Source organism: Plecotus auritus (genome assembly GCF_963455305.1).
Source record: "Plecotus auritus genome assembly, chromosome: 3".
Lineage (NCBI taxonomy): Eukaryota > Metazoa > Chordata > Mammalia > Chiroptera > Vespertilionidae > Plecotus > Plecotus auritus.
In genome coordinates this window covers 187,976,342-188,037,289 of record NC_137772.1, presented here as the reverse complement: position 1 = coordinate 188,037,289, position 60,948 = coordinate 187,976,342, and the positions used below count along the sequence as shown (strand labels likewise).

Sequence of the window (60,948 nt, the reverse complement as noted above, 5' to 3'; positions counted from 1 at the left end):
CTCATTCTACTTGCCTGGGAATTTCCTAGTTTCTTACTAACCTATCTCAGTACTGTTACAGAAGACTGGAAAAAAAAAACAAGCCATGCTTAGAGAAAGGTAGTTATATTTTATTAAGGGCAGGGCCAGAGAAAAATGTGCCTTTCAAATTCTGGCCCCCACCCCCCACATGGAGGAAACCTTTTCTATTTATACTTTTCCTAGCTCTTCTATCTCCCAAATTTGGAATGAGACTTCTGGGCCTTCTGGGAAAGAAGGCCTACGTGCTGGGAAGGGGCCATGAGACCATATCTCAAGGCCTGGCCTGGTGTCAGCACTGACAACTCTGCCTGGGACATAGTTCATGGCCTCTCTAGAATGGGAGTAGTCTTATTTTCCTTATTATTTAAGCAAGCAAGCATTTACAGAAGCCAAAATAGCAGGGTTAAAATTTCAAACAGCAGTTTTTATATAAGATGGATGCTTCAGTACCTTATCCCAAACCCATGAAGACAGCCCTAGACGGTTGTTCAGTGGTTAGTGTTGGCTCTCAGACTAAAGGGTCATGGGTTCGATTCCAGTCAAGGGCAAGTACCTCGGTTGCAGGCTCAATCCCCAGCCTGGTCAGAGCATGTGAGGGAGGCAACCAATCAATGAGTCTCTCTCACATCGATGTTTCTCTCTCTCTGTCTGTCCCCCTCCCTTTCACTCTCTCTAAAAAAAAAAAAAAATCAATGGAAAAAATATCCTTTGGTGAGGATTAACAAAAAGACAAAAAAATAAACAAACAAACACAAGGACAGATATGTCTCAGAATTTAAAAATTTCAGGATTTAAAAAGCTATCATGATGCATATACCAAGTATTATGAGACACCTCCATGAAAGTCTAGGACATAATCAAACATTAATATTCCTGCATTGGAAGATATTATGGTAGATGGACTCATAAGGTGGCCCCTGGTGTTCACTTCTTTATGTGGTCTTGTCCCTTCAGGTGTGAGAAGGACCTGTGAGTTGCTCTAACTGAAAGAATATAGCAAAGATAATAGGATGTATGTGATTACATGGGCATGATTATGCGCTTATGTTACTTAAGTGTGTAGTACCCATCTTCTTGGAGTCTCAGTCTCTCTGCCCTTACTGGTTATGAGGAAGCAAATGGCCATAGTAGGGGACCCCACACAACAAGAAATGTGGGCAGCTTCTAAGAGCCAAAGGCAGCCTCTGGCTGATAGGCAGGAACCCCCCCCCCCCCCCCCCCCCCGCCACCACCACCACCAACACACACACACACACACCCCAAAAAGCAATGGGAGGCCCTCAGTGCTACCACAGGAAACTGAATTCTGCCAATAGCATGAGTGAGCTTGGAAGTGGATCCTTCCCCATTTGAACCCAGATGGGACAGCAGCCCCAGCTGACACCTTGGTTGAAGGCTTGTGAGACCTTAAGGGGAGGAACCCATCTTGGGCTCCTGACCAACAGAAATGTAGAAGTAGTAAATGTATGATGGTTTAAGTTTGTAGTAATATTGTTACACGGCAATAGAAAACTAATAAAGGTATAGATAGTCATGCCTCTATGTTCTGACTTTTTAAATTTATAAATAAAAGACTCTTTAAAAATTATAAATAACTTAAATAGCTTCACATCTATGCGGGACAAATTTTGCTGCCAAAAGAGTTTGGGCAGCAAATACAGGAAAAGTCTATTGTTTTTTTCAGAGCTTTTGGGGCTTCCAAATACAGATAAGGGATTGTGGGTCTGTAGCATATAACCTTTATAGGATTGCTGGAAGATGGAAAAAGATACTATGTGTAAAGAGCTTGGAACAGGATTTAGCACCTAGGAAATGGTCCACAAATTTTGGCCATTATTATGGTTGGAATCAGAGGTCCTGGGGCAGGTCAACCTGTCTGCTCTGTTATCCCTTGGAAGTCATTTTTCAGTTTCCCCATCTCTAAAAGAAGGGCCTCTCAGAGGAACCAGAAAGAGAGGTGGGTGAGCAACGCCTACTTATTGAGCCTCTGTTCTGGGGAGGCTGGCTGGGTGCTCAGCAAGCTGTAATGTGAGCTGCTCCTGAGCAAAAAGGTATTTGGTCTGCTTGTGGCCTTACTGTTAAGAGATGCAGCCTGGGGAAATGGCTTCTCCTTGCTGAGTCTCAGTTTCTCTATCTGCCAGCTGGGGCTGGCTGGTCCCTCCCACCTAAATACGTGAGAGGAGAGGTATGACAATGTGCACTCACTCTAGACTGAGGAACTATTTTTGTTTTTAGCATCACTTGAAGGGAGGAACAGATGCAAGGGTTTGCTTGGCCTCTCCTACAATACCCACCCTGATTCTAACCCCCACCTCCACCCCTGCACAAAGCATAGAGGAGTGGCTCCTTCTGATAGGGTAAGAAATAGTCATCATGCTCTGTTAACTGTTAATGTTTTGTTCTGATTAAAGAAAGCACATGGGATCTGGGAGCTCACCTAAAAATGCAACCCATCCTCCCCATCTGGAGCTGCCTATTACCATGGAAAGATTAACAACCTTGTTGCAGAAACCAGGATTGCCAGCCCTGTGAGGATCCCCCAGCCCTTTGCATACCCGCAGGCCTTTGGAAATCTCCAGACCTGTAAGCTGCCCATTTGGCATACCCTTTTGCCTACTTTCCCATGTAATCTTTGTCTTCTATCCAATATAAGCAGCTGGTATGGGGTGAGGCAGAGCAGATTTTTGTGGATGACCTGCTGCTCTCCCATGCTGCTAGCAGTATTGGAATAAACACTCTTATGTGATTCAATCCTGTCTCTGCTTAATTGGCTCAAATAGTGACAGGCAGCACGGACACATTGATTGTCTGGTTACACTTGTTTCTTGCCTAGTCTGCTGCATAATTGGCACAAAGACTGCGGGTCTCCATCTACCCAAACCACTATACCCACCTGTGCACCCCCATTTCTTGCACAGTAATGATTTTCATCAGTATCCCTCTCTCACCTCCTTCACTAGACTGTGGGTACATGAGGACAGCCCAATGCCCTGCAGGCACCTACATAAAAATGGAATCATGCTCTAACTGGTTTGGCTCAGTGGATAGAGCATCGGCCTGCGGACTGAAGGGTCCCGGGTTCGATTCTGGTCAAGGGCATGTACCTTGGTTGCGGGCACATCCCCACTGGGAGGTGTGCAGGAGGCAGCTGATCGATGTTTCTCTCCCATCGATGTTTCTGACTATCTTTCTCCCTTCCTCTCTGTAAAAAATCAATAAAATATATTTTTTTAAAAATGGAATCAATGAAAACAGGAAGAGAAGTGAGAAGTTTACCAGGTGAACAGGAAGGTGAGACAACACTTCCAACCTGGACATGCTCCGATGATAGCCCCACAGATGCTTAGAGTAGATATATTTTGAAGGTTCAACCAATAGACTTACTGAAGGATTGGAAGTGAGGGAAAGACAGAAAGGAAGGCATTGTTCATTCATTCATTTTCAACTAAAAATTATTGGCTACTGACAAGATACCAGGTACTGTCTGAGGTGCTTCAAGTACAGTGGCAAACCAGAGAAGGTCCTTAATCACAAGCACTTGATGGAGACAAGCAATAAACAAACAAGGTATTACAGAGAATGTTAAGTACTAAGAAGAAAATAAAAGAGGACGATGTAATAGATTATTATATAGGATAGATTTGGCTGACACCCCAATTTAAAATAGCTTTAACGTTAAGGTTTTTATCTCACATGAAAAGTCAGAGTAGGATCGCCTTTGGGTTGGTTATTCAGTGGCTCCGTGACATGACTCCATGACTCCAGCCCAGAATCTCTGTGATTCTCTTGAGTTTTCCTCAAATGCTTGTGAGCTAGCTTTAAGGGTCTAAGCCAGCCGTTGCCAACCGGTGGTCTGTGGACCACTGGTGGTCCGTGAGGTCCAAAAGGTTGGTAACCACTGGCAATACATCCTTGCACTAGGTATCTGGAAGCAGGGAAAATGTACCTGCTTTTTTTTTTTATGTCTTTCTTTTTAAGTGCATAAAAATCTTTGTCTAGAAGAACCCTCCAGCAGTAAGTTCCCTTAGTATTATAGCACATGCCATGACTAAACGAATCACTGCCAGAGAAAATGAGACATTATCTTTGGTTTAGATCAATTGTGATTTATCCCATGGGGTTGGGGATGGGCCTGACCCTCCCTATAGCTCTTGATTACCGGATACCTGAACAAAATCAGGATCCTGTTAGAAGAGGAGGTAAGAGGGAATGACTATAAGCAATAAACACTGCTATCCACAGAGTCGTGGAATAAATAAATGGGGTGGTAAAGTGTCAACCCTAAAAATGATCATGTTTTACTTGTCCTGTCAAGAAGTAATTGCCAGTCTTAGAAAATCTGGAAATTCACATTCCAGGTGTAAAGAAGAGCAAATACATTGCTTATGGGACCAGGGTTTCTTTTGGGGATGATGAAAATGTTTTAAAATTAATTGTGGTGAATGATCAAATGGGATTTATTCCAGGGATGCAAGGCTGGTACAATATTTGCAAACCAATAAACGTGATACATCACATAAACAAATTGAAAGACAAAAATCACATGATCATACCAATAGAAAAAGCATTCGACAAAATCCAACACCCATTTTTGATATATTTTATTGATTTTTTGCAGAGAAAAAGGGAGAGGGATAGAGAGTTAGAAACATCGATGAGAGAGAAACATCGATCAGCTGCCTCTTGCACACCCCCTACTGGGGATGTGCCCACAACCAAGGTACATGCCCTTGACCGGAATCGAACCCGGGACCCTTCAGTCCGCAGGCCGACGCTCTATCCACTGAGCCAAACCGGTTTCGGCAACAACACCCATTTTTGGTAAAAACTCTCAGCAAAGTGGGAATAGAGGGAGCATATCTCAACATGGTAAAGGCCATATATAACAAACCTACAGTGCACATCATACTCAATGGGCAAAAAGTAAAACCACTTCCCGTAAGAATAGGAACAAGATAGGGATGTCCGCTTTCACCACTCTTATTCAACATAGTACTGAAAGTTCTAGCCACAGCGATCAGACAAGAAGAAATAAAAGGCATCCAAAATGGAAAGGAGAAAGTAAAACCCATTATTCGCAGATGACATGATATTGTACATAGAAAATCCTAAAGACTCCACCAGAAAACTACTAGATTTAATAAATGAATTTGGCAATGTAGTAGGATACAATATCAACACCCAAAAATTGATGGCTTTTTTATACATCAATAATGAATGATCAGAAAGAGAAACTAAACAAGCAATCCTATTTACCACTGCAACAAAAAAATTAAAATACTTATGGATAAACTTAACCAAGGAGACAAAAGACCTATACTTGGAAAACTTCAGGACTTTGAAAAAGGAGATAGAAGATATAAACAAGTGGAGGAATATACCATGTTCATGGATTGGTAGAATCAACATCATTAAAATGTCCATAACACCCATGGCAATCTATAGATTCAATGCAATCCCATTAAAATACCAATAGCATATTTCACAGATCCAGAACAAATACTCCAAAAATGTATATGGAACCAAAAAAGACACAAAATAGCTGCAGCAATTTTGAGAAAAAAGAACAAAGTTGGAGGAATCACAATACCAGATTTCAAGTTATACTACAAAGCCACCATAATCAAAACAGCTGGATACTGGCACAAAAACAGGCATATAGATTAATGGAACAGAACAGAGAACCCAAAAATCGTCCCAAGTCATTACGCTCAATTAATATTTGGCAAAGGAGGCAAGAGCATACAATGAAGTCAATACAGTCTCTTCAATAAATGGTGTTGGGAAGATTGGACAGATATATGCAAAAAATGAAACTAGACTACCAAGTTACACCATACACAAGAATAAATTCAAAATGGATAAAGGACTTAGGTGTAAGTTGTGAAACCATAGAAATCCTAGAAAAAAACGTAGGCAACAAAATCTCAGACATCTCTCATAGCAATATGTTTACAGTTCCATCTCCTAGGGCCAAGCAAACTAAGGAGAAAAAAAAACAAGTGGGACTACAGTATAGAGTTTCCTCAAATTGCCATTTGACTCCACTTTTGGGAATGTATCCTAGGAAACCTGAAACACCAAGCAGAAAGAATGTGTGCACCCCTATGTTCATAGCAGCACAATTTACAATAGCTAAGATCTGGAATCAGTCCAAGTGCCCATCCGTAGATGAGTGGATAAAAAAGCTTTGGTACATTTATACCATGGAATACTATGCAACAATAAAAAAAGAGGACTCTCTTACCCTTTAAGACAGCATGGAGGGACCTGGAGAGTATCATGCAAAGTGAGGTAAGTCAGTCAGAGAAAGACAATCATTACATGATCTACTCATATGTGGAATCTAAGTAACAAAATAAACTGATGAACGGAGCAGATCCAGACACATGGAAGGATGGAACAGAGTGCAGAATCTCAGAGGGAAGCGTGGGGTGGGGGAACGGGCGGGGGGTGGGGGGAGTAATCAACCAAGAACTTTGTATACATATATGTATGATCCATTGCCAAATACAATGGGGTGGTGAGGGCCTGGGGTGGGGGGTGGGAGTGGGCTGGAGGGAGTCAATGGGGGAAAAAGGGGACATATGTAATACTTTCAACAAGAAACAATTATTTTTAAAATAAATAAAATGAAATTAATTGTGATGGTTTCACAACTCTTTGAATATACTAAAAATCTATTAAATTATAAACTTTAATGGGTGAATTGTTTAATAGATGAATGATATCCCAAAGCTGTTATTAAAAAAAAAAAAAAGAACAGTAAATGCAAATGCCTTGAGACTAGACAAACTTGGTATGAATCACAAGACTTGTTTAATTCATTGGGTCAGATTCAGTAGAGATTTCTCATAGCAGACCTTAGTCACAGTTCATCTATTAACAAAGGATATGGGACTTAATTTCAGAACTTCTAATAAAAGACAGAGAAATACCCTATATTTTCAGGTGTGATAGCCTGAATTGGTATTTCTTTCCCAGGAAGGCATAGTTTTCCTAGGTTTCAAGTCACTCAGCATGTATGGCCTCCAACAAACCTGCAGTCCTTAGTAGGTGGAATCTTGTTTCATCTGAAGGGCTTCTTCGGTGACTTACGTAATGCTTCTTACATGTGATATCTGGTTTACTACTTAAACTGGTAATTTTCCATTGGATATAAGCTTTAACAATAACATAAATCGGCTGCCTCCTATGCACCCCCTACTGGGGATTGATCCCGCAACATGGGTATGTGCCCTGACTGGGAATTGAACCGGTGACATCTTGGTTCATGGGTCCAAGCTCAACCACTGAGCCATACTGGCCGGGTGACCACTCATTCTTTTTTTATAAAGCAATGCATGAATTGGCTTTAATGTGCACCCTTTATTGTTACATGTAGTTAGCTGGAGTACCATCAGAATTGAATCCAACATATCCTTCTCAGTCTATGTTATAGCTCACAAAATAATGATTATCTAAAAACTATATTTTTTCCTGTAGCATTATATGTTAGTAACTAGAGAGCCAGTGCATGAAATTCGTCCACTCAGGGGGTCCCTCAGCCCGGCCTGTGTCCTCTTGCAGTCCAGGAGCCCTTAGCACTGCCTTGGAGGCGGGAGAGGCTCCTGCCACTGCCATTGTGCTTGTCAGCCATGATCCCGGCTTCTGGCTGAGCAGCACTGCCCCTGTGGGAGCGCACCGACCACGAGGGGGCAGCTCCTGTGTTGAGCATCTGCCCCTGGTGGTCAGTGCGCATCATAGCAACCAGTCATTCCACCGTTGGGTCAATTTGCATATTAGCCTTTTATTATAGAGAATGAGCAGAAAAAACTCCTCTAGTACTTCTCTTTCATATACCACGTATATGCCAAGAACTGATTCATGTTCTGCACATTAGTGATTAGTGGCTTCATCCAACTCTAAACAGACTATTTGCTAGCATGGGAAAGATTCCTCTTTCACACTGAATTCCATTGACATTACACAGTGACAAGCTGACAATGGAATTTTGCCAATACCTTGTTTTGCTTTCTCTCTGAGCATATTTTCAATAACTTTGCAGCTGAATGTTGCAAACTTTTTGACAATTGTGAGAACTACCTGTTTTAGCATATAAGGAGTGCAACTTTGAATAAAATATCTGTAGTTTTGGCCTCTTTCTGACTTAAGCAAAGAGAATTATTTAATTTTGTACATGTTGTTTATTTTGGTAATGAAAAATGAAATTGAGTTGCGAGAGGTCACAGTGTTCTGTTAGAAGTTGAGTTGAAAACATATTTGACTTCATGCCAAAACCTGACAGAGTTTCTTAGAAAATAATAACATGAGAAAAAATAGCTGGATTGCTAATTTTCAGAATTCTATTCAGATTCTATTCTATTCACTTCTATTCATATTTTTCTTTTTCACTTGTTTCTATGAAATTATCACATTTGCCTCTTCACTTACCTAAAAATAGAAGTCCTGTTCATTTTTTACATTTGGCATTCTGAACTTTAATGTTTATATTACCATTTCATCATATGCTTTTGCTTTACTAAAACACTTTCAAAGTCCTTGATAACATTTTTTTAAACATTGGAGATATAAGACCACACAGTGCAAACCACACGTAAAATTAAAGTGTTATGAAAATATTTTAAACCAAGATGAGTTGCACCAGGTAGTTGAATGTTAGGGGAGACAAACTGCCAAACACCGTTTTTGTTTTTGTTTTAATATTTTAATAGGTTTTCTTTTTTTTTCAGAGAGAGAGAGAGAGAGAGAGAAATATCTATGTGAGATCGAAACATTGATTGGCTGACTCCTGCACATCCCCTACTGAGGACTGAGCCCACAATTTAGTCATGTGCCCTGACCGGGAATTGAACCAGCAACCTTTCAATGCATGGGAAGATGCCCAACCAACTCAGCCACATTAGCCAGGGCCAAACATAGTAAAAGTGCATGAATGTAGTGAGATTTAAGATTAGAAGACAATAGTGTAAAGTTAGCATTTTTCCTTTTTTTTGGGGGGGGGGGGGGAGGAGGGTAACCATCCAAAAGTAACAAGCAGAATGAGAAGAAAAAGCTATGAGACAAATCTCTGAATTACAAAAGAAGCCTAAGAGTTGAATAGGGGAGGATGTTAAGAGTGCATATTTTAGGAAGATCTCGTTAGATTGAATTTGGGATTGAATTTGGGTTAGGGATAGGGCTAAATAGCATAACATACAGCTTCAAGGTTAAGTACATAACTTAAATCTGTGGAGAGCCTAAAACTTTTGTTTCAAAGATAGGAATGAGATTCACAGGCTGGTTGCAGGAGCTTCCTTGAACTACATAAGGTTCCAAGAAGCAGAGAGAGTGCAGCAACAGGGACAAGTTGTATTTGCAGAAAACAGTCTGCTCCTGTGACCGTCAGGGAGCACAGAGAGTTTGCATTGTGAACATCCCTGTAATGTCCTATCTCCATTGGCTGGGGAGAAGTCAAGGTCAAACTCACACACAAAGTTTTGGTCATAAGCCAAATTTCTGCTGGCTTGGAAAACAGAGTTAGAAAGCCAGAGTTAACAGGAAGCTACTGAGATGGGCAGGAAGCCAGGAAATACAGTGTTGGCCTGAGAAAGTGTTCCTATAGCAACACAACTGTTATGGGTAGTAAAACTTGGCACAGCAGCTGTGTGGCCAAGCTGAACATGGGATACCCTAAGCCAAAAATACAAGGAGGAAATGGTCTTGGTTACTGGTAAAAATAGAAACAGACCTTATATGGAGGAAAGCTCTCCAAATTTGGTTCAGAGGATTCCCACAGATTATGATTAAGCAATGAACTCATAAGGATTACCAAACACACAAGAAGATAACCATGAGTGAGAGTCAGCAGAAACAAGAAACAACAGATTTAGATTCCCCAACAATTTCAAGTATTGGAATTATAATTACATATATGTAACTTAAAACAGCTATGTGTGAAATCCTATATAATAAAACCCTATTATGCAAATCGACCGAACGGCGGAATGACTGGTGGCTATGACATGCACTGACCACCAGGGGCAGACACTCAATGCAGCGCCGCTCAGCCAGAAACCGGACTCACAGCTGGCGAGCTCAGCAGTGGTGGCGGGAGCTTCTCCCACCTCCATGGCAGCGCTAAGGACCCTGAGGAGGATGACCGACTGCAAGAGGCCACAGGCTGGGCTAAAGGACACCCCTCCCCCCACAGTGCATGAATGTCATGCACTGGGCCTCTAGTATTTAAATAAAGCATGAAGTGAATGTTCAACTAGAAACACTTTGGAAATGAATGAACAGAAGCATTATGGAAACAATTCCAAGGAAATCAGAAATCCTATACAATAAAAGCCTAATATGCAAATCGAACAACTGGTCGCTATGATGTGCACTGACCACCAGGGAGCAGATGTTCAACGCAGGAGCTGCCCCCTGCCCGCAGGCCCCAGGCCATCCAAAGCGGGTGCCAGTGGGGGCGGAGGGCAGCCGATTGCCCCACTGGTCGCCCCGCAGAGGGAGGCAACTGGCAGTGGCAGGGGGCGGGGCCAGTGAGCAGGCAGCACCAGGCCGGCCAAGGTGGGTGCCAGCGAGGGGACCGCCGATCTCCCTGCCAGTCACCCTACAGATCGGCCCTGATCACTGGCCAGGCCTAGGGACCCTACCCATACATGAATTTCGTGCACCAGGCCTCTAGTAAAAGATATAATTGTTGGCAAAAACAAACAAACAAACAAAAAACACAAAAACCCAGAAAACCTCAGTGAAGGGATTAAGTAGATTAGATAATTCAAGTGAGAACCAGAAGCTCTAACTGAAGAACTGATCCAGCAGTAAAGAGAAACAAGGAAATGGAAAATATGAAGAAAAAAAAAAGGTTAAAATATATGGAAACTAAAATGAGAAGATCTGCCCTAGCTGGTTGGACTCAGGATAAAGCACTGGCCCAAGGACTGAAGGATACCTGGTTCGATTCTGGTCAGGAGCACGTACCCTGGGTTGCAGGCTCGAACCCCAGCCGGAGTGGCTCAGTGGTTGAGTGTCGACCTATAAACCAGGAGGTCACGGTTTGATTCCTGGTCATGGCACATGCCCAGGTTGCAGACTCAATCCCCAGTAGGGGGCGTGCAGGAGACAGCTGATCAATGATTCTCTCTCATCATTGATGTTTCTCTCTCTCTCCTTCTCCTTTCCTCTCTGAAATAAATAAATAAATAAATATATATATATATATATATATATATATATATATATGAAACACATTAGTGGCAGGGTAGTTTAATTCACTCTTAGTCCATGACTAAGCGTAACCCTCCCCCCAAAAAGAAAAAAGAAGAACAATATAGTGGACTTAACATAATAAGATGGAGCTAATTGGTGCATATCAAACTCTGTGATTCTGAAAACAGATATACCTCCTTTTTATATTCCCAATTAAAAAGGAAACCTCAAAAAAAAAAAAGGAAGCTTCAATACATTAAAAAAATATAAAATAAATAGTCCAGACAACTTTCTCTAGTAGCAATGTAATAAAATAAAAGTATAACAGGGAAACAAAAGACCCTAACCACTTGGAAATAAAATACTTTGGATTAAACAGCTCTTAGGCTCAAGAGAAAAATCCATATAGAATTGTAGACTATTTAGAAAAGAATGATAATAAAGACATTACATATCCCATGTGACACTGCTAAAGCAGTGTTTAGAGGAAACATTATATTTTAAATACTTATGTAATATGTCACAGTGGCATGTTTATTGACCTGGGTTTATTCAGAATTGCTAGGGATTGTACTAGGAGATTCCAAAAATAGCTACATTTATAAATATAATACTTAATAAGCAAAAATTGCTAGCAGCAAAATGATAATCTAAAATCAATGGCATTTTAGGAATCAAAGTGTCTTTCAAATGCATGGTGTCAAGCAAAATGCAAGTCTGGATAGTAACAAGGCAAGACTTTATTAAGGGAGGCTATTGCAATAAGGAGACACTCAAGACCTAAGCTGAAAACATCTCTGAGAAGGAAGGAGCAAGCGTAACTTTTACACGCAGAGACCATGGGACAGGTGCTGTACAAAGAGGAAGGGTATACTAAAAATAGTTGGGGGGCGTCTTGAATTTAATGAACTGTGTCAAATATTGCAACAACAGTAAGGTCAAGGCAGGCTATTTTAGCTGGTGTTAGGCACATGGAGTGCAGTTTAGGTCTGAGACGGAACAAACGAGTTACCGTACAAAAAGTCTGTATAAAGGTTCAGCGCCTATCTGTCCTTTGCCACATCAAAGTTATGTCATGCACTAAGTTTGACCAGCCTTGTCATTGGTTATCAGTGCTTGTTTAAATGATTTTGATTTTTAATCAGATGTAAATTACTTATATTCCAGGTCACAGTTACACAAACATAGTCTAGAAACTGGCTCTACCAATATTCCAAAGTAGGTCTTATCCAGAGGTGAATAAATCACAAACCAGCTGGAAAACTTTCACAATACTAACTAATAAGAAAGAGTGAAAACAAATGAAGTAAGCACCTAAATGAAGTTAAACAAAAATCAGCAAACTAATAAAGCAGAGACAAGAGGTTAAAAAGATAAAGGTAGCTTGGCCGGTGTGACTCAGTGGTTGAGCGTCATGGTTCGATTCCCAGTCAGAGCACATGCCCAGGTTGCGTGCTTGATCCCCAGTAGGTGGCGTGCAGATGGTAGCTGATCAATGATTCTCATCATTTATGTTTCTATATCTCTCTCCCTTCCTCTCTGAAATCAATAAAAATATATTTAATACAAAAAAAAGAGCCAAAACCGGTTTGGCTCAGTGGAAGAGCGTCAGCCTGCGGACTGAAAGGTCCCAGGTTCGATTCCGGTCAAGGGCATGTAACTTGGTTGCGGGCACATCCCCAGTAGGAGGTGTGCAAGAGGCAGCTGATCGATGTTTCTCTCTCATGGATGTTTCTGACTATCTATCACTCTTCCTTCCTCTCTGTAAAAAATCAATAAAGTATATTTAAAAAAAAAGAGAGAGAAATAAAAATAGAAACTACTTAATTAGAAAACAAAAAATGGTAGAATTAAATAATCCAAGAGCTGGTTGCTTAGGAAATCTTATATAATAAAACCCTAATATGCAAATCGACTGAATGGTGGAATGACCGGACGCTATGACGCACACTGACCACAGGGGGCAGACGCTCAACACAAGAGCTGCCCCCTGGTGGTCAGTGCGCTTCTACAAGGGGAGCACCACTCAGCTAGAGGGAGTCTTTCCCACCTCTGCGGCAGTGCTAAGGACCCCTCGGGAGATGTCTGCCGGCTTAGACCCACTCCCTAAGCCTGCAGGTGGACATCCCCAGAAGGGTCCCAGACTGCAAGAGGGTGCAGGCCAGGCTGAGAGACACCCCTCCCCAGTGCACGAATGTTGTATACTGGGCCTCTAGTAAATAGATAAATGTTTAGCTAAGTTAATTAAGAAAAAAAGCAAAAATACACTTCATACAATCATTTGCACATTCTAAACAAGATGGACTTTTTTCTTTAAATTTTATTGGGGTGACATTGGTCAACAACAACATATAGGTTTTATGTGTGGATCTCTAAGTTTCAAAATCTGTATACATCACCTTGTGTCCACCACCCAAAGTCAAATCTTCTCCTGTCACCTCATATTAGGACTCCCTTTTCCCCCGACCCGGCAACCACCACACTGCTGCTTGTGTTCATAAGTTTCAGTTTTATATCCTACATATGAAGGAAATCGTATGGTTCTTAGCTTTTTCTATCTGATTTATTTCACTTAGCATAATATTCTCAAGATGGATTCATGTTGTTGTAAATGACGGTATTTCATCCTTTTTATGGCTGAGTAGTATTCCATTGTGTATATGTACCACATCTTCTTTATCCAGTCCTCTATTGCAGGGCACTTCGGCTGTTTCCATGTCTTGGCCATCATAAATAATGCTGCAATGAACATAGGAGTGCATATATCTTTGCATATAAATGATTTTGAGTTTTTCGGGTATATACCCAGGAGTGGGGTTGTTGGGTCATATGGTAGCTCTATTAATTTTTTTGAAGAATAGCTAGACTGCTTTCCATAGTGGTTGTACCAGTCTACATTCCCACCAGCAAGTGAATGAGGGTTCCCTATTTTCCACAACTTCTCCAACACTTATTAATTGCTTGTCTTGTTGATATTGGCCACTCTAACAGGTGTAAGGTGGTATCTCATTGTAGTTTTAATTTGCATTTCTCTAATTGCCAGTGAGGTTAAACATCTTTTTTTTTTAAATATTTTATTGATATTTTACAGAGAGGAAAGGAGAGGGATAGAGAGCTAGAAACATCGATGAGAGAGAAACATCGATCAGCCGCCTCCTGCACACCCCCCACTGGGGATGTGCCCGCAACCAAGGTACATGCCCTCGACCGGAATCGAACCTGGGACCCTTCAGTCCGCAGGCCGACGCTCTATCCACTGAGCCAAACCGGTTTCGGCTAAACATATTTTCATTTATCTATTGGCTGTTTGTATGTCTTCTTGGGAGAGATGTATTTTCAGGTCTTCTGCCTACTCTTTGATTCGATTGTTTATTTGTTTGGTCTTAAGTTTTACAAGTTCTTTATATATTTTGGAAATTAAGCCGCCTTTGTCGAAGCTACTGTGTGCAAGTATCATCTCCCATCTGGTTGGCTGCCTGTTTGTTTTGTTGTCCATTTCTTTTGCTATGCAGAAGCTCTTCAGTTTGATATAATCCCATTCATTTATTTTTGCTTTTACCTCCCTTGCCTTTGAGGTCAAGTCCTTAAAATGTTCTCTACCCCCACCCCCCAGGTCCATAAGTTTGGTACCTATATTTTTTTTCTATGTAACTTATAGTTTTGGGTCTTATGTTTGGTCTTTGAACTATTTTGAATTAATTTTTGTACATGGGGATAAACTGTAATCCAATTTCATTTGTTTGCATGTGGCTTTCCAGTTCAAATGGACTTTTAAAGAAACTATAACTTACTAAAACTGATCTCAAAGGAAACAGAAAGTATAAACAAATCACTTACCATAAAAGAAAGTACAGAGAACTGTCCCACAAAAAAAGCATCAGGTACTTCCTTTTTTTTTTTTGCATCAGGTACTTTCCATAGCTGCTTATGTGCAGCTTTAAAGAACAGATAATTTCAAAACTATTTAAGCTATTTCAGTACTTAATGAAAGAAACCTTCCAAATTCTTTATCTGAAGCAAGAATGATGTTGACAATAAATCTGACAAAGGCTCTAATCTCACTTATAGATATTGACAGAACAATACTAAAAAAAATACTAGGAAAAAGAATCCTGCAATACTTTAAAAATAACATGACAAAATGAAGTTTATTTCATATACAGTATATAAGAAGGATTAAATATTAGGACATCTATTTTATGAATAGATCTAAGAAAGATCAACTCTATGGACATTGAAAAAGTTAATGAAAACTTTTAACATCTACTTTTGAATAAAATAATGTCCATAAGAGAATAAGAATGTATTACACAAATCTATTTAACCTCCAGGCCAACTTATGTTCAATAGGAAAATATTAAAAGCATTCCAATTAACAGAAGGTTACTATTACCTTCTATTACCACTAAAATTTTTCTAGCTAATGAAAATATTTTTAGAATTTGGGGAAAAAATAGAAGTTAAAAAATAGTGGAAACAAGGATGCCTGCTTTGTCACTGTATTCAACATTGTACTGGAGGTTCTAGCCAGGGAAATTAGGCAAGAAAATAAAATTAAAAAATCAGGATTAGAAAGGAAGAAATAAAACTATTTTTATTTGTAGATGACATAATCTTATATATAGAAAATCCTAAAGATTTCACACAAAAATCTATTTGGGTTAATAAATGAGTTCAGCAATGTTGCAGAGATATAGCATCAGTATATAAAAATAGTTGTATTTCTATACACTAGCAATAACAATCAAAAGGTAAAATTAAGAAATTAATTTATAATAGCATAAAAAATTATAAAATACTTAAAAATAAATTTGAAAAAAGCAGTAGATGATTCATACTGTAAAAACCAAAACACCATTGAAATAAATTAAACTAATCAAAAGATTATCTGTGGTCTTGACTGGGTGGCTCAGTTGGTTGGAGCATCATTCCATAGACCAAAAGGTTGTGGGTTCGATTCCCGGTCAGGGCACATACCCAGGTTGCAGGTTCAATCCCTGGTTGGGGTGCGTATGGGAGGCAGCCAATCAATGTATCTCTCTCACAATGATGTTTCCCTCTTTCCCTCTTCCCTTTCCCCCTCTCTCTCCCTCCTTCTCTAACATAAATAAAAACATATTTTTTAAAGAGTTCAGACCTAAATCTAAGAACTAAAATTACAAAACTCTTGTAAGAAAACGTAGATGTAACTTTTTGTGACCTTGGATTAGGCAATGGTTTCTTATATATGACACCAAAAGCCCAAGCAACAAAACAATAGATAAATTGGACTTCATTACAATTAAATACTTTTGTGTTTTGAAGGACACCCACCAGTAAGTGAAACAACTTGTTGCAAAAGGGAGAAAGCATTTGCAAGTCATATATCTGATAAGGGATTTGTATCTAGAATATATAAAGAATTCTAACAGCTTAACAATAAAATACAACCCAATTGAAAAAAAATGGACAAAGAATTTGAATATACATTTCTCCACAGAAGGTATACAAATGACTAGTGAGTTCATGAAAGATACCTAACACCACTATTTACTAGGGAAATGCAAATCAAAACTACAATAAGATACCACTTTATACCTACAATGTTGACTATAATAATTGTTTTTTTAATTTAATAAATCTTTATTGTTCAGATTATTACAATTGTTCCTCTTTTTTCCCCCATAGCTCCCCTCCACCTGGTTCCCACCCCACCCTCTGCCCTTACCCCCACCCCACTGTCCTCATCCATAGGTGTACGATTTTTGTCCAGTCTCTTCCTGCACCTCCCACACCCCTTGCCCCCTGAGAATTGTCAGTCCATTCCCTTTCTATGCCCCTGATTCTATTATATTCACCAGTTTATTCTGTTCATCAGATTTTTGTATTCACTTGATTTTTAGATTCACTTGATAGATATGTATTTGTTGTTCATAATTTTTATCTTTACCTTTTTCTTCTTCTTCCTCTTCTTAAACAATACCTTTCAGCATTTCATATAATACTGGTTTGGTGGTGATGAACTCCTTTAGCTTTTTCTTATCTGTGAAACTCTTTATCTGCCCTTCAATTCTGAATGATAGCTTTGCTGGTAGAGTAATCTTGGTTGTAGGTTCTTGCTGTTCATCACTTTGAATATTTCTTGCCACTCCCATCTGGCCTACATAGTTTCTGTTGAGAAATCAGCTGACAATCGTATGGGTGCTCCCTTGTTTTTCTCTTGCTGCTTTTAATATTCTCTCTTTGTCTTTTCCTCTTGGCATTTTAATTATGATATGTCTTGGTGTGGTCCTCTTTGGATTCCTTTTGTTTGGGGTTCTCTGCGCTTCCTGGACTTGTAAGTCTATTTCTTTCACCAGGTGGGGAAAGTTTTCAGTCATTATTTCTTTTTTTCCCCCTCATAATGATTTATTCTCTACAATACTTCATTAAAGAGTTCAATGATTTGCACTCAGCAGTTATATAGCCAAGAGGCAACCAAGTGTAATATGAAGATTTGGTCTGAAGTCCTTGCACTTGAAGGCTATACAAAGTCTCTTGCTTCAAAGAAATAGGAAAATTAATAAAAAATACACAAGCTGCCCTAACCGGTTTGGCTCAGTGGATAGAGCGTCGGCCTGTGGACTGAGGGGTCCCAGGTTCAATTCTGGTCAAGGGCATGTACCTTGGTTGCGGGCACATCCCCAGTAGGGGGTGTGCAGGAGGCAGCTGATAGATGTTTCTCTCTCATCGATGTTTCTAACTCTCTATTCCTCTCCCTTCCTCTCTGTAAAAAATCAATAAAATAGATTTTAAAAAAAATACACAAGCTCCCTAGGCTCCAGAATCTCAACAGAAAATAACATCAACAGTTAGTGAAATAGTAGGTGTTAACATGGAAAACAGATCTTGTGCAAATATTAACACCTAGGACTTCTGTATAGATGATTTTTATTACAAACAATAAAATGTTATGTCTCCGTTACAAACCTTTCATAGTGAAAGGATCTCTAACATGAATTGCTTTAATATTAATTAATTATGAAGCAAAAAAAGTTTAAGAACCTCACAGTGGGAACAATCCAACACTGACCAACTCTAATGATCAGACATTCTCCTTTAATGTAAGACAAACACAATTCGTAATGACACAGAGAATGTCCTCGCTGTGGGTGTCAGGAGACAAGCTCACTTTCCAGACCAAAGGCACTCACTGCTAGGGAGGAAACAAGCTCTGAACTAAACCCGCACGTGGGGCTGGTTCCTTGAAAACAGTGGTCACCTACTGCTCAGCTTGAGCAGCCCAAGGACAAATGGAGCAAGTAAGACCATCCCTTCTCTTTAAAGCCACCGCTCACACGTGGACAGGCCGCCCTCATCGCTGCGTAGGTGGAGGACAGCAGTTCAGTTCTAGTTTGGAGCTGTCACCCCCTCTGCACAGCGGCCACCCGGATGGTCCAGACTCAAGTGTTTTTCCTGAGAACCACCTGCTACACCTTCATGAGGAGGCCATGACTGTGGACGCCCAGACCGCTTCCTGACTAGGCCCATTGAAGACGGACACGGATGGCGCCCTTCTTTCCAGGGCCACAGAACTTTCCTTGGTCAACTCCGGAGTCCCCGTGACAAGCAAGAGGACCCCGAGCATCTCCGCTGCTGGGCCTGAGTGGCACGCAGGGACTGGGAGCCCACTGCAGTGTGGTGCTGGGCTGCACCAGCCAGTTCTTGCGGAGATTCCCCAGCCCTCTAGTGTGTGGGTTCAAATTTTTCTGTTCATTTTCTTAATGGCAGGTATCCTACCCCACCCCTAATAAGATAAAATAAAAATAATCACACTATACATTGGGGAAGACAAATAGGGCAGCATTTCTACGAGAAACAATAGGCTTGAAAGGCATGGCACTGTAAATGCTTGCATGACCAGTTTCACTGAGCGTGCTCAGGGGTAAAATTTTAGCACCATTTTTTTTTGCTTTTTTTTAATCTTTAGAAATTAAACACAACTTTTAACATAGAACACTTGAACAATAATGAAGTGTAGCCCTATAGACCAATACTGTTGTACAAATTGAAGGTGGGTGGTTTAGTCCCAAACTGACTACCCTGACATCAATCCATGGCACCTAAAAGTAACTGTCGTCACGTTTGTAACATTTATTATTCTCAGCAGCAGGAAATCATGAAACAATCCCTTCATCTTCAATAGCTTTTGCATTACCTCTGCAAGGAAAAGGGGCAGAAGTGAGAATGCAGCCCAGCCTGGGCATCCGGATGTCAGCCCATTGCCCCTGCGCACGCCATAGCCTAAGAGGATGATGCCAAGCTAGTCTGCCCACCTTTATTCATCTCTTCCAAGAAACGAGACAGCTATGCCTATAATAGCATGTGTCGTTTCTTAGACTGTGTCCCTGTCCACCCCCTTCCCCAAATCTGGCAGAAGAAAACTCAAAAGGTGTTTTGACTTGACTATTTGCCCATTCTGGAAAGCCACACCACCACCACATAAATGTTTAAAAATAAATTAAATAAAAACATTGTGTCCACCACGTTGACATCCAATCCACTTCAAGAGTTCCCCAAGTGCTGCTGAAGTGTCACCCTCAGGCTCTCTCCTCCCACCCGCCACGCCTCCTGTAGCCCTCCAGCAGTGCCTCCGCGACAGTGCAGCCACGGCCCCTTCCAGGTCCCCGCTGCCAACAGCTCTGCACCAAGGGAGCAAAGGCTGGGCAAGAGGGAGGAGGACTTGCTGACAGGTACTTAGTCAGCAGCTATGGGAAAGGGAAATATGCCACAGGAAAACGGAAGGACCGAGACTAAAGTGAGCTGTTTGGAACCCTGCCCTGGTGGGGTGAAGATTCCCAGCATATTAGGCAAGGTAACGATTCACCTTGTTTAATTACACAGTGTTGTTCTCAAGTCCTGTAAAGGACCGAATCAACTGTCTTCTCACTCCTACAGGGAAACTAGGAGAAGGAACGCCTCTGCTTTTAAGTCCCTTAAAGATGCTTGCCTGAAAGGACACAAACAGCTTGGAGACCCTGGATTTTCTCCTGTGACAATGTGTCTTTCTACAGCCCAACCCAGGTGTGTGTTTGAACATCTGTGTCTTCTGTGAACTTAGATGCAGGTATAGGCACTGCTACCAGGCGAGGAGTGAGGTAGCCGGGTGGTAAGGAGGAGGCCTCTCCTTTCACGCTGCACACAGCAAGGATGTCCTGCAGGCATCCCAGTTCATTCCTCAGCAGGTTACACCAGAGCTCTCTGTTCAGTACCAGGAGACTCCATGCGAGAAGAGTGCCCGAAAATCCAGCTGACAGCAGGGTTAGAATTAAACCTTGGAGGCTGACTGAGCAACGAATGAGATCTGCCACGCCATCCAAAGGGCTTTCAATCTGGATGTGAGTGTCTGTCCAGGAGCCTCACAGGACTCACGGTGCCCACGGCCAACCCGAACATGGCGTCCACTTATGAAGCATGGAGGTTGTAATCAACTGTTGGTATGCAATAAACTGGACGTTTAAAAAAAGGAATTTAAAACAACCTAAAAATGTGTCTTGTTGGTCTCCGTTGCCCAGACTGCCAGGGGAAAACACATCTACTCGATCTGGGGAGGCTACAAGGGTGCAAGTGGGGTAAACCTTCAGGAATCATGAATTCCAGCTCCCACTGTGTAGCCAGTAAGCAGGTGGCCACGTGTATGCCGAGGGCCTTCTGAACCCACAGGCAATTCTCACTAGTCATGGAGGAGCCCCAATCCAACGGAACCCCATAATGAGGAAAAGCTGAAATAAGGGTTAGGCCCCTCAAGTTCTGTTTCATTCACTATAACCCCGCCTTCCCACTCCACAACCCCAAGTCAGTTGGAGACAGACTTGGCAACGGAAGCTAGCATCATAAAATGGTGCAGTAATAGAAGTAACTGGACCAGGGAGAGGAGGCGTCCGCTCCAATGATGTCATAGCCATGGGTGGCCACAGCGGGGTGGGACTGGTCATGCAGCCGTGTGTCAGGAGTAATGATTGTAGAGGGGCGGGGCATGAAGAGTGCCATTCTGGAAAGAGTGCTGTCGAGAAGCAATATATTCTGCATAACTGATTGTCACCTTCTCACTTCGGTACCTGGTGAGTCTGATCGCTTTTCTGAATTCACTGATAATTGGAGCCTTAAAGCCACCTTTCCTGAGCAAGGAGTCTATTGTCTGGATCTGATCCCAGTCTTGCTCCTTAGCAACCTCAGGTAAATATGTGGCTGTACGTTTAACACCTTTTTCATTGATGAATTCAATTTGAATCCCATGGACCCCTACCTCCCAGTCCAGATAATCACTGGCATCCTCAAAATTAGTAAGGAGGGAGACAGAGCAGGAAAGTTTAGGCAGCTCCTCTCCGGTCAGGGGGGGTGGGAGGGGGGAATGGACTGTCCTTAAGTGCACTGGTTAATGTGTATTCCCTGAGTCCTGAATGAAGATTCATGGCTGAGAAGGTCCCAATGCAGCCACGAAGCCGCTTGTCCGCCCTGTCTTCCATGTCACAAAGAGCGGATAGGGGTCATTGGTGAATCTAGGAAGTCGTGGCTGAGGGAAGCCATAGAGGTGACAGTAGAGGACATCAAAGCAGTAGCAGCACATCTCTGCAGTCACCACCAGATTCTTGGTGGTGTTGACAGTTCCATTGGGTCGGGGAAGAGGACTCAGAGCTCCCGATGGGGGATTCATTCGTGTAATGGGAGAGTTTCCAGGTCCCAGAGTTAAGTCTGACACATTCTCCCGACCACTGCTGCCATCCACATGCTGGTGGTTTTGAAGAGGCCCTGAACTAGAGCCGGGGACAGTGGTGGCCTGGTTCCCGTGAGTGTGCGTTCCACTTCCAGATAACTTGGGCTTCTTGACCCCACAACAGCCTGCTGCCAACTTGGGCTCGAGTGGAGGAACGCAGCGTCTTTGTCCCATCCTGGACATTCCGCGGTCTGGAATGTACAGAACCTGAAGCAGGAAGTTTGTCTTGCCAGAGGAACAGCTATAACAGAGGAGGGGAGCTATTTTGTCTCTGAAATGAATTTTCTTCCTTCCGATTCCATTTTTTCTTCCTGTACCTTCTCTCCCGGGCCAGGCGCAGCCGGGGCGGACAGGACCTCTTGTGCCTGGGGGGCCCAGAGAAGCGGCCGTGGGCGGTGGACGGGCGGGGGCGGCGCTGGCGGCAGAACTGGAGAGCCCCTGCGGCTGGAGGACTGAGCGGGACCGGCTGAGCCATCCGTATCCCGGCAGCCACCGGGGCAGGGTGACGGGACGCGCTGAGGAGCTCTCCAGGGGCTCCGGCAGCGCTGCCGGCCCCTCGGGCGCCGTCACGTGGCCCCGCCAGCCACGGTATTGGCTGGAGTTAAATTTAGAGGCGGCTTTGCAGGGTCTGGTCGCTGTCCGGTGGGAATGGAGAGGGACCCCCAGCGAGGAGCGCAGGGAGGCGGGCCGGTGGCGCTGCACACACTCTCTGTCATTATTTCTTCAAATAGGTTTTCAGTATCTTGCTCTCTCTCTTCTTCTGGCACCCCATAATTCTGATGTTGGTACACTTGAGGTTGTCCCAGAGGCTCCTTACACTATCTTCAAATTTTTGGATTCTTTTTTCTTTTTGCTTTTCCGGTTGAGTGTTTTTTGCTTCTTTGTATTTCAAATCTTTGACTTGATTCTTGTGATCCTCTAGTCTGCTGTTGGATCTCTGTATAATATTTTTTATTTCAGTCAGTGTATGCTTAATTTCTAGTTGGTCCTTTTTCATGTCCTCGAGGGTCTCACTAAATTTATCGGCCTTTTCTAGAAAATTCTTGAAAAACCTTATAAGCGTGGTTTTGAACTCTATATCCAGTCATTTGCTTTCCTCCATTTCTTTCATTTGTGACATGTTTCTTTGTCTCCGCATATTGGTTGCTTCCCTGAGTTGATAGAGTGGCTTTGTGTGCTAGGTGTCCTATAGGGCCCAGTGGCTCAGCCTCCCCAGTTACCTGAGGTGGACACTCTTGGTGCACCCCTTTGTGGGCTGTGTGCACAGTCTTGTTGTAGTTAAGCCTTGATTGTTGTTGGTATCACTGGGAGGAATTGACCTCCAGGCCAATTGGCTGTGAGGATCAGCTGTGTCTACGCTGGGAGAACTTCTGTGCTGGAGACACCCTTATGAGACAAGACCTGCAAAAGCCTCTGTGCTCAGCTTGGATGGGACGGACTCTCAGGACGGAGCAGACATCATTGTTTTCCCGTCAGCCCTGTCCTAAGAGGCCCCTGTGTCTCAGTGTCCCGCGGTAATCGCTGCAAGCACCTCTGAGAGAAAGCCACCTTCGAGTTCCACCCGTTGCCAGACAGTCCAGTTTCTCCCCGAATGAGTCTGGGTCCCCAGAGTCTTGCCCAGAACTGGAGTTCAGTGCAGTCGGGAGCTTTTGTCTCCCTCCCACTTGAGAAAGCCAGCCGCATACTCAGTTGCCAGCCTTCTCCGCACACGCGCTTCGGTACCTCAGCCTTCCGCAGTTCCTCTGAGTCTCAGTGTGCTTTTCTCTTTCCTGACAATCCAGTTTCACCCCGTATGAGTCTGGATCCCCAGAGTCTCACCCAGAACTGGAGTTCAGTGCAGTCGGGAGCTTTTTTTCTCCCTCCCTCTTGAGAAAGCCAACTGCGCACTCAGTTGCCAGTCCTCTCCGCGCGTGCGTCTCAGTACCTCTGCCTCCTGCAGCTCCTCTGAGTCTCAGTGTGCTTTTCTCTTTCCTTCTAGTTGTAGAATTTCCATTCAGCCAACCTTCCTGTGGTTCTGGATGATGTCCGTTTTGTCTTTTAGTTGTAGTTTTGAAATTGTTGTGCGAGGCAGCAGTTTAGGTGTTTACCTATGCTGCCATCTTGGTTTCTCCCCTGTTTTTTGGGGGGTTTTTAGTGATTTTTAGAGAGAGAAGAAAGGGGAGAGAGAGAGAGAGAGAGAGAGAGAGAGAGAGAAACATCAATGTCAGAGAGAAACATCTATGTGAGAAACATTGATTGGCTGCATCCTGCATGCTCCCTACTAAGGGATCCAGCCCAAAACCCAGGCATGTATCCTGACCAGGAATCAAACCAATGACCTTTTGGTGCATGGGACAACACTCAACCAATCGGTCAGGACAACTATTATACTCTTTTAAAAAGACAATAACAGCTGAAACCGGTTTGGCTCAGTGGATAGAGCGTCGGCCTGCGGACTGAAGGGTCCCGGGTTTGATTCCGGTCAAGGGCATGTACCATGGTTGCGGGCACATTTCCAGTAGGGGGTGTGCAGGAGGCAGCTGATCGATGTTTCTCTCTCATCGATGTTTCTAGCTCTCTATTCCCTCTCCCTTCCTCTCTTTAAAAAATATCAATAAAATATATATATATATAAAAAAGACAATTACAAGTGTTGGCAAGAATGTGGAAAAATAGGATTCCTCATACATTGCTGAGGGGAATCAAAAATGGTTCAGTGGCTGTGGAAAACAATTTGACAATTTCTTAAAAAGTTAAGCCTACAGTTATTATATGACCAAGCTGACCAAGCAATTCTTCTCCTAGGTATATATCTTAGAGAAATAAAAATATATAACCGCATACAATCTTGTACTCCTAGGTATATATCTTAGAGAAATAAAAATATATAACCGCATACAATCTTCGTAACAGCATTGTCCAAAATAGCCCCAAAGTGGAAACAATCCAAATGTCCAATACTGATCAACTGATGAATGGATAAAAAATATGGTAAATACATAAAAACAGAGTATTGTTTTGCTATAGAAAGGAATGAAGTTCTGCTACATGCTACAACATGGATGAACCTCAAAAACATTATGCTAAGTGAAAGAAGCTATGCACAAGAGGTCATGTATTGTATGATCCCATTTATATGAAATATCCAGACTAGGCAAATCCATAGAGATAAAAAGTAGATTGGTGGTTGTCAGAGGTTAAAAGGAGAAAAGAATAGAAAATAACCATTAATGGCTATGGGATTTTATTTTGGGGTAACAAAAATATTCTGGAGTTAGTGGTGATGGTTGTATAATCTTGTGACTATAATAATAATCACTAATTTACACATTTTAAAGTTGTTTAGCATATTTTATCACATTTTAATTATAGCTCAAAAATTATTGCTAAGCTTTCAGCCTATTATGTAACATTATATTTAATAAACTTTTCAAAATAAGAAAAAATTATTTGTGGGAATGATAAATTTATAAATTATTTGCAGATGTTATTATATACTTGGAAAATATAGGAGAAAAACACAAAATTTTATAGATCTCAAGAGAATCAGGTAGATTGGTATGAAGTTGATACTGAGAAATTATTCATTTCATACATACAAACATCAAGGACTTGAAAAATTCTATTTACAATAGAAATAAGAAAGAAAATTTTCTGGGAATAATCTAGCAAGAAATGTAAAAATCTAAATAAATAAAACTTAACTCACTACTAAGGGAAACAAAAGAATTTGAACAAATGGAAAGGCAAAATTTATGATAAGCTAACTTAACATCATAAAATTCTTTCTAGTCCTTAGAACCTCCCCAATTCTAAGGATCTTCTAAAGTTTGTACAGAAAAAATTAAAAATCAGAACATGTCTGATAAAGAAATGACAGAGAATTAGTTGAACCAGAGAGTAAAGTTTGTTTTATGTTATTTTTTTCTTTCCTTTTTTAAAAATTAAATGTATTTGGGTGACATCCTATATAATAAAAGCCTAATATGCTAAGTGTCTGGTCAGCAGCCGTTCAACCAATCAAAGCATAATATGCTAATGATATGCTAAGGCCCCTCAACCAGTTGCTATGACGTGCACTGACCACCAGGGAGCAGACAGCCCCTAGGGGGAGCGGGCCTAAGCTGTCAGTCGGACGTCTCCAAGGGCTCCCGGACTGCAAGAGGGCACAGGCCAGGCTGAGGGACCCCCCCCACAAGTGCATGAATTTTGTGCAGTGGGCCTCTAGTTGTTAATAGGATTATATCCACTGAGTGGCCAGATTATTATGATCTCTGAATGCATAATAATCTGGCCACTCAATATATATATATTAGAGGCCCGGTGCACGAATTCGTGGATGGGTGGGGTCCGGCCAGCCTGGCCAGGGGGAGGGGACATGAGCGGTTGGCTGGCCTGCCTGCTGGTCGAATTCCTGGTCGAGGGGACAATTTGCATATTAGCCTTTTATTATATAGAATATACACTGAGTGGCCAGATTATTATACGTTCAGAGATCATAACAATCTGGCCACTCAGTGTAGGTTTCAAGTGTACAATTCTATGATACATCATCTGTATATTGCATTGTTTGTTTACCACCCAAAATCAAATCTTCTTCCATTACCAGATATTAGACGCCCCTTTACCCTTTACTAAATTCCACCTTCCTTCCCTCTGGTAATCACCATACTGTTGTCTATCTCTGAGTCTTTGTTTGCTTGTTTTTCTGGTTTGTTCATCTGTTGCTTTCAGTTTTATATCCCTCATGAGTGAAATCATATGGTTCTTGACTTTTTCTGTCTGACTTGTTTCACTTAGCCTGATATTCTCAACCTCCATCTGTGTTGTTGCAAATGTCAGTATTTCATCTTTTCTTATGGCTGAGTTGTATATGTGTACCACATCTTCTTTATCCAATCACCTATTGAGGAATATTTTGGTTGTTTCCATGTCTTGGCCACCATGAATAATGCTGCAATGAACATAAGGGTGCATATGTCTTTGCAAATAAATCTTTTCAAATTTTTCAGGTAGGTATCCAGAAGAGGGGTTGCTGAATCATGTGGTAACTATATTCTTAAATTTTTTAGTAACTTCCATACTGTTTTCTATAGGGGCTGTACTGATTTACATTCCCACCAGCAGTGAATGAGGGTTCCTTTTCTCCACAGCCTTTCCAACACTTTATTACTTGTCTTCTTGATGATAGCCATTCTACCAGGTGTGAAGTGGTATCTCATTGTAGTTTTGTTATTATTATTATTATTACTATTATTATTACTAGAGGCCCAGTGCACAAAATTTGTTCACTCGGGGGGGGGGGGGGGGGCGGGTCCCTCAGCCTGGCCTGCGCACTCTCGCAGTCTGGGACCCCTCGGGGGATGTGGACATCCCTCTCGCAGTCCGGGGCTCTCATAGTCCGGGACCCCTCCCTCCTTACCACCCATCTCACCAGCCATGAGCCCAGCTTCTGGCTGAGCGGCACTCCCCCTGTGGAAGTGCACTGACCACCAGGGGACAGCTCCTGCATTGAATGTCAGCCACCTGGTGGTCAGTGCTCATCATAGCAACCAGTTGTTCTGCTGTTTGGTTGATTTGCATATTAGGGTTTTATTATATAAGATTATTTTGGTTAATCCTCACCCGAGGATTTTTAAGAGACAGTGGAAAGGCGGGGGAGAAATAGAAAGAGAGAAATATCAATTGGCTGCCTCCTGCACACGCCCTGACAGGGGCTGGGGATCGAGCCCCACAACCAAGGTATGTACCCTTGACTGGAATCTAACCTGGGACCCTTCAGTTCATGGGCCAACACTCTATTCACTGAGCCAAATTGGCTAGGGCTCATTGTAGTTTTGATTTGCATTTTTCTAATAGCTAGTGAAGTTGAGCATCATTTCATATACACTGAGTGGCCAGATTAGTATGATCTCGGAATGCATAATAATCTGGCCACTCAGTATATCTATATTAGAGGCCTGGTGCATGAATTCATGCATGGCTGGGGTCCAGCTGGCCTGGCCAGGGGGAGGGGACATGGGTGGTTGGCCGGCCTGCCTGCTGGTCGAACTCCTGGTCGAGGGGACAATTTGCATATTAGCCTTTTATTATATAGGATATACCAGCCGTGGGCAAACTACGGCCCGCGGGCCGGATCCGGCCCGTTTGGCTGTTCTATCCGGCCCACAGAGCCGAAAGAGCGGAGGGTTCTCTTGCTCTCCCCTCCACTCCTTTACTTTGAATTTATATTAGTTCACACAAACACTCCAACCATGCTTTTGTTCCGGCCCTCCGGTCCAGTTTAAGAACCCATTGTGGCCCTCGAGTCAAAAAGTTTGCCCACCCCTGGGATATACACTGAGTGGCCAGATTATTATGCGTTCAGAGATCATAATAATCTGGCCACTCAGTGTATCTGTTGGCCATTTGTATGTCTCCTTGGGGAAAGTCTTCTTCCCCATTTTTATTGTGTGTTTTTTTAAACTATATTTTATTGATTTTTTACAGAGAGGAAGGGAGAGGGATAGAGAGTTAGAAACATCGATGAGAGAGAAACACACCGATCAGCTGCCTCCTGCACACCTCCCACTGGGGATGTGCCCGCAACCAAGGTACATGCCCCTGACCGGAATCGAACCTGGGACCTTTCAGTCCACAGGCCGACGCTCTATCCACTGAGACAAACCGGTCAGGGCTCTTCCCATTTTTAAATTGGGTTATTCTTTGTTTGGTGTTGAGTTGTATGAGTTTGTTATATGATTTGGTTATTAACCCTTTGTCAGAGCTTTTGTTTGCAAATATCATCTCACATTTGGTTGGGTGTCTTTTTGTTTTGTTGTCAAGTTTCTTTTGCTGTGCAGAAGCTTTTTAGTTTGATATAGTACCATTCAATTATTTTTGCCTTAACTTTCCTTGGCTTTAGTGTCAAATTCATAAAAATATTCTCTATAAGGAGGGTCCATAAGTTTAGTACCTATGTTTTCTTCTATATAATTTATTGTTTCGGATCTTATATTTAGGTCTTTGATCCATTTGGAATTAATTTTTGTACATGAGAACAAACTGTAATCCAGTTTCATTCTTTTGCACATGACTTTCCAATTTTCCCAGCACTATTTAGTGAAGAGGCTTTCTTTTCTCCATTATATGTTTTTGACTCCTTTGTCAAAAATCATTTGCCCCTATTCATGTGATTTTATTTCTGGGCTCTCAATTCTGTTCCTTTGGTCTGTGTGCCTGTTTTTCTGCCAATATCATGCTGTTTTGATCAGTCTGTAGTATAATGTGAAGTCAGGTAAGTGTGATCCCTCCAGCTTTGTTCCCCCCCTAGGATTGCTTTGGCTATTTGGCATCTTTTGTGGTTCCATACAAATCTGGTGATTTTTTTGTTCTATTTCTTTAAAAAATGACATTGAGCCCTAGCTGGTTTGGCTCAGTGGATAGAGCGTCACCCTGTGAACTGAAAGGTCCTGGGTTCGATTCCGGTCAAGAGCACATGCCTGGGTTGTGGGCTTGATCCCCAGTGGGGGACATGCAGGAGGCAGCCGATTCATGATTCTCTCTCATCATAGATGTTTCCATCTCTCTATCCCTCTTCCTTCCTCTCTGAAATCAATAAAATAAAATAAATGACATTAAAATTTTTATGTGGATTGCATTAAATATGTATATTGCTTTGGGTAATATGGCCATTTTAACTAATTTGATTTTTCCAATCCATGATATGGACTATCTCTCCATTTCACTGTGTCTTTTTCAATGTCTTTCAATAATACTTGGTAGTTTTCAGTGTATAGGTCCTTACATCCTTTAAGTTTATTCCTAGGTACTTTATATTTTTGGTTGCAAGTGCAAAAGGAATTTTTTTCCATTTCTTTTTCTGAAATTTCATTGTTAGTATACAAGAAAGCAGTGGATTTTTATGCATTGATTTTGTATCCTGCAACTTCACTATATTTGGTTGTTGTTTCTAATAGTTTTTTGATGGAGTCTTTAGGATTTTCTATATACAGAATCATGTCATCTACTTCTTTCCTAATTTGAATTCCTTTTTATTTTTCTCTCTTGCCTGACTGCTCTGGCTAGGAGTTCCAGAACTATGTTGAATAAGAGTGGTGAGAGTGAGCAGCCTTGGCTTGTTCCTAATTTTAGAGAAAAAGCTTTCAGTTTTTCACCATTGAGTATGATAATAGCTGAGGGTTTCTAACAGATGGCCTGTATTATGTTAAAGTACTTTCCTTCTATCCCATGTTTTGAGTGTTTTCATTGTAAATGGATGTTGTACCTTATCAAATGCTTTTTCTGCAGCTAGGGTTGAAGAACACTGGACTAGCCAAACTATTGGGGAGTGGATGTAACTGTTCTTCTCTATAACTTAAGAAAGTTCTGTGTGTGTGTGTGTGTTTTCCTTTCAATAAAACTTTTAAAAATATTTTTTAGGGAGAAAACCAAGATGGCGGCATAGGTAAGCACCTTAACTGCTGCCTCGCACAACAATTTCAAAACTACAACTAAAAGACAGAACGGACACCATCCAGAACCACAGGAAAGCTGGCTGAGTGAAAATTCTACAACTAGAAGGAAAGAGAAAAGGTCACAGAGAATTGGAGGTACGGCAAAGGGTCTTTGTGCGCGCAGAGAGGAAGGGCGGCTGAGAGCCTGGCTGACTTTCTCTGGCGGAAGGGGGAAGGAAGCCCCCGACCGCACTGAACCCCAGTTCTGACTGCACTGAACCCCAGTCCCAGGCGAAACCCCGTGGACACAGGCTCATACAGGGGGAGTCTGGACTGTCAGGTAGAGAGAAAGGCACCCGGAGACTCGGAGACCCAGGGGAGACCCAGGGGAGCCCCGGCAGGCAGGGGTCTGGAGGCGGCACGCCAGTGCGCACAAAGGCTGCGGAGGTTGCCACAGGCTTTCCCTAGTGGAAGGGAGTCAGAAGCTCCTGACTGCACTGAGCTCCAGTTCTGACTGCACTGAACCCCAGTTCCAGGCGAGCCCCTGGGGACCCACGCTCTTACAGGGGGAATCTGGACTCTCGGGCGGAGACTCGGGAGCCGGGGAAGGCAGAGGTCTGCAGGCGCGTGCACGCAAGGGCAAGGCTGACTGGAAGCCAAGACTGTCTGCTCCGCCCTGAGACTCCACCCCATCCAAGCTGAGCACAGAGGCTATTGCACTTTGGCAAGTCTAATCTTATAAGGCTGTCTCCAGCACCAAACTTCTTCCAGCATAGACACAGCGGATCTTTACAGCCAACTGGCCTGGAGATCAATTTTTCCCAGTGTTACCAACAACAATCAAGACTTAACTACAACAAGGGTGTACACACAGTCCACAAAAGGGTGCACCAAGAGTGTCCACCTCAGGTTAACTGGGGAGGCCGACCCACTGGGCCATATAGGACACCTAGCACACAAATCTATCCTACCAACTCAGGGAATCAGTGAAAATGCGGCATCAAAGAAACAGATCACAAACGAAAGAAATGGAGGAAAACAAACGACTGGATATAGAATTCAAAACCACAGTTATAAGGCTTTACAAGAATATCCTAGAAAAGGCTGATAAATATAACGAGACCCTCGAAGATATGAAAAAGGACCAACTAGAAATTAAACATACACTGACTGAAATAAAAAATATTATACAGAGACCCAACAACAGACTAGAGGATCACAAGAATCAAGTCAAAGAAGTGAAATACAAAGAAGCAAAAAACACTCAACCGAAAAAGCAAAAAGAAAAAAGAATCCAAAAAGTTGAAGATAGTGTAAGAAGCCTCTGGGACAACTTCAAGCGTATCAACATCAGAATTATGGGGGTGCCAGAAGAAGAGAGAGAGCAAGATACTGAAAACCTATTTGAAGAAATAATGACTGAAAACTTCCCCCACCTGGTGAAAGAAATAGACTTACAAGTCCAGGAAGCACACAGAACCCCAAACAAAAGGAATCCAAAGAGGACCACACCAAGACACATCATAATTAAAATGCCAAGAGCAAAAAACAAAGAGAGAATATTAAAAGCAGCAAGAGAAAAACAGTTAGTTACCTACAAGGGAGCACCCATACGATTGTCAGCTGATTTCTCAACAGAAACTATGCAGGCCAGACGGGAGTGGCAAGAAATATTCAAAGTGATGAACAGCAAGAACCTACAACCAAGATTACTCTACCCAGCAAAGCTATCATTCAGAATTGAAGGGCAGATAAAGAGCTTCACAGATAAGAAAAAGCTAAAGGAGTTCATCACCACCAAACCAGTATTATATGAAATGCTGAAAGGTATTCTTAAAGAAGAGGAAGAAGAAAAAAGTAAAGAGAAAAATTATGAACAACAAATACATATCTACCAACAAGTGAACCTAAAAATCAAGTGAATTAAAAACCTGATGAACAGAATAAACTGGTGAATATAATAGAATCAGGGGCATAGACAGGGAGTGGACTGATAATTCTCAGGGGGAAAGGGGTATGGGGGTGTTCAGGAAGAGACTGGACAAAAATCATACACCTATGGATGAGGACAGTGCGGGGGAGGTAAGGGCAGAAGGTGGGGTGGGAACCAGGTGGAGGGGTGCCATGGGGGGGAAAAGGAGAAACAATTGTAATAATCTGAATAAAGATTTATTTTTTTAAAAAATATTTTTTAAATTGATTTCAGAGAGGAAGGGAAAGGGAGAAAGAGATAGAAGCATCAATGATGAGAGTGAATCATCCATCGGCTGCCTCCTGCACCCCCCTAGTGGGAATTGAACCTGCAACCTGGATATCTGCCCTGTTGGGAATCAAACTGGTGACCTCTTGGTTCCTGGGTCGACGCTCAATGCTGAGCCACGCCGGCTGGACTCAATGATACTTTTTTATTTTGAGATAATTGTAGAGTCACATGTAGTTATAAGAAATAATACAGAAATCCCATATAGCCTGAACCTAGTTTTCCGCAGTGGTAACATCTTGCAAAACTTTAGTACAACATTGCAACCAGGATATTGGCATTGGTGCAGTCAAATACAGACTATTCCATCCCCACAAGGATCCTTCACATTGCCCTTTAGTAGGCACGCCCACCCCCCCCCCACCCCCCCCCCCGCCTTCCCTCTCTGGGAAGGTTCATTTTAACTATACTCCGCTCTTCTCATAAGTAGCAGATTTCCTCTGCTGCGTTTTCTTCCTATTAATACAAAGCAAATAAAGACACCTGTTTTCAATTTTTTCTAGCAGTGAAACTGTCTTAGGCACCTAAAGCCTTTTGCCTTTGGCTAAGGTTAACACTGTTGTTTGAGCAGATTACCTAGAGTCATAAAACAGTTCTTTTGGGGAAGGGGGTGGGTAGAACAATAAGTTTGTTCATAAGATATTCTTCAGCTGTTCTCTGCTTAGATTGTGAATGCCATAACCAATATAGTTTTCTTTTTTCCTTTGTTCAACACAAACCCATAAAATCTCTGGAGCAGCTTTTATTTTAAAGATGGTTATGGCCGAAACCGGTTTGGCTTAGTGGATAGAGCGTCGGCCTGCGGACTGAAGGGTCCCGGGTTCGATTCCGGTCAAGGGCACGTACCTTGGTTGCGGGCACATCCCCGGTGGGAGGTGTGCAGGAGGCAGCTGATCGATGTTTCTCTCTCATCGATGTTTCTGACTCTTTATTCCTCTCCCTTCCTCTCTGTAAAAAATCAATAAAATATATTAAAAAAAAAAAAAAAGATGGTTATGGCCATGAACTGTCTCTCTCCAGCTTAAGTTTTCAATAAACCACATAATTAGTGTGCTTCTGACTCTTTCAGAAGCTAAAACACAATTGGAACTTTACTCGTTCTTTGATGACCCTTCATGACATACCTCAGCTTCCCAGGGCATGTCCCTCCCTTGGTTTGCATCATAGAATTTCTGACATCATCTCAGAAGATTCTCAGGAATGTCCTTACCTCAGATCTTACCACCTGGTTCTCCTGGCCTCACTCTCTTCCCTAGTTAGGAGGCCTCTATCATCCATCATTATTTCCAGTATTCTCAGCTCTCTCCCATCTTTACTCTTCTGTTTTATTTGTACTATTACCCCCATCCCCACCTCCCATGGTTGAAACATGAGTTTCTTCTTGTAGTCCCTGGCCAGTTTTAAACCTGAGAACAGCAGTAACACTGCTGACTGGTCTCTGGGCAGTCCCTGACTAGATGAGCTGAAGTATAGAGGAGGTTTCATCAGTCCTAGAATGCAGGCTCTGGAGAGGCAGCATGTGGGAAGTTCTGAATGCGCAGCCTCAGTACCAGAGATGTCACTGGCAAAAGTAACGTTCATGGCCCTGACCAGTGTGCTCAGTGGTTAGGGTGTCAGCTTGTTCACCAAAGGGTCTCCGTTTGGTTCCCAGTCAGGGGCATGTACCTGGGTTGCAGGTTTGATTCCCCCACCCCAGTCAGGGCATGTGCAGGAGGCAGCCAATCGATGTGTCTCTCTCCCATTGATATTTCTCTCTCTCTCTCCCCTTCCACTCTCTCTCTAAAAAAAAAAAAAAATCAATGGAAAAAGTACACTCTGGTGAGGTTGACCAGACCTCTGGTTTTGCTCTTGAGGAAGGGCACATACCAACATGGAAATGTTAAAACTTTCTGATCTTCTATGTATAGAAACAGCAGACTGCTGCCTGGGGGCCCGTGATGGGGCATTGCAATGCTTCTGAACATGATGAACTCTTGCTCACAGCACATCTACAGGGTAGAAACATGGGGCAGCAGGAATCGCTGTGGTAGTAGCAGCTGCAGGATGTGGACCAGTGTCTATGCTAACAGCGTACTGTGGGGCATGACTCCTAGACCTTGGTCTCAGGACAGTGGTTCAGGAGAGGTTTGGGTCTGAAACCTGAATGTTTCAGGGAGACGTTGCTCTTAGTAGAGCATTTTTGTCTAGAAGGACAGAATGTGGCAAGTCTTAGGGCAGCCGTCATGAAGTGTCTGAAGGTGGCAGTTAGGAGTTGATTATGAAGCAGCTGCATTATCATTCTCTGCATAAACCAATTTTATTTTATTTTTATTTTTGTAAATATATTTTATTGATATTTTACAGAGAGGAAGGGAGAGGGATAGAGAGCTAGAAACATCGATGAGAGAGAAACATTGATCAGCTACCTCCTGCACACCTCCCACTGGGGATGTGCCCGCAACCAAGGTACATGCCCTTGACCGGAATCGAACCCGGGACCCTTCAGTCCACAGGCTGACGCTCTATCCACTGAGCCAAACCGGTTTTGGCTGCATAAACCAATTTTAGGGGGAGCCTCCAGCTCTTCTTTATGTTAAACAAAAATCCTATATAATAAAAGGCTAATATGCAAATAGACTGAACAGCAGAACAACCAGAACAACCAAACAATCGGTCGCCGTGACGTGTGCTGACCACGAGGGGGCGTGCGCAGACCATGGCAGGTGTTGGCCACTGAGGGATGGTGGAGTAGGTGAGCGGGGGTGCCAGACCAAGGCGGGGCACTGGTCGCTGTCATCGGGGTGAGCCTCTGAAAATTCTTTGCTCCCACGCACTGCAGTCCCACCCGGTGCTTGCACGTGCTGTCAACACTGGCCCTGCTCGCACCCGCTTCTGGTGCCCGGTGCTGGTCCCAATCGCTCAGCACCATCACCTCTGAGGGCTTCTCCACCTCCCCCTGCTCCTGAGGGGTGATCAGGGCAGCAGCTGCCGCTCACACCCGCTTCAGGCACCGGCCCCAATTGCTTCGCACCTTCAGCGGGTAAGAGCGGGCCTTGCACCATCAGCATGTGGGAGTGGTGGAGGTGGGAGTGGGGCTGCCGGCAGACAGGTGACCAGGGGTCGTGGTGGGAGGGGCCGGATGGGGGCACAGAGAATGGGCTGAGACTCACCCCTGTGCCTACCGCAGTCTCACGGCCCACAGTTCCTTTCAAGGTGCATGAACGAATTCGTGCACTGGGCACCTAGTGATAAATAATGATTTGGTGGACATATTGGTGGCTTCTTCCTCTGGGGAGGGAGGGAAACTTTTGCTGTGTCCATATTCCATCATGCCTTTGCACTAAGAGTTGTACCAAATGGATGAAACTCTTTGGAGATAAGGTGGTTTTTTTAGAATCCTTTTTTTAAAAAGTTTCCTCTCCCAATTAGTTCTCAGAAGTAAATGATATCCTCAAATTGAGCCAACATGTCTATCAATTGAGAAACTGGTAGGGCTTTGACACTCTTTTTTTTTTTCCTCTTTTAAATATATTTTTATTGATTTCAGAGAGGAAGGGAGAGGGAGAGAAGGATAGAAACATCAATGATGAGAGAGAATCATTGATTGGCTGCTCCTGCATGCCCCCCTACTGGAGATCAAGCCCGCTACCCAGGCATGTGCCCTTGATCAGAATCAAACCAGGGACCGTTCAGTCTGCAGACTGACGCCCTATCCACTGAGCCAAACCAACTAGGGTGCTTTCACACTCTTAAGCAAGGAGTTGGTTCTACTGTGGAAGTCAAGAAAGAGAATTTGGGAATTTAGGTTTATGAGTTAGCAGCATACAGATGGTAGCTAATGCCACTAATATAGAAGAAATTATAAAGTGAAAGTTTTTAGAATAACAAAAGACAGGTGAGGGTTGAATTGTAAAGAATACCAATATTTATAGATCGGTAAAAGGAAGAATTTCAGCAATGGAGGCTGAGAAACAGTCATGAAGGGGTTAAGACAAAAGGCAGGGATGAATGGTATCACCCCGGCCAAGGGCAAAGAGGTGCATGGAGTGCTATAGAGACTGAGGGCGGAAAACACATTGGAATTTTCAACCACAAAGCTCTTGCCAATGTCACAGTGACCTGAGGATCACAGTTACATTGGCGACGTTGGGGTGCAGGTCAAACTGCTGTGGACCAAAGAAAGGAGAAGTGGGGAAGTGGAGGTGTGTGTGGCCTTCTTCAGGAGAGTGGCCCTGGAGATAAAGTGGTAACTCGGGCAGAGCCTATAGTGTAGGAAAAGTTGTCTTTTTTCTTTTTCCCCAAGAAGGTATAAAAGTGAAGTGTCTGAGTTAAACCAAGTTAGGAAAGAGCTAGTAAAGAGGAAGTAGTCAAAGCGTAGGAGCAAAAAGCTGCTTGATGGAAGTGGGAGAAGGGATAAAACTCTTTGGAGATAAGGTGTTTTCTTTAGAATACTTTTTTTTTTTTTTAAGTTTCCTCTCCCAATTAAAAGTTCTCAGAAGTAAATTATCCCCTCAAATTGAGCCAACACATCTATCAATTGAGAAATTGGTGGGGCTTTGACACTTTTTTTTTCTCTTTTAAATATATTTTTATTGATTTCAGAGAGGAAGGGAGAGGGAGAGAAAGATAGAAACATCAATGATGAGAGAGAATCATTGATTGGCTGCCTCCTGCATGCCCCGCTACTGGGGATCAAGCCCAAAACCCAGGTATGTGCCCTTGGCCGGAATAATATCTGGTTCCCTCTAAGGGAACTTTCTTCAAGCAGAACAATGTAACCCAGATGGGAAAATATAACCTATTGCCCCTTTTCCTGCAGTCTGGGCTAGCAAGATTTGTTACTTGTTTGCTCACATGTTACAGAGACCATAAATCGTAAAAGAATACACACCCCCAGTCAGGGCTGTCAGTGCTGGCACCAGACCAGGCCCTTAGGTATGGTCTCATGACCCCCATCCCCACACATGGAGCTTTTTGCAAAGCCCCCGAAAGGTCTGGAAGTCCCATCCATATTTTGAGTCCGCAGGCGTAATAAAGCTGTGTAACTCCATTTCTCTAAGCAATGCTTGGTTTTTCTCCGGTCTTCTATTACACACACACTTACGTCATCCCTTCCCAGGTTGTCCCTGGGATGGTCTGTGTGTCTGGTTGAATGTGGCAGAAGTGGTTGCTTTTGAGATGAGGATATCAAAGACACCATGGCTTTTATCTTGGTGGTTTGCTGGCTTCCTCCTCCCCCTCCCCCACCCCATCCTCCTCCTCACCCCCCACCCTATCATTCACTCTGGGGGAAGCCAACTGCCATTTCTTAAGCAACCCTGTGGAGAGGCACGAGTGGTGGGAAACCGAAATCGAGGCTTCTTGCTGACAACCAGGTGAGTGAGTCTGGAAGTAGATCCCCCAGCTCAGGGAGCCTTCAGATGACAGCAGCCCTGCTGGCATTTTGGCTGTAACCACATGAGCTACTCTGAGCCAGACACACTCAGCTAAGCTGCTCCCAGATTCCGCACCACCTGAAGTGATATGAGATAATAAATATTTATTGTTTAAACTGCTAAGTCTCAGCAATTATGCAGTGTAGGGAAGGAAAAAGTTTCCTCAGCCCTTTTAAGGTCCCTGACTGGATCTGAAAATGAAACTCACAGAGACAGATTAGCAGGAGAAAAGCATACAGATTTATTTCATACTAGTGACCCCTGGTGGAAGAAATTCATGTGGGGGGGGGGGGCGGGCGGGTGTCAATCTGGGACCCCTCGGACATCCTTCTCACAATCCAGGACCGCTGGCTCCTAACCGCTCACCTGCCTGCCTGCTTGATCACCCCTAACCACTCTGCCTGCTGGCCTGCTTGCCTCCAACTGCCCCCCACTGCAGGCCTGCTCACCCCCAAATGCCCCCCCTGCCGGCCTGCTCGCCCCCAACTGCCCCCCCCCCCCCGCCAGCCTGATCACCCCTAACTGCCTCGCCTCGGCCCTGCCACCAAGGCTTTGTCCAAAAGGTCATCTGGAAGGTCTCCTGGAAGGTCTCCTGGTCTAATTAGCATATTACCCTTTTATTAGTATAGGTAAGTTTTACATGACATGAGACCCAAAGAAACAGTTAAACCTGAGTATTTGATGATAAGTTTGGTGAAGAGTGGATAGTATTAGAGAAATGATAGGCTGAGGAATATGAGGTCATTGTAATCCGGGGACACTCAGCAAGAGCTGTTTGTTGAATTTCTCTTGGTGCCCCTTGTCTTTGGAGATAAAGATGCTGCCTGCCTCTGGGTGTAGAAAGGGCACCTCTGACGTGAGGGTTCTATGACCGGTTTCAAGAAGGACAGGGTCAGAGTGACCTTCTTGCTTTTGCTGTTTTTTCACATTCCTTTGGCTTAAAATATTTGATATGCCAAGGTGCCATATTTGGGGTTGCGTATTCTGAACCCTATCAATAGGTTGAGTAGTAAAAAAAAAATCTAAATTTCTACTTTCTTGATTCCCAATGTGCTAATTTTACTAAAACCATGGACATAAGATATCTTCATAGCTATAATGCTGATTTTTTAAAAAATGTTTTTATTGATTTTTAGAGAGAGAGGAAGAAGGGAGAGAGATAGAAACATTGATGAGAGGGAAATAGATTAACTGCCTCCTGCACACTGGGGATCAAGCCCAAAACCCAGGCACGTGCCCTGACCGGGAATCTAACCGTGACCTCCTGGTTCATAGTTGACACTCAATCACTGAGCCACACTGGCCAGACTATGATGCCGATTTTTAAAAATGATGTGCAGCCCTAGCTGGTTTGGCTCAGCGGATAGAGCATCAGCCTGTGAACTGAAGGGTCCCGGGTTTGATTCTGGTCAAGGGCACATGCCCGGGTTGCAAGCTCAGTCCTCAGTAGGGGGTGTGCAGGAGGCAGCTGATCAATGATTCTCTCTCATCATTGATGTTTCCACCTCTCTCCCTCTCCTTCCTTCTCTGAAATCAATAAAAATATATATTTTAAAAAAATAAAAATGAAGATTATGTGCAGATTGTGTATTAGGCTGAAGTAATTAATATCTTTGCAGTGGGGTTAATATCTTTGTACAAGATAAAGAAGCAAAGCCCTATGCATCGATTGAGGCTGAGCCTATCGGCGGAAATAGATAAATGGTACGGTAAGGATTAGCTTTGGGCAGGAGGATGGACTCTGCTTCTTCTGAGAAGCTATTTTGTCTGGCCATTTTTACTAGTTCTTGTTCTTAAACATACTTTTTAAAGTGATTAGCAGAATGATAGATGAGCTATTTGCTAATATATCCCAGTTGTCCAGCAATAAGGCTTTTCTGGACAAAGCAGTGTGGGTGTTAGCATAAAAGAATGAACAAATACTCAAATAGTGAGAAGGTAATTATCTGGGCAGAGGGAAAATAATGATGCATTTAAAAAACCCATGAATGCATGAAGAGCAATCTGAGAATGTATAAATCAAAATTGTGTTCAAAGCAAAAATCATGCTTGCATGACGAACGATAGAGTCTCGGTGAAGACAAATGAACACCCTGATCACAGAACTAGGAGAACTTCTTCCTGCCAGTGGATGTAACTGCCAAATGGGATCATATAAAAGAAGTATGAATGGAAAACTGATTTTGAGGTTATAACCAGGTAGAACTGAAGTTCTGCTTCAGGTTGTCCAAGAGAGTGGTACTCCCCTTTTAACCATGTATGATAAGCATGAGATTCATGCATAATAAAGTATTCTGCTGGTGGATGCCACTTATTGCAGTAATAACTTGTAAGTTTTTCAGTCATTTCCATTATTTATCTCAGACCTTTACTCTTATATTCATTTTAGGAGAACATATGTGCAAACCTTTGTACAAAGTTAAAAATGTCAAAATATGCTTTAAAGAAAGTTTTTTTTTTGTTTTTTTTGTTTTTTAACCAAAGAGTTTTTAATGACTTTCTATTCTCATTTGTTGTATTTTGGGTTTCACGAAGTTGGGGCAGCGGGACCACGGTGACAAGCTGGAGCTTGACCAGGTCATGGGTCTAGGCCGGTGGTCGGCAAACTCATTAGTCAACAGAGCGGCAAACCGCGGCTCACGAGCCTCAGTTTGCCGACCACTGGTCTAGGCAAAGGTGGCAAAATGAACAGGCCCTGCTGTCAGCACAGAGACGGGGCTAAACCTGTGGGCAAGGCCTGCCTTTCATGGTTTCCCATTCAAATTCTGTAGGAGAAATTGGAGTACTTGGAAGTGGAAGACTTTGATTTGAATCCTTGTTTTACTATTTAGTAGCTCTGTTATACTGAGCAAGAGACATTACCTCTGAGTCTCAATGTCTCCTTCACAAAATAGAGCTCAAAAGAATTCTGCCATTATTACATGCTGGTGTTTTCTTAAAGGTTGATTGAGACTCACATCAAATGTATGTGGAAGCCATTTTTAAAAATTCTTTATTGTTTAAAGTATTACATATAGTATTATATATGTCTCCTTTTTCCCCATTGACATCTCCCTGACCACCTCCAACCCTCACCCCTTAACCCCTTCACCCCTCCCCCGCTAGTGTCTGTGTCCATTGGTTATGCTTATATGCATGCATACAAGTTATATGGAAGCCATTTTTTAAACTTTAAGTTTAAAAGTACTCTAAATATATTATTTTATTGTTGATGCTATTATCATTCCTTCTTACCTTGAATCTTTATGTTCTTGGCAAAAGCTCAGAGAGTCTTTAAAGCTTTTTTATTTTTATTTTTACCAGAGGATAGGCTTTTATTAATTTTGAGAGAGAGAGAGAAAAGGAGAGACAGAAACGTTGATGTGAGAAACATCGATTGGGAGACCTGTACATGTCCCAACCTGGGATCAAACTGCAACCTAGGTATGTACCTGACCAGGAATCAAACCCACAACCTTTTGGTGCATGAGACAATGCTCCAACCAACTGAGCCACCTGGCCAGGGCTAGGCTTTAAATCTTTTTCCAAGCTGCTTTCACTTTATTCTTCTATTTATACACTAGAGGCCTGGTGCATGAATTCGTGCATGGGTGGGGTCTGGCTAGCCCAACCAATTGTGGTAGGGGTGCCAATCGTGGGCAGGGCAGGGGGAGGGGCCACAGGCAGTTGGCTGGCCAGCCCTGACCCCTGGTCAAACTCTTGGTTGAACTCCCCGTGGAGGGGACAATTTGCATATTAACCTTTTATTATATAAGATTCTCCTGCTCCCAGATTTGGAAGCAGACCATGCCGTAAGCTTGGCAGTCCTGCTCAGATCCTTTACCAGATTCTGTTTCCCTTTCCCAATCCCCCACCCACCCCAACTCAGGCTCCCTGTCCGGTTGTTCTGGGGGTAAGAGAACAGAGCAGAGCGAGAAGACTGAGTTGAGACTCCCCACCCCTGCACCCAGCTATGAGAGAGCAGGCCTGGAGAGAAAGGACGGAGGTTCCAGTGAGGGACAAGGGCCTCTTTCCAAGGCACAGAGGTGTGGCCACTGGTTTGTTCAGATTTGGGCAGTGTGCTAGCCTGGAGCTGGGGGGTGCAGTGCCTCCAACTGACTGAGGAGGAAAGGGATATGAGGGCGCTGCCAGGAGTGCACAGTCAGTCATCACCGAGGCCAGCAGCTCCTGCCATGCTGAAGAGTGCCCGGGGCTTTGCGGGATGCGGAGTAGGTTCTGTACTGCCAGGGCCATGCTGTCACCCTTCTGGAACACCATGCCACAAGGCCTTCCCCAAACATCACGGCACACAGCACTCAGCCTAGGGCCGGCAGGGCCCGAGCCTGGCGGGAGCCCTCCACATGGACGCGTGCCTGATTCATGGGACACAAGTCCATTAACACCCGCTGCCCCTCATCTCCAAGCAGGGTATTGGTGGGGGTCCCTGTGGGCATAACCCTGGGCATGACTGGCTTCAAGGCCTCTGCAGACACCCAACTGCAGCTGAAGGGTTTGATCTTCAATCAGGAAGTTGCCTTTGTCTCTCAGCCTTCCTATCTCACTCCACAGCGTACCCTCTTGGTTGCAGACTCCATCCCAGGCCTTGGTCAGGGGGGTGCAGGAGGCAACCAATCGATGTGTCTCTCTCACGTCAATGTTTCTCTCTGCGTCTCTAGAATTTCCGTTAATTTGGATTTTTCTCAATGTTTCCTCGTGTTTAGATTCCATCTTTTTAGGCAGGAAAATACATACCGTGGAGGACAGGAAGGGACTAGACCTCGGGGTCTAGAGTCAGAGTAGAAAAATTTAAAACAACCACTTGGAAAGGTCACCCCCCGCAGGCACTATAGAACTCCCCGTTCCATAAATAAAAGAAATAGTTTCTGCCTGACCACCACTCCCCTACCTGCCAGAGGCATTACAGAGCTGTCTCTGTAACAAACAACCCATATAGGGAAAGGTCCGGTGTAGAACTTCCTCACTGCGCGAGCGAACCATATTAGGAAAAGTCCAGGACAAAGGGGTCCCACATTCGCGGGTCATTCAAAGGGGCCAATCAGGGAATGCCAGGCCAACGGTTATAGAGGGAAGGGGTATAAAGGAAGGGACTGCCCCTTTCAACGGCGCTCTCCCCACGGCACTTGCCTGCTGCTGCGTCAGCTACGGCGGGGCCCAGATTCGAATCTGCAATAAACTTTTCCCTGTTTGATCCAATTGGTCTCGGTGGTCTATCTCCGGGGGACGCGCTCCGTTACACATACATGATATTGTATAAATATTGGAAACTCAAGGTTGGTTGAATCATAAAAAGAATAATTTGCTAATTTCTTAAAGGAAGATTATGTCGAGTCAGAAACTATGGTGGATCTGAAATGTTACCCTACTTGCACGGAGATAGGTAGGTAGGTAGGTAGGTTGCAAAAACATCAGGTCTACATGAGTGGTCAGAGCTTTCATTACTCACAGCAGAGACACCAGGCAGTTACATTGCTGCATTGTCCATCAGGGGGGCAAGCCTACATGTAAGGGGGATCGCACTGTAGGAGAGGGACCCTAAAATGTGGACCTGAAGTTTATTTAGGGGGGGATAACCATTCCTCTTTCTCTGGAAGGAGGAAGAAAAGTCTTTGCCCGTAAAGTACCCTAGTCTTCCTTAGGAGCAGAAGGCAAAGAAGCTTGGAGTCTTCCCTTTTGGAAGCTAAATTACTGGTATTTTTTTTAATCTAAATGATATCAATTGTCTCTAGAAGATAAAAACAGCCTCTTTGGATTACAGCCAGGGCTTTCTCCTCTTTTGATGTGTAAACACAAAGGGAGCTAGTCCTCTCAGCCCTCTGGGCTCTGCCTGGGGAGGAGGAAAGCAGCCCCCTGCTCTGGAATGTCAGGCAATGATTCCAGGTAAGATAGAGAAGTTTTATTGCCCTGTGTCAGTGCTAGTAAATGGCTCCATCGGAGCAGGTGCTCCTGGGGGGCATACAAGGAAACTTCCTCATTTTCCCAGCCGATCAATGCCCATGCCGCAGGAGGCTGGGGCTCTGCAGGAACACGGAAATACAGGGAACATTGGACAGTGCACACTTTCAGAATGGGTGAAATTTTTTTTTTTAATATATTTTATAGATTTTTTACAGAGAGGAAGGAAGAGGGATAGAGAGTCAGAAACATCGATGAGAGAGAAACATCGATCAGCTGCCTCCTGCACACCCCCTACTGGGTATGTGCCCGCAACCAAGTTACGTGCCCTTGTCCGGAATCGAACCTGGGACCTTTCAGTCCGCAGGCTGACGCTCTATCCAGTGAGCCAAACCGGTTTTGGCAAGAATGGGTGAAATTTGTTGTTGGTGACATGTGGGCATCCTGGCTGTACTCGTCCCTTCCAGGTACTGCATCTTTTCTTTGACCTGTGGTGCTCTTGTGGCACTGTTCCCTGTCACTTTAATTTTGGAGTATGGGCCTCTTCCCCAAATACTCCAGGTACATTCCTTTGTTCCCATATCTTCACATTTAAAAGACACATTTAGGATAGCGACTCTTAGCTAGTTGCTAGAAGGAAAGCAAACTAACTCAAAATAGCCATTAATGAATTATGTGCTCTTGATATTGCGGGAGATTTTTTTTTTCCCCCAAGAGTAACAATGCTTATCACATGGAGGTGGAGGAATTGAAAAAATGAAATAGGATCAATTTTGTGAAAGTACATTCATCATTTGTCAATTACCATATACATGAATGTCAGCTTGTAAAATAATTATTACTAATACTACCACACTGAGGCCTGGGTTCACAAAGACTCTATTTTAATTCATGACCTGTGTTGACTTTCCCCGTTCCAGTGCACAGGATTCCATTTTCCTGCTTCCTGTCTCATGGCCACAGGCGGCTGCGGCTGCACCTACACACTCCTGTTCCCATATACTCCTGGCAGAAAGAAGGATGTGAAGTGAAGGGGGAAGAGGGCAAAGTAAATGTTGTCTTTTTATTCAGAAAGGGGCACTATCCTCAGAAACTTTTAGCTTCGTCTTATTACACTAAATGTGTCACATGACCAGCAAGATGCCAGGGAGGATGGGAAAGAATTTTTTTTAATTGAGGAAACAGTTACTTCACATCAACTCAGGGCTCTATTAGGAAGAAGGATTGGGCAGGGGTTGGGTGGATATTGTGTGATTGGCAACAAGCAACGTTAGGCCCATACGGCAACTTTACTTCCAGGAGTTTATCCTACAGAACATGTTGGCGCCCTCACCTAGACCCCTGGGGATCCCACCATTTTGGCATGCTCATGCCCCCAGCAGTTGTGGGTGCTGCTGGGAATGGCTCCCACCTCTGACCCCAGAGGATTTCCCTTGGGTGATTAGAGCCACCTGAACTAGAAGTGCCTGGAATTATGTGCTGATCCCCCATACCCACCTCTTCCTTCCCTTCCTTCCCACCAGAGATTAGTCCATAGCCAGTGGCTATCCAGGGATGGGTGTAGGTTGGGGGCGTGTAACCAATGTTCAGGTCCCCAGCCTAAGGGCAGATGGATTCTGCCTGCTGTTTATGCTTCAGAGATCCTGCAGGAGCAGACTGAATCCAGACTTCATCTGAAACTATGCTCTTGCTTTACTTCTTCCCCTTCCCTGCCCTGCTTCCCTCACTCCCTAGGCTTCTCCCAACAGTGTTCTCCTAATAAATCACGTGCACAAGACTCTCCACCAGAATCTGCTTCTGGGGAGACAGACCTAAGACACACAGTTGTGAGATGGCACAGGGTTATTCATTGCTTCAAGATGTGTAATAGTGATGACCGGAACTTTGAGCCGAGGTGTTTTTCCCGGGGTCATGTCTCGTGACACCAAAGAATGAGCTCTTCAAACCAGAAGATTTAAGCAAAAGTGTGGAAAGTTTATTACAAGCAGATTCAGACTCCCCAGCGGGGAGGGGGGTCCAAAGAATGGGTTGCCAGCAAAGCAAGTCGTTCTAGGAGTATGTATGTGCTACAAGCCTGCTCCGTATCTATCTGTGTCACCACCTGATTGATTCCCTCATTGTTCTTGCCCAGCAACAGACCTGAACTTACTCTGTTTCAATGTGTTTGTACACCTTGTAACTGCAGGCCCTGCCTTGGTTTCCCATGCCTCCCGTTCTGTATCCAAAAACATTTTATGATTTCAGCGTAGTTGGTTTCTGTGATTAATTAGGCTGCTCAAACTGCCGTGCCTGACCCTGTCTGTGTTCCACCTGCCTTTGTTTCCCGCCGGACCCCTGCCCTATCTGCCTACGTTTCCAGCTAACTTCTCTCAATAGCAAACGGCTGTTAACAAACCAAATGTCCATCAATATCATTCTGGTTAAACAAAGCATAATAATATATATAGTTGAAAACTTACCATTGTTAAAAAAAAAAAAGTTCAACTGAGTAAACTTCAAGATCAAATTGGCTTTAATTAAGCAATTAATGAATTGCCAGCATCCCATCTAGCAACTAGAGTTGTACACATGGAAGGTTTTTATAAGTGGAAAGAGAGTGGAGGAAGTTAAATGAGTGGGTTAGGGTCAACCTATGAATCAGGAGGTCACCTTTCGATTCCTGGACTAAAAAGTTAAGAGTGGGTTATTTCAGGCAAGGATACCTTCCCTGAAAGCTGAGAGTCTTATCAGATAGACTACCTCACTAGTGTTATCAGGAAATTCCAGACTGATTGGCTGAGATTGTGTTTCTGGGAGAGGCTGAAACTGCAATTAGATCAAGTATTACATCTAGCTTTGGTATCCTGAGCTTTTAGCATGAGTGGTGCCATTATAGGCCTGTGGTTTTTCTGTTTAGCACCACCAGCTGGGCTATTTTATTTTATTTCTTTTTAAAGAGATTTTTCTTTTTTTATTGATTAGAGAGAGAGAAAGGAAGAGAAGGGAAAGTCCGCCTGGTGTGGCTCAGTGGTTGAGCATTGACCTATGAACCAAGAGGTCAGGGTTCAATTTCTGGTCAGGGCACATGCCCGGTTTTCGGACTTCATCCCCAGTGGGGAGTGCGCAGGAGGCAGCTGATCAATGATTCTCTCTCATCATTGATGATTCTATCTCTCTCTCCCTCTCCTGTCCTCTCTGAAATCAATAAAAATATATTTAAAAATAAATAAATAAATGTGGTAACTTAACTCACACTATAGGTTCCTCTGAGAAAAAAACGGGGGGTTGAGGGACAGGATGGAAATTTGGAATCATTTGGATGTATTGCATATTTTTTAAAATAAAATTAACATCCAAATGTTATGTGAGCCCTAGCTGGTTTGGGTCAGTGGACAGAGCATCAGCCTGGGGACTGAAAGGTCCCGGGTTTGATTCCATTCAAGGGCACATGCCTGGGTTGTGGGCTCGATCCCCAGTAGGGGGCCTGCAGGAGGCAGCCAATCAATGATTCGCTCTCATCATAGATGTTTCTATCTCTCTCTACCTCTCTCTCTCTGAAATCAATAAAAATATATTTTTTTAAAAAAGTAATGTGGAAAAAAAATATGGGCTGACCAAGTAAATTTGATATTTAAGTAAAAATTCCCAAGTAACATAAAATTTGTTAAATGACTGTAAAAAAAAAAAGCACTAACAAAAACTGTTTCTTGAGAGATTACTCTGTGGCCTATAGCTCCTCCTTTTATATCTATACTAGAGGACCAGTACACGAAATTCATGCATGGGGGTGGGGGTCCTCAGCCCGGCCTGCACCCTCTCCAATCCAGGACCCCTTGGGGGATGTCAAACATCCCTCTCGCAATCTGGGACTGCTGGCCCCTAACCGCTCACCTGCCAGCCTGCCTAATTCCCCCCAACCCATCTGCCTGCCGGCCTGATCACCCCTAACCGCCCTCCCCTGCCAGCCTAATTGCCCCTAACTGACCTCCCCTGCCGGACTGGACGACCTGAAGATGTACGGTCGACCAGGTCTAATTAGCATATTACCCTTTTATTAGTATAGATTTCTCAGTCATCTACACTCTCTGTCACCTCATATTCATTCCTCCACCACTGCAATCTGGCATTGTCCTCTCCCTCAACCTGATCCTTACCAAAGTTATCAATGACCTCCTGGTCTTTAAATCCAGTGCCCGATTTGTTTGTTTCTTTTCTATCACCCAAAATCCATAGATTTATTACAGTTTCATTTGGCCAGTGGCTGCTTTTCAATCCTCATTTTCTTTGTCTCTCAGCAGCATCCTGTGACATTATGCTCTCCTGGTTTTCTGTCTACATCTATACTCATTTCTTCTTAGTCTCCTTCATCAGGTTATCCCCTTCAGGCAGTCTTTAGATCCACGTTCCTCACGACTCAGGCTTACGCTGGCTTTCCTTCTTCCTTCATGCTTCCTTCTTAGGCATAATTATCCACAACCGTGGCTTCAATGACTATCTATGGACAAATACATGCCCAGTTTTATAAAATCTCATCTGAGCCCCTCTGGTAAAAAAATCAATAAAATACATATTTTTTAAAAAGAATATTCTCCGCTGCCGAAACCGGTTTGGCTCAGTGGATAGAGCGTCAGCCTGTGGACTGAAGGGTCCCGGGTTCGATTCCGGTCAAGGGCATGTACCTTGGTTGTGGGCACATTCCCAGTGGGAGGTGTGCAGGAGGCAGCTGATCGATGTTTCTTTCTCGTTGATGTTTCTAGCTCTCTATCCCTCTCCCTTCCTCTCTGTAAAATATCAATAAAATATATTTAAAAAAAAAAAATATATTCTCGGGACCACATTCCTGCAGGTCTGTCATGGTTTCAGATGGCCTTGGAGATGTGAGAACTTAGCAACTAGATCTGCTGATTGACTTACTTCACAGATGGTATCTTAAAGACAGTTATCATTCAAGAATCTTATTTATAAACAAGATTTATACACTGAAATTCAATATGCCCAAAGAATTGAGAACAAATTTATTGTGAAAACTAAGACTGTAAAGAAAATAATAAGGAAGTGAACGGAGCCAGTCATGAAAAGTACTACATGAAGAACAAAGGTTACAAAGCAATTTTAACCTATTTGCTTAGGGAAAAGAGTGGTAAGTAGAACTTAGATGCTAATAATGAGGTGTTTATTTTTAATTCAGGAAGACATATCAAGTCTATTCATCTCCTAGAGCAAAAAGGTTAACTTCTATCTTGGGATGTACTGAGAGATGACCCAGTAGGAGCCCAGTATTGAGGCATTCAGAAATAAGAAAAATGAGCATACAATCAGTGCCATAAGGGGGAAACAGAGACTAAAGATATTAGAAAGCTAACTTTGGGTCAGATATCAAGGTCACGCTGACCCTCTTAGGAAAGGGAACTTCAAACAGCTGAGAGTGGAACTACAATGTAGTTGAGGAAGTAAAAATGCTTAGTAGAGGAAAATAGTAGAAGCAGAAAGGGAAATGGGCTCACAGGATTGCTTTTTATGTTGCTTCCCTTTTCTTCTTCCTCTTTCTCTCAACAAATTCCTATCTAATAAAAGAGTAATATGCAAATCAACCATCACTCTGCTACGCCCACAAGCCACGCCCACAAGCTAATCAGGAGCAAGTATGAAATTAATCCCAACCAAGATGGCTGTGGCCACGGAGTGAGCAGGAGGGAGGCTTGGGTTTCCCTGGTGATGAAGGAAACCAAGCTTTCCACACACCCTGGTGGGCCTGCTACACTCAAGGCTACAAAGTTTCAATTATAGAAGATAAATACATCCCAACAAAAATGGCGGCAGCCACAGAGCAAGCAGGAGGCTTGACTCCACTCCAGGCTACAATGTTTCAATTGTAGAAGATAAATAAATCCCAGATCCCAGGGCCTCCGCTTGGGTCACCGGGGGGCGTGGCCAGCCTGCAAACCACCACAGGCCCCTTGCCAAGGCTGCCCCACGCCCCAAGGGAACCCCCACCCTGATCCGGGACCCCCTTCAGGGCAAACCACCTGGCCCCCACCCATGCACCAGGCCTCTATCTTATCTAATAAAGGAATAATATGCAGATTGACCATCACTCCAACACATGAGATGGCTGCCCCTATGTGGTCAAAGATCCTGCCCCATGTGGACACAAGATGGCCACCACAAGATGGCCAGCAGGGGAGGGCAGTTGGGAGGGACCAGGCCTGCAAGGGAGGGCAGTTGGGGGCGATCAAGCCTGCAGGGGAGGGCAGTTAGGGGTGACCAAGCCGGCAGAGGAGGGAAGTTGGGAGCGACTGGGTCTGCAGGGAAGGGCAGTTGGGGGGGACCAGGCCTGCAGGGGAGGGCAGTTAGGGGTGACCAGGCCTGCAGGGGAGGGCAGTTAAGGGCAAACAGGCTGGCAGGGGAGCAGTTAGGCATCAATCAGGCTGGCAGGGGAGTGGTTAAGGGTGATCAGGCTGGCAGGCTGAAGCGGTTAGGGGCAATCAGGAAGGCAGGCAGGTGAGCAGTTGGGAGTCAGCAGTCCTGGATTGTGAGAGGGATGTCCGACTGCCCGTTTAGGCCTGATCCCGGAGGGCAGTCGGACATCCCTCAAGGGGTTTCAGATTGGAGAGGGTGCAGGCTGGGCTGAGGGACACCTCCCCCCCCTGTGCACAAATTTCATGTACTGGGCCTCTAGTACTATATAATAAGCAGTAAGAGCACTCATAAGTGCTTATTATATGAGCAAGTGATCTCCAAGTAAGGCTGGGTCATATGTGTTCAGATGTTTTCCTGATGCATGTAAAAACCTCTCAGTTTGCTGAATTTGTGCCAAGGGATCTTAAAGGAAAGGACATTTATTGGGACAATAGGTTGGGGAGGCCTAAATGTTTGGCTTTTGACTCTTGGCCCATATAAGGGCAGTGGAAGGTAATGATGTGCTGTTTAAAATCTGAATCTCCCCTGGTTAACCCCAAAGTTAGTTTCTTTGCTGATGGTTTTTGACTAGCCTAACCAATTAGATCACATGACTTCATTATGTGACCAGAGGAACAAAATCCCTTCTGGAAACTTCTGCTTTTGCCTCTTCTGAAGCCAAGATTCTCTGCACGTCTTGATGGTTCAATCTCGTGATGAAGCCCCATTCCACCATGAGTGAGGACCATGGGTAGCATGTGTTTATTGTTGTTTTAAGCTTCTAATTTTGGGGGTAATTTTCTATGCAGTAATAGATAAATAGCTCATTAGTCAAGGTATAAGTTGCTTATTTGGGTATCTGAATAAAATAAGGCTCAATAGTTTCTTTATGTTGTGTTTCAGAGAACATTTTTACAGCTCTCTACCCCCACAGTTCACACACCATACACATTTTTGGGATTGGTGAGAGGTATGCCTTGTTTTGTATATTGGGAGAAGAGTGAACAGAATATTAGCCGATCATAGACATATTCCCAGGCAGGTCAGTTTTACGAGAATACAATGGAAGCTGAGACTCAGATATTGGTTCCTTTAAAGCAATTTGTTCTCATTATTCCACATCCTCACCAACACTTGCTATTATCAGATTGAAAACTTTTTGCAAAAACAGAGGCTTGAGATTCCAAAATGGCAGCAGAGGAAGTGGCTGTAAGTGGATGCTTCACTGACAGGCTCCCAGGACCAAACTGGAATTACAACTAAAATAGAGAAAAAATATCCTGAATAATCAACTGAAGACTAGCTGGAGAGAACCCTGATAACCAAGGATGGACAGTGGAGACTGCATAGAGACTGGTAGGAAGGGCAGAGGTGCGAAAGGGCTGGCCAGGCTCCCACAGACAGCAGCTGAAGTTCTGGAGGGATAACTCAGCTGTGTGTGTGTGTGGGGGGGGGGGGGGAAGGAGGGATGTTCCCACTGAGAACTCTGGGGACTTAACTCCAAACTGGGCTTCTTAGCCCAGAGCACCAGAACTCAGAAAGGTGCCCAGAGAACATGTGGCTGTGAAAAACAGCAGGATGGCTATCTGCCAGGGAGAGAAGACTAGAAATGCAGGCACCCTCTTAAGGGCCAACACCCAAAATTTTGTGTGCAGCCACTCACCTGGGCTCTGGCAGAGGGAGGGCAGAATGGTCTGGAGCTATGTAAGCAGAAGCCAGAATTGAGGGCTCTGGGGTAAGACCCTGGAAGGCAGCCACCCTGGTTTCCTGTGCTAAGTCATTGCCTCAGGCTGTGGAAGTCATCTTTCTCAAACAGAACTTTGCTATCCAGGTGGTTTTTGCCTGGGGAGGAGGCAGTTGCCCCACCCTATTATAAAACCCCTCGCCCCTCCCTTTGAACTTTCTGAGGCCCATTAAGAGTCTGAGAATAACAATCAGCCTGCAGGCAGAAGCAATTGCCCCACCCTGTTGGAAAACCAATTGCCCCACCCTGTAGTCGATAGCCTGAAGCTAATCAAGACTGAATACAATCAGAATGCAAGTAGAGGCAGGTCTCTAGAGGCTTTGAGTCTTTTCCTAGTCGAATTTGGGGCCAGAGACTAGGAAAAGCAGATCTTGGTTCACATCTTGCTTCTTTCCAAAAGGCACCCAGCCCAGCAGAGGGAGCCACAAGTGATGGATTGCTGATAGCTCCAAACGAGGTACACAGGGCCAGTCAAAAACAACATCCATTGAATTTTATTTTTTTATTTTTTTAATATATTTTATTGATTTTTTACAGAGAGGAAGGGAGAGGGATAGAGAGCTAGAAACATTGATGACAGAGAAACATCGATCAGCTGCCTTCTGCACACTCCCTACTGGGGATGTGCCCGCAACCAAGGTACATGTTCTTGACCAGAATTGAACCTGGGACCCTTCAGTCCACAGGCCGACACTCTATCCACTGAGCCAAACCGGTTAGGGCAACATCCATTGAATTTTAGAGAGTGGCAGAGAGAGGGGAAGACAGAGAGAAACACTGATGTGCGAGAAACATCAAGAACCCCGACCAGGGCCTGGGCTGGAGAGGAGCCCACAACCAAGGTATATGCCCTTGATCAGAATCAAACCCAGGACCCTTTAGTTCAAGGGCCAACACTCTATCCATTGAGCCAAACTGGCTAGGGCTAGATATTAAAAAAAAAAAAATTGTTTTTTGCAAATTCAGTGCCTAAGAAATGCTATCTCGTGTCTTTAATTTTTATTCTTTCATTTGCAATGACACTAAACATTTTTTCATATATTTACTATGGTTTCTATTTTAAAACCTTTTGCCCATTATTTTATTTATTTATTTATTTAAAGAATTTTTGTGAGTTTATTTGAGTAAAATTGACATATGCTGGGGGGCAGGTTCTTAAATACTCCACCTTATTTATGTACTTATTTATTTTTGCAGTAATTCTTTATATGTCCTGGATATTACTCCTTTCAGTTACATGATTTGCAGAATTTATTTTTACTTACTCTATGGTGTCTCTTGATACATAGATGTTCTTCATTTTGATGTTGTTCAATTTGTCAATATTTTGCCAAGTGTTTTTTTATGCATTTTTAAATAGCATTTGCTTACTTTGAAATCTTAAAATATTTTGTCTTCCAAGTGTTTTATAATTTTGTGTTTCATATTTGGGGCTTTAATTTACCTAGAACTCTTTTGTTTCAGTAACACTGATTCAAAAGCCATCTACCGATCTGTAGTGCCATTCTATCATAAGTCATGTTTCTATATATGCAAGGGACTTTTTTCTCAGCTCTCGTTTATGTTCTACTGATCCATTATTTAAAAATCTATAGCTAATACTATACTTTTAAAAACAGTAATGGATTGTGACTTGCCCTTTGTTCTTCAATAATAATTTTAGAATCAGTTGGTTAAGCCATAAGTTAATCTTGGGAGACTTTAGAAATATTGGCTCTTATCCAAAAAAAATGGTGTCTCTACTTCTTTAGGTTTTCTTTAATGTGTCTCAATAAGCTTTTATAATTTTTTCCAAAAAGAATTTGTACACCTTTTGTTAGATTTATTTCTAAGCACTTGAAATTTCTTGCAAAATATGCTTTTTTAGGTGTATTTTCCCCAAATTTTCTTTTTTATGAATACATTTTTTATTAATCCCCAACTTTTCAAAAAACCTTTTAAACACACAGGAAAATTAAAATAATACAATGGATATCTATATGACCTTGACCTGGATTTAATCACTGTTAACGTTGTCATATTTGTTATAATGTTCGTGTGTGTAATTTTTTGTTGTGTCTCTTTTTTTTTTAATCCTTACTGGAGGATATTTTTTTCCATTGATTTCTGATAGATCCTCCCTACCCCCAACTGGTGGGCAGAGTATGACGTAACCTGCACCTGCAGCCTGCACATACCTGAGTGACTAACTATGTACCTTATATGGACCATACATTAAGCCACCAATCAGTGCCCGCTGAGTACCCTAAGCCCCATCCCTTCCCATTCCTCCCCTCAAAAGGTGTGTTCATTTCTGCTCCGGTTGCTGCTCTCCCCTTGCGAGACAGCCCGGCAGGTCCTTCTCCTCTAATAAAGCCTGTAGTCCTGGTTTTCGGCCTCTGTCTGATCTTTCAATTTCTAGAGAGAGTGGAAATGGGGAGAGAGAGAGAAACATTGATGTAAGAAAGACACATAGACTGATTGCCTTCCATATGTACCCCCACCAGGTCTGGGAAACTTGCAACTGTGGTACATGCCCTTGACCTGCAATCAAACCTGGGACCCCATGGTCCACAGGCTGACGCTCTAACCCAGGGGTGGGCAAACTTTTTGACTCGAGGGCCACAATGGGTTCTTAAACTGGACCGGAGGGCTGGAACAAAAGCATGGATGGAGTGTTTGTGTGAACTAATATAAATTCAAAGTAAAGGAGCGGAGGGGAGAGCAAGAGAACCCTCCACTCTTTCGGCTCCGCGGGCCGGATAGAACAGCCGAACGGGCCGGATCCAGCCCGCGGGCCATAGTTTGACCACGGCTGCTCTAACCACTGAGAAAAAATTGGCCAGGGCTTGTGTCATTTTCACAAACTCTGCAAGTGATGGAGTCATCATTTAAAACTAGGGAATCTACACCAGCTGGCATGGCTCAGTGGTTGAGTGTTGATCTGTGAACCAAGAGGTCACGGTTTGATTCCCATTCAGGGCACATGCCCAGGTTGCAGGCTTGATCCCCACTGGGGGGCGTGCAGGAGCCGGCCGATTGATTGATGATTCTCTCTTATCATTGACTAGAGGCCCAGTGCACGAATTTCGTGCACGGGGGTGTGTGTCCCTCAGCCCAGCCTGCACCCTCTCCAATGTCAGACATCCCTCTCACAATCCAGGACTGCTGGCTCCCAACTGCTCGCCTGCCTACCTTCCTGATTGCCCCTAACCGCTTCTGCCTGCCAGCCTGATCACCCCCTACCCACTCCCCTGCCAGCCTGATTGATGCCTAACTGCTTCCCTGCCAGCCTGTTTTCCCCTAACTGCCCTCCCCTGCCGGCCTGGTCACCCCTAATTGCTCTTCCCTGCAGGCCTGGGTCCCTCCCAACTGTCTTTCCTTTCAGGCCTGGTCGCCCCAACTTCCCTCCTCTGCCAGCTTGGTCACCCCTAACTGCCCTCCCCTGCAGGTTTGATTGCCCCCAACTGCCCTCCCTTGCAGGCCTGATCTCTCCCAACTGCCCTCCCTTGTAGGCCATCTTGTGGTGGCCATCTTGTGTCCACATGGGGGCAGGATCTTTGACCACATGGGGGCAGCCATCTTGTGTGTTGGAGTGATGGTCAATCTGCATATTACTCTTTTATTAGATAGAATAGAGGCCTGGTGCATGGGTGGGGGCCAGCTGGTTTGCTCTGAAGGGTATCCCGGATCAGGGTGGGGGTTCCCTTGGGGCATGGGGCGGCCTGGGTGAGGGGCCTGTGGTGGTTTGCAGGCCGGCCACGCCCCCTGGTGACCCAAGTGGAGGCCCTGGTATCTGGGGTTTATTTATCTTCTACAATTGAAACTTTGTAGCCTGGAGCGGAGCCAAGCCTTCTGCTTGCTCTGTGGCAGCAGCCATTTTTTTTTGGATTTATGTAATTGAAACTTTGTAACCTTAAGCAAGGCCTGGGCCGGCCAGGGTGTGTGGAAAGCTTGGCTTCCTCCATCGCCCGGGGCAACCCTAGCCTCCTACTCTTTCCAGCTCCGTGGCTGCCGCCATTTCTCTTTGCATTTATGTATCTTCTATCATTGAAACTTTGTAGCCTTGAGTGGAGGCCTAGGCCGGCAAGGGCAGGCGGAAAGCTTGGCTTCCTCCATTGCCAGGGAAACCCAAGCCTCCCTCCTGCTCTCTCTGGCCATAGCCATCTTGGTTGGTTTTATTTGCATATTCGCTCTGATTGGCTGATGGGCGTGGCTTGTGGGTGTAGCAGGGTGATGGTTAATTTGCATATTACTCTTTTATTAGATAGGATGTTTCTATCTCCGTCTCCCTTCTCTGAAATCAATAAAAAAAAATTTTTTTTAAACAACAACAACTAGGGAATCTATTTTAAGGTCATATCAAGCCATTCTAAGCTCATCTTATATTTTTCTGACCAAGTGTTCCCAATTACCCATTTTTCCCCCCTTTGGTTTGTCTTGATCAAACTTTAGTCAGGTTTCTTTTTTTCCTACTGCCCCCTGAACTCTGCTTGGCCCCAAACCTCAGCAGTCACATATACAAGAAAGTGAAACATGGCCCCTTCTCAGCTTTTCCTGGGAATTGGTTGACAAGAACCAGACCCTTTTCCTGTCAAGTTCCCACTGATCCTTTCTTTTGTTTATCCAGCTTTCCCTTTATCAGATTCTGCTTATCTGTTTCCTTCCCTTCCTTTAAGATAAACCTTTTTTTCTGTTTGAAATTTAAATGCTTGCAGATTCCTGAGATCAGAGTGTCTCCCTATTGCAATAGTCTTTCTAAGTCTCTCCCTAAGTCTAGCTTTGTTTTTATTTGACATCTCCCTACCCCACACTTGGAACCAGCCATTTCCCCTTAAAAAGTAAATTATTCCATTTAATGCATTTGTGTGTGTGTGTGTGTGTGTGCTTTTTAAAAAAATCTAACCATTAGAAAGTAAGTCCCAGATACCATGACACTTCACCTCTAAATATCTCAGCAATTACAGGTATCTTTTAGAAGAGTCTACTCATAAACACAATCTGTTATCCCACCCCAGAAATTAATTATAATTCTATACCACCTAATATCTAGTCCAGCAAATTTCAGACTTTTTCATCTCATCACACACAAACTAATTATTAAAATTCTGTGGCAAACACAAAAATATATTTTGCCAATATATTGACAAAAAATAGGTATAATTTTTATTGATTTACCACAAATAAATAATAATAGTAATAACCTACCCTTTTTTACCCAAAGTGACTTTTTAAAAAGTCAGGTGCCACACAGGCCCTATGAGTTTGGATTGAGGGGCCAAAAGGGAGAAGCTCCCTGTGGCTCTGTATCTGCGTGAGCCAGAAGAGTTGTGCACGCCGATTAGCAGGCCACAGTCTGAGCCCTGGCAGCATTTTTTTTTTTTACTTTTGTGTCATCATTTTATTATTATTATTATTATTATTATTATTATTATTATTAATCTTTATTATTGAAAGTATTACATATGTTCCCTTTCATGGCAGCATTTTTATTTCAATTTTTGATAACTGTGAAACGGAATTTTTGGACTGGAACCTGTATTCTTTGTCCACCAGAATCGAAGAATGAATCCACAGACAGAAAGTGGTATAGCAAAGGTGGATATTTATTAAAGAACAAGTACAGACTCCCACGTGGGGAGGGGGAAAGGTTCCCACTGAGTTCTTTTTCCCTATGGCTTACAAAGGCTGCAGATCTTGGTGCCTTGATATCCCCTCTGATTGGTCACTATTCCCTTAGACTGGTTACTATAGTAACTCCTGGGCTCAAAGGTTGAACCTCACATAGGACGTGTGAGGTTCTCCCACTCTCCTTCCTTATTGGTTTCCTATTCCCTTTGGGCTTTCTTCTTCTTCTGGATGAAGGGCTTCCTTCCCTTTATTTTGTAAATATGACCTTTTGCTCTTCCCAGCTCCCTCAGTCTATGGAAATGTACCTGTTGCAGCTTTTAAGCTTCCCTGTTCTATGGAAATATACCTTCTGCTGCTCTGCAGCCCTGTGCTTCCTCCATGGTCCCCTTAATTTCTAAAATTTCCTAAACCTGTCCTACTTTACCCCTAAAATTCCTATTTCAAATGTATGTGTTGAAAACCAAAATGATATCTTTCTGAAGCTTGTCCATAAAAACATAGATGTCGTTTATAGTGGAAAATCATGTGGGGGAAAATCATCTATTTTGATGCAGCATTTGATTATGATAAAACACCTCACTCTTCATAGTGCACAGAGTGAATGAGGTCTGGGGTAGGTAGAAAAAAGGTCAATCCTGCTGGTTTGGCTCAGTGGATAGAGCGTTGGCCTGCAGACTGAGGGGTCCCAGGTTCAATTCTAGTCAAGGGCATGTACCTTGGTTGAGGGCACATCGCCAGTAGGGAGTGTGCAGGAGGCAGCTGATTGATGTTTCTCTCTCATCAATGTTTCTAACTCACTATCCCTCTCCCTTCCTCTCTGTGAAAAATCAATAAAATACGTTTTTTTAAAAAAAGAAAAAGAAAAAAGGTCAATCCTGTTTTTGTTTTCTTTTAGAATCATTACCTTATACCAGCTTTTAGTCATCTGATATCTACATTGGACACACAATCATAGTATGTATAGTTAAGTTCTGGACTTGTCTCATTTTAATGTGGAGATTTGCTTCTGGTTTTCCTACAGGCAGTGTCTCTCCTTCCTCATAGTCCCACTGTGCAGGTGCTATTGTTGCTCTTATCAATATTCTCAGAAATGTTATTCAGCCTTCACTTTGATGTCATGTGTCCCCTTTGTCTTTCAAATTCCCACGTTTCCCTCCCTAGCTGTCTTCTCTCTCCCTTACCCCAGTAAGTCTTATTGGAGACCTCTTTACCCCTAGCTGTTGGATTGTATACTTTAAATAATTTAACCGTCCATTATTAAAAAGCTTTAGCATTTTCATAATGGGTTGTCAGTTTCAGTCCTGTCGTTTTTTGTCTCGATGGGGCTGGGCAAGGAAAAAGACAGTAGAGAGGAGCACATTTAGCAGTGCAGTTGGGTTGTGTGTGTGATAATTAGACTATCCTTTGTAACAGCACGTTAACAGCTTTCACTGCTGCTGTAGATAAAGTGTACCATCTTGGTTGCACACAAGGTCTCAGCATATACTTACTTGTTCCTATGCTCTTCCTGTGCCTTAAAACTATTTTATCCTTGATTGTGCTGTTTGAGTGGAAGACATTCTTTGAAGTAGATGTGTGAAAAACTGCATGCCTTTAGAAGCCCATTATTTAGAACTTGCTACTGCAGGTACTGGGTGTTAGGGTTGCCAAAGGAGGAACGCATGAGGCCAAAAGGTGTGGGAACCCCTTTCACGTCCCACGTGGTTCAGGGTTCCGGTTCAGGGTTCGGGTTCTGGAGAAGGCCACACACAAATGAAAAGAGACTTGGAAAAGTATTAATTTGGAAATATTGGGGGCCAGGCGGGAGCCCAACTCTAGTGGAAGGACTACCCCTTGCTCTGGCCTTGCTATCCCTTTTATTGAGACTATGGGATAAGCCCATAACCTTTAGGCAGGAAATTCCAATAACAGAAATTTACATGAAACAAACAGAGGTGGAGGCTGCTTCAGCTAACAATGTTTCAACTAAACAGTGAGTGATCAAAACAATTAAGGTTGTTGACCAGCCTTCCCAGTTTCCTGTCCACATCTTTCTATTAGTGGTAGAATGATTGGTTTCCGGCAAAAAGGGATAAAGAATTATACATTTATGAGGTCGTCTGGAAAACCAGATGGGCTGAGCTCCAAAATGGCGCCAGCACCAGGGATGGGGAGTCAGAGATTTTAAAGGACTCTAGGCGGGCATTTTCTGAGCAGGAAATATTTAGCTTTCAGAGAAACATAGGTTTATTTGCACTACACTTATTAATTTGTGCAGTTATTCAGTGTCTGGTAGGTTAATGTTCAAGAAAAAATATTAATTTTTATTAAAATGTTCTATTATTTTATGTTAACAATTACTCATTTATTTCAGCCCTTTGTATTCAGCATGTCTCTATAGAAATAAACCTAAGTTTCTATGAAAATTGAAGCTTTTGTTTTTTTGCGGCCCACATAAACTTAAACCTTATTTATTTGGCTCGTGTTAGCCTTTGAGTTTGACATGCTTGTACTAAACCAATACATTGCCCTTGTAATTAAACTAGTTTGACTTGGATTTCTGTCATTTGCAACTAAAAAAAATCGGAATAAATACAGTTTAACACTCTATGTGGAAAGTTCTTTGAAGTGAGCTTGAAAGTATTTTAGCAACATACAAGTTAAACAATACATTTGTAGTCAGATAAAGGTTTGTAATACTGAGCAAAACATAAGAGTTTATATCTGTTCACAAATGTGGCTGTCTACCATTGAAACCAAGGAAGGTAATCGTGCATAGGAAGAAGTGTTTTACTGAGCCAGTGTTTTGGAATAAACATTCTCTTTTCTTATGTTCCAGATGTTTAAAGAGAAAAGTTCAAATTATCTCTGGCATACAGAAAGCTTGGAGAGCTTTAGAAGTTGGTCTTACTGCTTTATAAATGTAAGTGAAAATGCCTATAATATTTTTTAAATTTCACAGTGGATTTTACAATTCACAGACATAATATACTTTTTAGCTAAATCAATGTTGAATTAAGTGTTTAAAAATGTTAAAATTCAGCCCTGGCCGGTGTGTTTCAGTTGGTTGGAGCGTTGTTCTTGCACCCAAAGGTGGCAGTTTCAATTCCTAGTCGGGCACATACCAGGTTTTAGGTTAGATTTGGTCAGGGTGTGTGCTGCAGGCAACCAGTCAATGTTTTACTCTCACATTGTGTGTGTGTGTGTCTCTCTTTTTCTCTCTAAAATCAAATTTTTTTAAATGTTAAAATTCATTTGAAAATATTGAAGCCCGGCTGGTGTAGCTCACAGCTTGAGCATTGACC

General features: G+C 43.3%; 1 protein-coding gene across 1 annotated transcript; it reads right to left on the bottom strand.

Annotated features, from left to right (window-relative positions):
- Positions 1 to 21,161: 21,161 nt before the first annotated feature.
- On the bottom strand, positions 21,162 to 22,126 carry LOC308243850 (AMMECR1-like protein; the record flags this gene model as incomplete). The annotated part of the gene is given in 3 exon segments (XM_080659654.1): positions 21,162 to 21,586; positions 21,588 to 21,691; positions 21,694 to 22,126. Coding segments are annotated over 3 exon segments (939 nt in total). The 3' UTR covers positions 21,162 to 21,184.
- Positions 22,127 to 60,948: the final 38,822 nt, after the last annotated feature.